The sequence below is a fragment of the Nyctibius grandis genome, chromosome 10, assembly GCF_013368605.1.
Source record: "Nyctibius grandis isolate bNycGra1 chromosome 10, bNycGra1.pri, whole genome shotgun sequence".
Classification (NCBI taxonomy): Eukaryota; Metazoa; Chordata; class Aves; order Nyctibiiformes; family Nyctibiidae; genus Nyctibius; species Nyctibius grandis.
In genome coordinates this window covers 20,665,361-20,737,449 of record NC_090667.1, presented here as the reverse complement: position 1 = coordinate 20,737,449, position 72,089 = coordinate 20,665,361, and the positions used below count along the sequence as shown (strand labels likewise).

Genomic DNA, 72,089 nt, shown 5'->3' with positions numbered 1-72,089 from the left:
TTGCCCAGGCTTGCCATGCCAACTGCAGAGACCACAAGTATACATGAAACTGGAACAGTGCTAAATGGTTTGTGGATGGTATTGGTCTATTGATGGTTATGGTCTATTGATGGTTATTAAATGCAGTTTTCCAGATTTAGCAGGGAGCCCTGGGCTCCCAGGGACACGTGCATTGCGGGGAGCCTGGAGGATGTGTTCCCTGGAGGGGAAGGGCAGGCTCTGGTTTCTCCTGCATAGGGATAGTGGAAGGTGTGAGTTGTTCCTGATCCACACTTTGAAATTTGGGAGAGAGCTAAATTAGAAATTATTACTGGAACAAGCTGCATTTTCTATGAGCCTACAAAACAATTTGTGATCATTATTGTGGCAATGTCTAATGGTGGAAGATATGTACCTTAGGGGAAAATAAGATTTCATTTAATGAAATGAAAGTAAATATCCCAAAACATTCTATTGGAAAAAAATTCTGCAAAGGACATGGGTGATCCTCCTCCTTTTTTATGTGCTATGTTTGTGATCTCATGACTTGCATGAGAAAATTACTGGGTTTTGTTGGTTTTTACATGATTGTTAATTGTTGAACTCTGATAAACAGCTGTTCCTTGCTTTCAATGGTAAAAGAACTGATAAATTACAGTTAGGGTATATGCTACAAATATTGGCTTGTTCAAAAGCACAAGTAGCTTAGATGAATTAATCAAAAGTTAGTTTGATTTGATCTGTGCAAATGTTTGTAAAAACAAGGTTCTCTCATCAAAAAAATGCAGTGAAACCACGTTCTTTGACTTAATCCTCACATGTTGTATTCTGGCCCTCACAATACAGTATGCTAAATTCAGATATGAAATCATGGTCCAGCTGTGCTTTTTTTCTGAATTTCCCACATCTTTGTATCCAACTCTAATGTTCTTTATGTCACACAGGCCACTGTGTCTTGTATCCTAAGTGTATAAATATGAATATGAAGGTGTACGTAGCAGTGGTGACCTATATTATATCTTTAAGTTCAGATAGAAAATGAGGCAAGATGTGCAAGGGTGAGGAAAAAAAATAAATCCAGAAGAATAGAATTAAATGGGCTGGATAATTTTATTTGTATTTAATACAAATACTTAATGAGAAATTGGGATGTGTTATCAAATTTGATTTTCTCTTCTTGAATTAGAGAGTCCAGTAAGAACAATGTTTCTGGAAAGTAGTCCTGAAACTGTCTTGTCTTTCTTGTAATGTAGTTGTTTCAGTGGAAAATATTTTTTTTTAGTACTAGTTTTGTTGCTACTCCCTCTAAAAATAATGAAGGAACGAACAAAGTTTGTACTGCCATCATTATTCTTATTTTCCAAGTTGTTTCTACGAGTTAAGTTCCACTCTGGGCTTTACTTTTTCCTCAGCGGGGTTGACACATTTGTGCATGCACTAAGAGTATCTTCTGGTTTTGTTTTGCTGCTTTTAATTAGCAAGTTGTTGTCCTCAAAAATGCTTTTGTGAATTACTCTTCTCTTGTTTTATCTTGTTCCAACCAGCAGAACTGCAATATGCAGGTAAAGTAGAAGGTGATGATATCACACAATTTCCAGCTGTAGTCCAATACCACCACTCAGCAATGAGCTGGTCAGAGACTGGCAACAAAGAGTGACAGAGTGGTAAGAGCACTACTGCAGAGAATGGAATAAAAAAGCAGAAAAATAGAGAAAAAATAGAGAAGGTCTGTGCACAGTTGGAATGGGAGATTGAGAGGAGAAAGAAAACAGGCATAGGGAAATAGATGTTCTCTAGAAAATAAAACTATTCAGTGTAAGTTGTGATTAATGATGGATTGTAGTGATTATTTTTGCTCATAAATTTACTAGTCTTGTATTGCTAAACACAGTTTAATTGTAATGCATCTATTTTTTATAAATGCATCAAGTAGAAAATGTTGCCCTTGTAATTGTATATGATTTCATAATGAAGTTCATATTTTTAATTGTATACGTTTACCTGTCATTTGACACTTGCATGAAAGGTCTGAGTATCTCCTTTGGAAATCTTGCAATCTAAGCCTCTGATCTCGCTAACTTATACACTTGCATGCCTTTGAGTTCATAAATGGTTAAAAAGATGGTGTTTGGAGACTGGACAGGAGCAAGATTTTGCTTGAGTTGCTTATTGCTATTTTATTGTTTCCCTTTCTGTGATAATAATTTTTATTGGTATGCCAATAACTGTTGGTCTTCGATTTGCATGGCGTATTATATGCATGCCCTTAGTAACAGGATAGCTTGTAAGGTCCCTTCCAGGATAGACTCTTAGGCATTCTCTTAATGTTAGGTGCACATTTAAGTCCCACTTAGAGTAAAAATTAAAACATATGCTTATATGCTTATCAGAACTTCTCCGTCAGTCTCCCCTATCATGCACTGAGAAATGCGTGGGCAGACCCATAATTGTGGAGAAGCTCATAATATTGGGGCCTAAAGTATAAAAATTATTGCATAATTAGACCACACAAGTTAGATTTCAAAATGCTGCATGTTGTTTGGATGGGTATTTAAAAAATAAGTAGCTGTCGAGCGTGTATGGTCATGTTCACACTGCCACACACAGTCATTGTAATGCTTTAGCAGTTCGAGGAGTTTTAAGTGGATTCAGCATTGGTCTTACTTCAAATAGACCAAACTTACTAACACTTTCCTTAGTTGTATCACTTTCTTCTTGACATTAAAAGATGCAACTGTACGTTCATATCATGAACCATGTAAAATAAAAAATATTTAGGATCATTTGGAGGGGAAGAAGATGAAAGTATATCTTGTATACTATAAAACAGGCTTTTGGTATATGACAAAACTTTTAGCTATCCTTTGGCATATTGATTTCTTTTATATTATTATTAATACAATAAGCATACCTCACAATGCCCTCCACAGCAGAATTAGTATTTAAAATAACTGATAGGATAACTTTAAAGAATACAGGGCTATTAACTAGCAGAACAAACTAATGAAATGGCATGTTAATGGTTTACCTAACTTGTGAAGTATAGATAGGGACATACAGCTGTTGGTCCAAATATTCAGATCCACAGAGCAATACTCTGAAGCTCATTAGTTTATTCCCAGCTTTAGAAGATAAGCAATCTAAGGTGATTGGAAAAGCAGACGCAAGCCATTAGATGCATCTTTATTAATTTTCTTATTATTATTTGGTTAAGACAAAGATAATCCCAACAAACTTCTGCCAGTTTAGTGGAGTCATCTGCCCTAAGGACACCATGCTATGCCCAGCACTTCCAAGAAGACTCGTCTTCTCTAGCCAAGAATCCAGCCTTTTCCTAAGGGAAGAAATAGGCCCACACATGAAGTACCTCAAACCTGCACTCAGCCCTCACCACCTCTCTTCCTCCCAATTCCATCCAGCCTTTGGATACTTCAAAAGAAGGAGAACAGCCCTTGTATGCCTGCTCGTTGGCTGGAATGCTTTTGGATTAAACTTCCTCACCACAACCACCAAATTTATTAGTGTTTACTCTGGTACAACATCTAGTAACCAATATGCTTCTAACAACAGAGTGTGGTGACAGCCACAGTAACTAGAGTTATCCAAGTACAACAGCAGCCAATTTTAGCTATTAAATATTGACTGACTCTGGTAGGATACATGAGGTGAAAACCAAGTCATACTCCCTACAACCAGACAAATATGTATGAGATTTTAAGAATTTCCTTCTAGTCCCAAGCTATCAGCAAATCTAAAAAGATGACAGAAAAAAAATAAGTCCTACAAGTTCTAGAAATTCCCCTCATCCAGAGAAAAGCCACAGCTATGACCTTGCTCGGCCCTGGCGAACTCCTAAGAACAGAAAAGAAACTCTTTTCCATCACTGGTGGCCAAAGAAAGAATGTGCTTTGCCTTTGACATCATTTTTGTCCCTCCAAAAGGAGTGGCCAGTCATTTCTGTGGATAAGCAAGTTGGAACTTACGGAGCCCTGAGCAGCGCTGCCAGCAGCAGCGAGCTGGGTGCACCCAAAGGGTGACTACGCCTGAGCAAAAACCCTCTTACTTCACCCTGGGAGGGCACCAGGGAAATGCCTGTGGACAGCAAGAATAAAAGATTGCCAACCCCTTCCCTCCTTCAGCTGTGACCTGGCTTTATCATTCCCTGCACATTTATCCTCCTACATAAGCTTTAGTTCCTTTGGGAATGAGGGCAGCGGCAACACGTAACAGGCTTGAGAGAGAGACAAATGTTTCAGATACACAAGTGTTCAGCCAACTTATCATTTGCTCCATATCTACAGACTGGTAACTCCTGGCAGTGATGAATCTGCAGGGATTTACAAAACATGGGGCCACAATGCAGCTTTGAAAGGCAAACAGAACCTTCACAGCTCAGGGACCATAAGCATCCTCATCAACGTGCAATAGGAACCTTTCACTGGTCCCTGAAAAAAGTGTAGTCCTTAGGGAGATAGGAAGGGATATTCTTCTGATTTGTATCTCATATTAGGGTTTATAATTTAAATCTACCCCTCAGTTATATCAGTAATATCTCCTTTCATTAATTCACCTTTCTTGTCCATTTCACAATCCAGTTTTAAAAATCTGAATTAAATATATGTTTTATCTTAAAGAAATGAAAAAAATAAGAACAGTGGGGAGTGTTGATTTAAATAAGTGGATGCGCATAAGTGAAACTTACCCCAGCTGAGATTTTAGTGGGTTTGTTTTTTCTGTTTTCATTTTGCAATGAATTTCTAGCAACAGAGATTTCTCTATCCAGAGAAAATTTTCTCTTTTAAGAGAAAACAGAATCTTGAGGTCCCTTTTTTTTAAAAAATTAAACAAAACATGCATCAAGTTGCAATTAAATTTCAGTTAATAAAATGCAAAAATACACCCAACCTCCATCTGCCAAAAATAAATAGTTTGAAAAGTAATTTCACATCTCTGACAATGACGACTGTGTTTATGACATATTTCTGGTGCCATATTCCGCTCTCCTATCACTGCCAGCTCGCGTCCAGTATTTAGAAATAAAACAGAAACACATTGAACTTGCTGAACTAGATGTTGCCACACTGCAACTCTAATGGGCTTAGTGACCACAACCTACAGGGGCCAGAATGTGTCAACAGCAAAAGGGCCAACCTCAATCACTGTCTGTGCTTTTACAAAGTTGTTACATGTTTAATTCTTTGCAGCTTAGTTCTCCTGCTGTTTTGGCTGCTCAAAACCAAGGCTCATATATTGCAGCAGCCTTCTCTACCTCATATAATGCCACAAAGGTCCCAGCAGGAGACCTTTCAGTGGAGCAGACAAGCCACAGGCTAGGGCAAACAGGGCATCACAACTTCCTAATAAGATGACTTATTAGATTGGGGGCTTGACACAGCCTTTATTTAACCACTTCTTTTCCCAGCCTCCAGAAATACGAACTGTCCGTCTGCTTGGAGCACAGCAAGTGGTATGTGGATTTGCAGCAAGCACTGCCACATGCATTCAATCCAGCCTATAAGTAGAGCGTGGTTTCTGGTGCCATCTTTATCACTACACCAATGCAATAATTTTGCCCTTAATGTCAGATTTTCGGACACACGATTTTTTTATTAAATTAATGCTTTTCCACTGGATTGGTCACTGCCTATTGAGGACTTTGAGTGGGCTTGTGGAGGGCTGGCAGTGAACGGGTTAAACGACTGAAAAGACAGGATCAGTTTCCTGCCTGCACTTGCAATGGCCTAAGGCAGTGCCTGCTGTTCAGGAGTTAGAGAGAGTGCCTTGCCTTGTCCCAGGTGGCAGACAGGCAAACCATGTTATTAAGAAGCAAGAGATCGCAAAACCTTGATCTTCAAAAAAGGCCCCTAATTAGTCCCTAGCATGAGAATAAATGGCATTCCACATTAGCAAGGATGAAAAAGGCTCCTTCAGATTTCATTAAGTAATCTCTGCTATTGACAGTTTTTAGGATCACATTGGGAACTCTTGTTGTTTGAACCACTTTATCCAAGAACTCTTCTTTATTTGTCACTTCTGTTTGATTTAAATAATAAAAAAAGAAGTCTTAATGGTCTCACATGCTGCATCTTAAGGAAGTCATAAATGTCTTGACAAAGAGCTCCATGCCCTGCGCTGCTGAATCACTGCTGCCTTCGTGAGCAGCTCTTGGGTCCGCTGGAGTTGATGGAAATTCTTCCATCATCTTCAGTACATTCCAGCCCATGGAAGAGTGCTAGTCTGAAGCCATCCTTAACATTTCCCATAACCCCCTTTTTAATTCAGTGTGAAAGTGACAGATTGAAGAATATGTGCTGAGTTTTCTCATATTTCTGAAGAGCTTTGATTTGGACTAGACTTGTTTTATGAAAAGAAAGAGTTTATTAAAAAAAATAGTTGCCTTTCAACTCACTTGTCTAATTTTGATTTATAAACATTCCCAGTAGAGAAGGCATCCTTGTCCAAATAGTCTCAAGGTTCATAAACTTCATCTAATTTTATCATATTATTATACAGTAGTTTTCAAGGACTCTCACTCTCTAGAGGGCTTGAATCCATTTGATTTTATTCATCCCAATGGTATCTGCTTTTATCCATAACTCAGATTAACAATTCTGGCATTATAGCAATATGGAAAGTTCATCACATTCATGCAGTGATTCTACCACCAGCTGCAGATCCTTCTGAAGTTTACTGTATAATGAATTTAAAACATAAATAGCAACAAATGGGATAAATAATTTCTTTGCCAGAATTGGAACAAAGTTAATTTTGTCTTTATAAATAACTCTTATACTGATGTTTTTTGTGAACCTTTCAATATTTAATTAAATTACAGAGATTCTGGATCCTTCTTTTAAAATATATTTTCTTCATGTATTTACCATTTTTAAGCTTTATTGTAAGTAACTATAAATCATTGAAAAAGGAAACAGAAAAATGGTTCTACTTTTACAACGTAGCTAAAAAGGATACTTTCTAGCCTCTAAAAAATGCACCTCAGAATTGCTTATTCAAAATCAAGAGTTATCATCATCAGGGATATTTCATGTTATTATAAAAGAGAGATTTGTTATTAGGATTTTGTAAACTAGGTTTGAGCTTTTTATTTTCTGAAAGGATTAGTGCATTAAGAGTAGAGCAGGACACCTTTGCCTAGGCATACCTGAATGTTGTCAGACAGTTGCAGATCTCCCAGGTAACATTTCCTTAAGTGGAGTTTTTAAGAATGACTAAAATTTGTTCTCCTCCAAGCAGGGTGTTTGCTTTCCGTGTTCAGTGTTCTCCAGATAATGTACCCTTCGAATCAAGAAACGAAACTTCCTTTAGCATTACTTTAACCTGTGGGCTTTATTGATTTGAGATGTAAGAAATTGTATGCCAAGACTTTGGTTATTTTAACTATGTCTAAACAAGAAAGACTAACATCAGTTTTGACAACAAACAAAACCAGTTTTTGTTCTATCGGTTATGTTTAAAAGATTCCAATTTCAAACCAAACACAACTTGTGGTTATTCTGTCAGATATTTATATAGCCACTGGGGCGCCATAGTTATGCACCGCATACATCATTGTATTTTTAAAATGTACTTAATGAACATTTTTTCTTTTCTGGTAACTACTTCATTGCCTTAAATGAATGCATTCCAATAGAATTTGTAACAAATGAGCACTTTGTGTTTGCATTAATGCCAAACACGTTTAACAAATTTTTAACAAGGAACACTGGCAAAAAGCCAAACTCCTAGAGGGACACTGAAGGAATGCTATAAATTTAAACTAGATTTTACCTTTTCACTCAGCTCAACAAGTGTCTTAGGTGTCTTTGGCATCTCGGCATTGAAAGTTTTCTACATACGTTGCATACAACTTTATATCTTAATTATTTCTCCTCTTGGCCCTCCTTGCTAGAGATTTTCACATTGATATAACAGGCTTTAACAGGTTACTGTATTCTTTAGAAAGCGAGAGGTGGGTTTTTATTCTTTCCAAGAGAGTTAGGCCAGGATGAAGTAGCAAAACCAGTATTTATTGTTGGGACTGTAATGACAGAGAAGTTCAAATAGTACGTATCATGCTGTTTTCAAATTCTATGTTAAGGGAACTACATAGTGGCGAGCACTCCAGCAGACCTGTGCTACCTAATATTGTTTCTTGTGCTGAGTTGCAAATATCTGGACTGTGATCATGTTTGCAACTGTACTTCAGGGGCAGGGAAAAAGCAGCCCGCAGTGCTCCCTCTGGTCTGAGCTCTGGGCTCGCACAGAAGCCACGAACAGATTTTTGGCTGAATCAAACATCTGGGGGGACTCTGCAGTTGTTAAGTTATGCCCACATGGTACATGTCATTACAGACCTTGGGAATCACCTAGTCTGTAATACATGTTCATATTAAAAGTGTTACAAGTAGCTCAACAAACCACATGCTTGCTCTTTACTTGTAACTTAATATATTAATTTAATTTTTACTATGTTATTTCAGTTTTAATCAAATGCAGGAACTGAAAAATAATAATACTTAGCACTCATCCAAGACTATTAAGGCACATTACAAACATTAAGCCTTGCAAATTCCTGTAAGGAGCCTGATGTTATCCCTGCTGTAGGAAAGAGCAAGTTAGGCACAGAAAAATGATAGGACTTTTTCCCTAGTTGCACAGTGAGCTAGTGGCAGGGACAGAATTCCGAACAGAACCGTGCCAGGGTTTTGTCATAGTTAATTGTGTCATTCTTTTCATGGTTTTGCACAGACAAAAGTAAAAATTGAGAATGCATTTTGTTTTCTTCATGTCATTTAGATTTCATTATTGCAAGAGGCACAGGTGAGTTCCAGGAGGTCACTTGAGAAAGACTTTGAGTTATAGCCTTATTTTTTTAAATACTACTTTTCAGTCTAGTTACTTGTTTCCAGAAAATGAAATAATTTGCGATCGTTTGTTGATACTCTGATCACAGTAATGATGAATGAGTCTAGAGAGGAAACTGAGGAATTCATCCTGACAGCTTTTTAAAAGATGTCACATTATAATGCAGATTTCTCGTCATAGATTAAGGACCAGAAATAGCCCTAACAGGTTTTCATTAATGATATCCTTCTCTACTAACATTTGGTCAGATACCCATTCCCTGTAATAAAGTGGCTACTCCCTCTCTTTCTGACTCACTAATTGCCATATCAGTTGTTGGCCTTTTATGTAGGTACCATGTGTAACAGGTTAGGAGAGGGCAATTTAAGCCTATGTGAATGGGTATCTGTTTTTGTATCTGGGTGCTTGTTGCAAACATTTGGAAAGCATATGGAGCATAATAGACATTAACCCAGATGTCAAAAATAGCCTGCATTTTACTACTGTTATTAAACAGTTTCCCCTTTAACCCCTTTGTGTTTACCTACTCTCTCCAGCTTGTTTCTGCAAATCACTGCTGAGAGGAAAGGATTGGAGGCAAAAAGTGGTAATCAGGCAGGTGTCTTTATCCAAAGGAAAAACAATCTGAACAAATATTTGTGGGCTACTACACTTTTATATCTTCACATCCTTCTGCAGTTTTCATTGACTTGTATCTAATGGACTGTCAGAGGTGCCAAACTCGTAAGACATTAATTTCAGCTGGAGCACTGCTAAATCTCAGGCCCAATGTATGTTACCAAATTGTATTTCTGTTTTAGAGGTTCAGTGACCTATACAAAGTACAGCATTGAAGAAACAAATATAAATTTAATTTACTCAACCTCAGTTGGTATTTGACAGCAATATCCTTCTATATATTTATTTGACTTACTTGAGAAATACTTTGCATTTCCTACCTGTGGTGAACAAGTTTTTGTTACACTTCCAATACATATATGGTTTCCTGATGAACGGGTGGGTTGATTAAGCGGGTGGGGTTTATTTGGGGGTTTCATTCTATAGTAAAACCCCAATGAAAATTTGGGGAGCAAGCCGGAGAGAGATTGTATTTTGTGATTTGTTGCTGTTCCTCAGGTTGGACACATTATTCTGGGTTCTTATTTTTAAGCACATAAATGAGTGTTAATTGCAAAGCAACTGCAGCTTGTAAAATATCAAGTATATTGAAGATTTGCTGTGATTATGTTTTAGCAAACCTGTTAAAAAAAATGTAGACATTTTTGTGCTGCGGTTTCTGGAATGTGCTCTCCTTGTTAATTTATATGGGTGCTTCCTATGCCTATGTATCTCTTTGAATGATGATTAAGAAATACTCGGCACACAAAAGAATGGGAGCTATGCACAGTTCACGAAACGTAATGCATGCTCTGACTTACAGTTTTCATAAAAAGTTTGCAAAGTTTTTATGTGCCAGAACTAGTAACATGATCTACTTTAGGAACTCCCTGGCCTTCCAGCTCTGCAAGAGTCATTTCTTCTCCAGTTAAGGGCCAGATCCAAAACCTGTTAAAATCAGTGGGAACCTTTCCACATTTCAGTGGGCTTTGGATTAGTCCCTAAGTGTTTTAACTAGAAGAATTGTACCAACCTCCCATTGGAAAAGTAGATTTATTCATCTAAGTTTGTGTTATATAAACCGTTATATGTACTTGCCACAAAGCCATGAACTTGAAAATAGGGATTTAAAATCATTTGTGAGTTTATTCTGTAAACAATGTTTCACTTTAGTCACAGAATACTTTGATAAATATTAGATTCTAGAATTTAAAGAGGCATTTTAGTCAACTAGTTCTATTTACAAAAGATAACGATTTTTCATCTGTATACAAAAGTGTAAGCGTTCTATGGCAATTTCTTTTGTCATAAAATTGGATGTTTTGGAAATTTCTAAGGTTACATAAATGTAAGGGCAATAACGGAGATTCCCACACATAATGCATTTCCACTTTTCCAGAAACAAAGTCAGTGGATAAATGAACAAGTGCCCTGTAAAGGAATCATTTAATTCCTCCCACTCATCCAATACACAGATAATGTGAATAAGACTAATTCACTGCTCTCTGTTGAAGAATACTGTGCCGTTTGCTTGTAGTAGACCTAGTATAACAATAAAAATCATTCAAGCCTCACTCTGTAGTTGTTTACAATCATACACGGAGCCTCCTCCAAACCCGTGGAAAGCAGGAAGACTCTTTCCACTGAGTGACTCAGGCTTACACCAGTTACCTCTTGTCATCCCCTCAATTTCAGCAATGCCAGCCAAGCCATGAAGAGCAACACTCATTGATTAGTGACTGCATGGCTGAAAAACTCATCACAGACTGTTGTATGTTTTAACTTTTATAAATCGGAGGTTCTTCTATCCATAAACCCTTTCTCCACTGTTTTGTAAATTAAAGTGGACTTAAAGTGCTTTAAAATATAAATAAAATGTTGCTTTCAGTACCTTCAATTTCGGAGTTGCTAGAGGTACTTCCTATTCCTACCTGCCATGGAACTGAGTGGAAATAAAGGGATGATTCCTTTAGTTTCAAAATAAAAAATATTTAGTTTTATTAATAGCATTTTCACTTCAAAGCTACTGTGATTATAGATAAGATCAGAAAACTCACTGTTTACAGAATCACAAGCACAATAGAATTTCACATCTTTGGAATTTAAAATCTTTCCCATTTAGGGAGAATCTTGTCATACAAATCAGCTGTAAAACTAACTGCCACCCTATGAATGTAGTAAGTGGGTTCAAATGGAATTTAAATCCTTACTTAGTCCTTAGAAAAGCAATATATCCACTGATGTCTATGAGAAGTTTGATTAGATGAGAACTAGGATGCTGTGTATGCTTCAATCATGTTATTAATTGGAATATTTTGTTCGCTTGTTACAGCTGTCAGAGGAACTAGCAAAAGAGCAAGAAAAAAATGTAGCACTGGAAGGTAACGATGATAATCTATTGCATTGGATCTCCAAACATGACCATGAATCCTGGAGAAGATCACAGATGCAGAAAATGAATGCTAAGGTTGATATCTAATGAAATGCTGCATTAATTGGCATTTTCTCCATTATTTCTTCTAGTCTGCTATGAAGTTAGATACTTTGGAAAGTAATGAAGGAGACTCAAGCAGAAATTATAAAAGCTTCATTTCTGTCTTTAATGGGTCTTGCAAGTTATTCTGTTTTCACAAAGAAACCATCTGTTCAGAATATTATTGTTTAATGAAGTTCAGTTAAACAGGTTATTTAACTAATTTTTGGTAAATTGATATTGATTCTAATAAGTAATTCAGATTCTCTTAGATGTGGTATCTGCATTTGCTGATTTTATCTAGTCTATTCTAAAGTATCACTTCTATTGCACTAGATTATCGAAGAGGTATTATTAAAATGCTGTATAAGGGTGTTGGCATTAATCTTACCCCCAGTTAGATGTGGGCTTTTCCAAAAAATAAAACCCAAGCCTTTACCCTCCTCTGTTTTCTTATATCTACTGATAAAATAATAATAATTAACACAAAACCCAAACCAAACCAAAAACCAAAAAACATTGATAGTATAACCGGTATTAAGCTCTGGGCCAGGTTGGAAATGAAATCAATTTTTGGTACTAATAACTGATGACAAAGATTAGCTTTATGAAAATATGGTGTGTGTCTCTGACAATGCATAGGACATCTAATTTGAGCATAAATATAAGATTATATACAAGATGTATCTATTCCTGGATGGTAAAAGCTTGAGGCATATATAACTACATACATATGTATATATATGGACATATACACAAGGATGTATCAACCTCTTACCATCCAAATACGTACAGGTTTTCAACAATAAAAGCTGGGACTCCTTAGAAAAAACAAAAATAAAGTTAAGATTGCTGTGAATACAGTATATGCACTAGGTCTCCTGTCAATGAGGAACTGTTTGCTATTGTTTTCTACATTGTAAAACAGTCTCCAACATGGATCCCAATGAATCTTAGATGTTAAAGAAAATACAAATGAACGAATAGCACTTAAAGGCTGTTTGTATCAACAAAATGTATCTAGTCAAATAAATTTAAAGCACATGCAAGGAAAAATAAAAATATGAAGTCATTACATTCAGTTAGAGAATATAAGTGATAGTCAAATCTCTACCACTTCTCAAGGAGAGGATCCTTAAGACTCCATGAACATTTTCAGTCAGTCTGGCAAACATGTGCAAATGTTTGGCTGTTTTATTGAGGCATCTTTTTGTCCATGAAAGAAATGCTTCCGTGCTGATGGGAGTGGGAATAGAATATCTGCATTTTTAAAGGACAAACAATAAATTTAAGCATGGGTGGCCTTAATCCTTAGTAGTTTTTCTTTGCTGCTGTAAAAAAGAGAAATCTGAATGGATACTCCTAAAGTCTTGCACTGAATTTAGAAAAATTATTTTTTGAACCTGTGGTTCAATTAACCCTAAACATCCTACATGAGCCATACATAGTAACCCCTTTAAAATTATTGTCTAGAGATGATATTTTATTTATTTTTACCATAATTCTTGGTGCAATCAAAGAGCAATTTATTCAAGCAGGAGTCCTGCTGGATGCTATGGTCTTCAGTAAGTAGAGTAAAATGTATACAATTAGTATAGCATAGATAATCCCAATTTCATTCATGTTTAAAAAGTTTGTCCTTTAACTATCAATGGCATTTTAGATCTTTGTTTTTGAAACAGCAAAGCTTTTGGGAGTATATTTAGCACATATGACAAATGTTGCACTTGGAAACTCAGACAACAAAACTAGTTTCTCATGACAAATTTGTTGTCGCAGTAGGGGACAATCGTCTGTGTCTCTTACAATCAGGTCTTTACCTTAACTCTGCAACTGAATACTTGAAGTAGGAAATAAACTTGGGGGGAAATAGGGTCACAAATACAAAGCTGTATAGTTAGATATTTATATGTATGTGCCAATTTTGTCACAGATATTATTTTAGGGGCATTTTTGCTCCGCTCATGTTGGTAAGAGTATCGATCTAAACTTTTATCAGGGCCTACAAGTTAGCCCCTAAAGAGGAAAATTTTGTCTAACATTGCTTTTTTATTTCTTTTTTTTTTTTCTTTTCATTTCATGTGATACTCTATGAAGTTTGGAGAAAATCTTTTCATATACTAAAAGAGAATCTCGGGGTTTAAAATAAACACTGTGATGTTGGGAAATATTTTATTTGAGCAATGTTTGGTAGGTTTTTTTCCCCCTCTAAGTGTAAAGAAGCAAACCAACTTTTGGTTAACATTTAAGATAATGATTATTATTTTAATGTGATATCAGTCTTGTACTGCACATTCTTTCTTTCATTTAAATGTACAGTATGAATTTTGCATTTAATGAATTTTGTGTATCCAGTATGCACGTACCTGCGCATTGACTTTCATTTGAAAGTGGGTTTCAATTTACTTTTTAAACAGTGTTTATGAAAAGACCTCAGATGTGTTGACACAAACTATATCTGCAATGGTTTTTTTGTGTGTGTAGGGTGATGTTTGAATGTGACGTTCTGCAGCAATGGGTCAGTATTCCCTATTTACCTTAGATCCTCATTTGATAGTGCTTCTTGTAATAATTTTTTCAAGTGAGTGGCATGTTCTGGATTGTGATATTGATATATGGTTAAGGACATTGATATGAAACTAAGGAATTCTTAGAAATTACCAGTGGGCATGTATTAGACAGTCATTGTAATTTAATGTCTAGTAGAAGTGTAAAGTACCAAGGTATTTAGAGTTCATAACATTGTTATCATGTGTATGGGAAGTATTTAGTGTTGATCAGCTTGTTTATATTCATCAAATAAACTTTGTTTCTTTCTGAATCAGTGTTGTGTCATTAAAAGTAGGTTTAATGACTGTAAGAAAATGTGTGAGAGATGTTTTCCACATGGTAAATCTATCACACTCCTTATTTCTCTAATTGCTACCATTCAAAGTAATTTATCTTCCTGTTGTTACTATCACATAAACTGTTTAAGAAAGCATAAAAAGGAAAACGTCTCCTAGGCCCCACTCCCAGAAATGCTTACAAGGAACTTTACTAAAGTGAGGAACCATTTTCTGGATTGGGCTCTTAGAGAGCAATATGCTTTTGAGTGGGTTTCTAAAACGTAATATTCTTGTGTGACCCTGTGTAATTGCATAGAAAATTACATTTTGTTTATGTACTTTACTGACCAAAAGCCATAAGGTGTGAAATTCTCTGCACAGTCAGCTCCTTTTTCAGCTGCCTGGTAAGTGGTTCCCCGTTTCCATTATGTTCACTTTTTTTAGAAAAGGAACTTTTGTTGAACAGGAATTTCTTACCTCATAGAACTCCCTGGACCAGCTCAGGGCACACACAGCAGGAGAATAAAAGGTAAGTAAGTATGCATTTTACTTAGGTTATTTAAAAACACACAGTCTCTTAGTTTTAAGCTCTGTTTCTTTACCTATAAATTAGTTTTCTTGGTAAGAGAGTACTGTGTACTAACATAGGATATTAAGTTTCACTTTTAACTACAGCTAAATATATTTTTATTGTGTCTTCTACTTACGCCGACTTAGCATTGAGTTGCAATACTATAAATTGAGTAGCAGTTGCTTCTATCTTCTTTCTAGACCTGCACAATTGTTCAGAATGGTCTTGTTCTATATTCAGGCAGTGCCCATATTAGGCGACTCTCCATCCCACTCCATTGGAAACACACATTTTTTATTCTATTTTCATCATTAATCACTTCCTGCTTTATAGGCAGCTCCTGCCTCCCTGCGTGGTGAAGGGGACATATGTGCCAATGTGTTGTACTAAGGGCATAGAGGGGGGACGGCAGTGTATTTGGGGAAACTGTAAAAGGTTCTTGAGCCCCATGTTCTGTAAGATTGTTTTCAGAGAGGAGTCCCCTTTTTCCTCTGTTGAAAGGGGCTGTGAGGGTCCCAGGGGAAGGGGCAGGACCAGTGTGTTTGTGTCTGCTGGGTGCCTCAGGGGAAGGGAGCTCCCCAGAGGACAGCTCTGGCTGCAGGAACTTCTCACCTCAAGTTGAAGTTTGAGTTCATACAGTCAAGAGCTCCTCCAGCCCTATGGGACAGAGCCTGAATAAGGGTCAGCCTCTTCTGAGCTTGAGGTTTCTTCCTAAGAGAGCCTGTTTGTTCACTCCAGACTTAAGCCAAAGTAGCTCGATGTCTGAGCAAGCAAAAGTGTAAGCAGTGGGGGACATTCAGGGGATGAAGCCATGTGTCAGCTTGCATTTCAAGCCAACATGTCAGTTCACACGCACTCTGAGAGCCCTAAACAGCTCTGTGCCAACACGAGTTGGACAAAGCCAATTGCAGAACACCTACTGCATCTCCTGGTTGTTCACACTGTGCTCCAGGTCCAGGATTTGATCCTGGAAGAGCCGCACTAATTACACACACTGTGTCCTGCCCTGTGCAGAAACCTGTCAGAAAGTACAAAACAGAGGGTCAAAGAACTGCATGACTGTATTTCACCTGTTGATATTGCTTCTCCAAAACACTAAACTTTTAATAACTAATATATTAAATCATTATAAATAAAGCCAAGTCAGCTCTAAGTAAGGAATACATTTCCCATTACGAAGTCAGTGGGAGCCCTACATGTCGCCAGGGCATGATTTGACCCATATATGAAAAGGACAGCTGATGTGGGGCTGCTGTTCAGATTTTCCTCCTGTGAGATCAGAGTGACGTTATGTCATGCTCCTAACTTTTCAGACAAGACACCTCTTTTTCAAATGCACCTTTTCAAACAAGAGGCAACCTCTGCCTTCACCAGGAGTAGCCCACGACACATCACTACAGATTTTGTATAGCCTGGAGGCACTGATACAGCAGTAGCCCTGTTGAGAAGCCCACCCTTGATGGATGCAGATGCAGAATCAAGGACTGATTTTGTTTGGTTTTACATTTCTTCCACGCCTTGCTCTTCAGAATGATTCTTTCTTTCGAATCAGACTATTTTAAAACCAGATCACCACAGATGCAGGGAAAGAGCAGGCAAAATGCCAGTGCGTCCTAAAGACAACGCATGTATCCCTTTGAAATGTGCACTTAAATTGGCGTTATAGATAGTTACACTATATATCTCCACATAGATACAAGTCTCAGAACAAATCCAAGAATTTTGAACTCATCCAGTTTCTAATGGAGGCGACTGTCCAACTTTAAAAAGGCTGTGCTTTTGGTACTCACCCCAGCGAGGCCAGGAGACAGCAGATGTTCTGGCAGCTGCAGGCTGCCTTGCGCTCAGGGAGTCGGGGCTGGAGGAGAGCAGCCAGCTCCCTCCAGATGGAGCAGACGGTGGAGAGGCGAGTGGGAGGCTGCACAAGGATGTTAGATAGCTCCAGATAGCAAAGGACTGATGATGTGTGGCTCCACATCACCTAACCAACTTTCGAGAGACTGCACAAGAGAAATAAGCATCAACCTGAGTTCAGTAAGAAGTCTTCTTGTGGGAAAATCAATAGAGAGGAAATATTTGTGCAGAATGCATGATAATGTAGCATGGTAACTATTTTTTATTTGAATGTAATTTGGACAAATGCATTACTCATAAGTGAGTTATCCAGGGCTTGCCAAATATGTGGCTAAACAGTTATTATAGCAAATTACACCATCATCTAAACACCTCTGTTTTGGCTCTTAGTTGTCTTCTTTTGCAATAAGGTTTTTTTTCTTGATTATTGTTGTCTAATATTGCTGTATTTACTGCTTTGGTTACCATAGAAATAAATAATATCATGAATAACAACATGCGTACAAGCGAATAAGAGCATTTTCTGAATTTCATAAGGAGAATACCCTTCTTAATGAAGAGCTATATTGTTGGCTAGTTCTTAATATAGTTCTCAAGTCTATTGATTTGTGTCCTCATATGCATTTTATTATGGGCTTTATATTTCATTTTAAACTTCCAAAAATAAAGAAAAACAGCTGACGTACATTTTTTTTTAAATGGCCAGATTTTGGTTAGAGGTTAACACAGGCCAAAAGAGAACACAGATCTGCCCTGGAGCTCTTACAGTTTTATTTTGTTTTGTTTTGTTTTATTTTGTTTTAATAAAAAGATCCTTATTACAATCCGCTAAGGGTCACAGAAATGTGGTCATTACAGACCAGCCGTATTCCTTGTGCATAACTCGCCTGCCCTCTGTACCTTCTCCAGTCTTAGATCAAACGTATGAAGCCAGGATTGGTGTCAGTCATCATAAGGGTGTGCATTAAGGGACTAATACAAACTTTACTGAAGTGAACTGAAAGCCTATTGATTAAAAGTAAGTTTCTGATTGTACCCCACTTGCTTCTTTCTGGAGCAAAGGCGTACATTTACAGGAGCATGGGGCCAGACCATTTCCTCTATGTATCAGAATTTGAGCTAATGTAATTCAGATGAACAAACTGCCTGACTTTTTGAATGCTTTGTGATAAGAAAATACATCTTAGGTTTCATTACTGAAGTTCATTTACAATGTATTTTGTTTATAGTTGTCCTGACTGTGTTTCTAGGTCAGCACTCCACTCCTACCAGCTCTTAACACAGTCTCTCATTATAATGTCTCTACATTAGGGTCACTTATCTCATAGTGTTTGTTACAATTGAATAAGTATCATTCAGTCCATAGGTTAGTTTGCTATTGCTATAGATAGACTAGCTATTGCCTCAGGGAATAAAATGCATTATATTTAAGGAGTCTGTTTTCTAAACCAAAATAAATTCTGACCAATCTTTGTTGGTGTTACTACAGGAAAAAGAAGAGGCAAAAAAACCCCATAATAACTAACTCGCAGGGCTGTCCAGGTAGCCACTTTGTAGAGGATTTGTTCCAATTCTGATGCCATTCACCATGTCAGAGTTATTCTCACTGAAGTTAAATAACCAGTCTCCGTATCTGAAAGCTGAAGGTTGTAAATCTCCCTTGTGAATGTTGCCTATGACAGGGAAGGAAGACTTGCATAATTACCACTTGTACTTCCTCAGAGAACTAAAGCTCAAGTCTAAAGCAAGGAGTTTGGTCAATAAAACAACAAGGTCTGAAAACTACAGGAAAAGACCTGTCCAGCTCATATGATAAGAATTTTTTTTCTTGGTTACAAGAACATGAAAATCTCAGTGGATGCCTCTTCTTCAGACCTGAGTATTGTGCAGGTATTGTTAATTTTTCTTCAAGATTACCATCAGTTATTGCAATTCATAGGTAAATTAATTGAAATATCTCACAATCTTCCTTCTGTGTGAAGCATAGTGCACTGGAAACATAGTGCATTAGTAAACAAAGAACTGTCTACTAATCTGACTATAAATGTTATTAAAGTCATTAGTGTCTTTGAAACAGGTTAAGAATTTAAAATCAGAGAGCAGCAGTAGCACCCTGTTTCCATGAGTAACGCTACTGAAGTCAGAAGGAATTACTCTCAGTCCTTCTCAAGTGAGTAAGGGATATCAGCGCTTGGCATTTTTGGCTGTAATTGGCCAGAGAGCTTATAGAAGAACACAGCTACTCACGTGAGCAAATTTTTACAGGACTTAGATCTTTAAATCAATTAGAAATGTTTTTGGGGTAATATGAATGCTGATTGTCATACGGATACCTTTTCATAGCAGTCCTCATCCACATCTGTTCTCTACATACAGCGCAGGGAATGATTTAGGTTAAAATATTTGTGCTTTGCTGCTATTCTGTCTGCTCTTCTCCATTGCAGCCATAGGGGCATACAGGGCTGATTCTTCTACTTTCTGCAGTGCTTTGCACATTTTTTACCTCTAAATTCCCTCACACAGAAGTGCCATATGCAGTCTTTGAGAACTTCTTTTTGAAGGAATCCTGTGAGTCTTAGACTGCTTTGCCATCTTCTCTGAGGTGCACAGAGGACTTTGCATGAGGCAGGAGGCACCTAAGGTAAGACTGAAATTAAACACATGCTTCCAACTTTGATTACCTATGGGTCCTATTCAGTGTCATATGAAAATGCTCTCCTTCCTTTGCTTGCTGTGGGATTTGAATATAATCAGCATCTTGCACGACAGAGACTGAAATATAGAAAACCTTATAAAATTTTCCTGATACACATTAGGTTGCCATCATTAGTGTCCCAAAGAATCAGGCAAATTATGAAATCTTAAAATGGCTTGTTTAGAAATGCTGTTTTTTCAGAGTTCACTTGCCTGATCAGTTTGGCTCAATGATTATTTTTCCCTCTCACTTTTGAAATTCCAAATACAAATTGTGATGCATGCACACATGTTAAACTCTGAGTGCTTGGTGAGAAATTGCACTGAAGGGGCATTTTCTGCAACTGATCTATTGGACCTTGACACCATAGCAAGTTCTGAGAAGAATTTAGATTACTTAGCAACACAGACATTAAACTGCAGTCTGAAAATAAAGTAAATGAGGTGTTTGAATTGAGTAATTCATATGAAAGGAATGGTGCCTTGATGTGTGATAGCCTAGTACTTTCAGGAAGGTCAAACACCAGGGGAATGGGACAAATTTAAAAAATCAGATGTTTTTATTTTGCTAAATTTCATTCTATTTGCATATTCAAAACATTTCAAAGTCGCTGCCTTAAACTATGTTACAAACAAAATGGCAACTGAAGAGATAGTTTTGATGTTACGCACATCCTACTTGCACCGCAGGAATGAGGATGAAAAGGACACTTCTTTCGAGTGCCACATCTTAATTACTAAGTTTTGTAATTATGCTACACAGAAAATATTAACAATTCTTATTAAATACAGGATATCATCTTAAAATGAATACCAGATTTTTAGGAAGGGCTTTTTAACAAATATTTTAAAAATCTGATTTCACTTTGAATTAGCTTTCAAAATCCAGTCCAGATATATGTAAAGAATATAAAATGTAAATATATTTTCTAAAGTACTACAGTATGTGAAATTTATAAATTGTTACATGCTTTGCTAATGCAGCTCAGTGAAGCTTAGTCTCAAATCAGATAGAATCTTTTAGATAAATCATTTATGACTAGATGACTTCTTATCCAAAAGTCAAATATGTGATCATTTACAGAGGTCACTGGCTGTATTCTGCTCTGTGTTCCATAATCAGCTGAAATAAACCCCAGGAGTCCCTCCTGATTGTATACTCACAGGGTCACAGTATAATAAAATACTGCTCAAATTGTATTTCTGACAGGGAATGCTTTCCCCAAAACTATTCTGGTCTCAGGGACAGGACTGTCAATATTCGTTCCAGTGCAAATGGCAAGTATAAAGTCCAGCATTTTGAAGGGGAGTACCCTGCCTACCTAGTGGCAAAAAGCCCTGCTGTGACACACATTTAACTATTTAGGTGACTTTTACAATGTATGTTCTATACCCCTTTTTTTACAGAGTCAAGCTGAGACTTTTAACTAAGGCACCTTTTTCATAAAGAGGAGAGGTACAAAGAAAATACTGAAAAACTTGGGAATATTTTCCTAAGGAACACAAGCTGGTGGTGTGGGATAGTGAAGAAATACACCAGCTTCTATGAAAATAGAGAATATTTTCATGATATCCTACTCATGACAAAGCTGCCCTCACAATAACTTCATACCATGTTGTCAAAAAAAAAAAAAAGTCACAGGATGATGGAACTGCATGGAAATGCACTTCTGCTTGAAAAGCAGGTTTCCATCATTCCATAGAAATACATGGAACCGATCATGAAAATACAACAAATGCTCTGCCTAAAACCTTACAGAAATGAATGAGATTTTGGTTTCCTGTGGAGTTCACTACAACCAGCGGTAGATCAGTACATCCACCTCTGTGCTGGGTAAGTTACCCTGTAAGCCTCAGACATTCTGAAAGGAAGTGTTTTAGGAAAATATTAGCAAAACAGCTGATTAAATAAAGAAAAGTTGCTAAATTGCCAACCCGTAATAAAGACAATTAGATAAACTAAAATGCAATGACTATTATCAAGCAATTAAGTGGCTACATCTGTAGCTGTTCCTTTGCTTGGCTGCTTTGTTAAAAATGATATCATGGAGTCACCACTATGCTTTGAATTATAGGTTATTACTGACTGTTTGGGTGGAAGAAATGCTGTGACCAGGACAGATGCCAATGAGGCAGGGCTGGGCAATTACCATCGCTGTTCAAAGCAGCACGCTAGGCAGTAATGAGTACCTGTCGTGCTCTCCCAGAAGCAAAAATACAGCTACTTGACAAAAAAGCTTACCGTGTTCTGTACTATTACACAGAACAGAGGATCATCTCCCATCTCTGTGGAATTGTCAGCTCCAACAGAACAGTAAGATGCTCGGATTCTTTTTTTTTTGCCTTCGAATGAAGAAGCAGAACAACAGGAGTCCCACATACACAGGCTATGGGCTTGGATACCAGAACTCAGGTAGGCTGGAGCACAGCAGAGGCCTCACTGCAGAAGCCCTCATCCACTTTGTTGCCAGGTCCTGCCTGGGAGCACAATACACGCCCCACCACAATGGTCCTTGTTTCTTCCAAGATTACAGTATAAGCATTTTTTGTCAGGTCACTCCTCAAAAAGTGACAGTCTACAGGTTCTAAACAGCAGAAGAAAATGAGAGGTGGTCCATGATAAATCAGTTTCCAACTTTTCAAGGCTGGGTTAGTGATTTTGACAAGGGAAGTACTTGCTGTAAGTGACAAGTCTACATATGTGGCCATTACAGCTATTCTGTATAGAATCTTAACACATAGTACTCAGCCTGGTCCCATGGTTGTGCTATCAGCCTATCCTTGCATTATTCACTGTGGGCAAACATTCACACTGTCAGTGCTGTTTTCAAAAGTTTTCACAATTTTCATTTCAATTGAGGGAAATAATGTAGAGCTAAAATGGCACCTTAATCATTCCAGGAAAAAATAGAGACAATAGTATCACTGGGGCAACAAGTCACAATGTTTGCCTAATTGAATACTTAAAATGAAGAGTTCAAAATTAATTTAAACCTTAAATATCTTTGTAAAATGAGTTGTTACACAATGCCATATTCTAAATAAACTTGAAAGAATTGAGGTCAATTCACAGACTGTTATGGAGCTTGAAAGATAGGGTTAAATTTATCAGATGTGTTGCTTATGGTACATAGACTGATAACTATGTTCAGAATTGTATTGGCTTTAAGCAGTCATGGACAAATATACATTGGCTTAGCTGTTATGACATATCTTTAGTCCTAAGGAAATGATGAATTAGGTAACTATTCTTTAAGATAAGTGTCATATAAGGGCTAACCAAGCTCCCTCCTCTCACTCTTAAACACACCTTACTGATGACGTGTGTGTACATATTTTAAAGAAATGCTTAGCGATATTTCAGGTGAGAGCTTCAGACAGCATCCACCTACATTCCTCCTTGAGCTATGCAGACTTTGAGGATCAAATATTGCTACAATTATAAACTCAAGCCTAATCTTCTAATCTTCTTGGAGGTAAGTAGTGCTATTCAGGAGCAGACATGGTTGCAGGCAACCACACATGGTTGTGACCATGTCAGAAATGGGTGTCAGACTGGTCCATGCTCATGGGAAGGCTGTGGGGCCCTTCCATCTCCTCCTCTTGCATTCATGGTCTGCTGGTTTGCTGTCAGTTAAGTCTCCTGAGATTCCTAGTGACCTGCGGGTCATGAGTATGGCACAGCAGTCACACCAACACCATGAAAATACGCCAGGCAGAAAATGGGATTAAAAAGTTTCCTAAGGTAGTACCATCTTATACGGTCCAAGGAGGATGGTGAAACAAGTGTGGTGATGTACCACCCGGCACCATACGTGCAGCCCCAAACCATGTCTCAGGCTGCCTAGGGTGTGTTAGCAGTGTAAACGGAGCGCAATGGCAGTCTGCTTATAGGGGTGTCTGTTTAAACGAGCACAGATCACCCCAGCGTGATCTCTCACCTCTAGAGCTGGTGCTAGGCTGCTTCTGCCCTCTCTTTGTAGTTGGGAACCTGAAGCACAGCCACAGGGCAGAGAGCTGTGTGTGAGAATGGGGCTGGTCAAGGGGTGTTACATGTGAGTGATACAGGTGGGCTGTGGAAAAGCACCTTGTCCTGTCCTTTCCCTGTTGTCTCCTGTGTGGACCCTCTCTGCAGCTATGCCCTTCCATGCCTCAACTATTCTGCGGCTCACTGAGGAAGAGCCAGGAGACTGTGCTGGTCTGTAGTTGATGTGTCAAAGTTCCCTGCCTGGTCATCTCTGGAAAATGAACTCTCTATGTGCCTTTGTGTGTGAGTATTGGGGAGAGTTATGTTCAGGCCACTCAGAAGAAACATGTAAGAGCCCTCCAGAATTTATAGGAGGTGCCTTTTGCCTCAGTGAAAGTAGGAACTGGTAGCATTAGGAGAGGGAAAGTACTCTGTTGTTAAGGAGTGGTGGTGGAATTGTTTATTTTTCCTCCCATAAACGTTTTTTTTAAGGTCCTAATGGAAACAAAGCAAAGTATTATTCCTCTAAAAGCACTATTCTTTAAGTAAACCAGACTCACTACTTGAAACATTCCAATGACATATGGTGGCAGCAGGGGGATGGCCGAGATGCAGACAGGAGAGGTATCACCGAGATAAAGACCCATAGCTTGTAGGCAAAGGCACAAGGTGCGAGGAGAGGGACATCTGCCCCAGAGAAAGGCAGGACAGAGGAGAAAACAGCAAACGCTTCTGGGGGCATAAAGTTATCCCTTTGACAGTTACCTTCAACAGCCTTGCTATTCCAGAGATAAAACTGAAAAATGTCAGAAGTTCCCCTTTCACGGTCTCCATTACTACAGAAAGCAGAGGTTTAGGCAGCTTTCCCATGTCCTTTTGGCTGTGGGGGAGTCATGTCCTCCTTGAACACCTCCTTCAGACACCTGCATTAGCATCAGCACCTGCACCTTCAGCTCACTGAGCTCAGTGTGCTGGAGACAGGATTGAGCACAAGCAGCTGTCCGTGGCACCAGTCTCCCAGAACAGTAAAATAATCATCACCATAGGGCACCAAAACGCAGCCTTCCCTGCTCTTGTGAGAGGGCATTTTTTGGCCATCTTCCACCTGGCTGAGCTCACGGCAGTCAAGCCTCATGCTCCAACAGACGTGGGGCACCCGGTTGGCATCCTGGTTCAACAGCTTTTAGAGTTACGTCTCATTTTTGTAAAGAATTTTCTCATATCTTTATTTTCCTCCAATACACACATGTTGTACCCAGGCTGTGATTTCTGCAGTGGCAGCAAGGTTTAGTAGACCTCAGTAGGAGGGAATGAGAAGAATCTACCTGTGTTTTGCACTTTAAAAATGAAAAATGAGTCCACAACTGTCTTTCTCCAGCTGACAATGCAGACAAATGCTGGGTGTTTTGAGGGGGCTATTTGTTATGCAATTCATTACTAGTAATAACTACAGTTATCATCAATTCAAATATAAAATGGTATATTTTTTTTCTACAGACTTTGCAGGTTTGTAGATTGGTGTATTTGCCAGAATCTGTGACACTTCATTACCCTGTAAACTTTCCTCTGTTGCCTGCTGCCTCTTATTTGCATCTCACTGTGTCTAAAATATATCTTCACCTGGTAAAGCCAAATGCTAATCTAGACTCTATTTCTTCCTCTCTAGTGGTTATTGCTGCTCCCAAATAACCTGGCTTCTTTCAACATCATGAATTTGGGATTTGAGGAAGGGGAAGGGGACAGGACGGAGGGACATGACGGACATCCATGCTCTTTTCTTTGTCTTCTAGTCTCTTAACTCTAAGTTTCTTCAGCATTTAGGCAAGCTAGAAATATATAATGATTATTTAAAAAGAGAGAGAGTTTCCCAGCTATTTCTTGCCTCTAGTGGCTAAGGATATAGGAAAATAACAATTGTTGCAAGATCTGGCATGAAATCATTATTTTTGGCATTTCTTTTGTAGTTTAGCCATCTTTTGGATGACAGGGTGGTCTGTAGAAGAAATCAACAACATGTTTTAGGGAAGAAAACAGCTTTAGGAAAGCACATATATGATTTCAAGGCAGTTACATCTAACCCTCAGAACTTAAAATAAAAAGTCATCCCTGGAGTAGAGGTGCTGTTGGGCAGAGTGCAGGTTACATGTTCAAAATAACATGACATATTTGCTCTGTCAAATGGTCATTATGGTACTATGTATGGCCTTCACCTGAAAAAGCATATATGCAGATACACTATGCATAGTAATACCAAAGCAGCTGCAGATGGGCTATGCCTTCACAAAGGTTCAGTGCAATATGTGTAATGATTCCTATATTATATATTCAAATACAATGATGAACTAAAAAGACATACAGGAAAATATCTTCTTCCCTTGAAAGTTCTGCTTCCCAAACGGGTTCTTCATGATGGAAAACCATGTCTATCAGCCTCTGACTGCATTATTTACCATTGGCCAAGATGTAAAGGTATAAATCACACAGCACTACATATTAAAATGAACACGTGTGCAATATTTCGATGTGACTACTCCTTTGTTAAACTGCATTACTCTGCAGAAAAAAAGGCAGAAACACATCTAAAAGACCAGAAATAATCTATTTCTGTCTTACAGAGAATTGCACAGCTATAGCAAACCTTCATCTCTGAAATCCTGCAGTGTTGCTCTTCGGTATTCTGCTGTTCAGACATGCAACAGTATCTTTTCACTTTCTATTATATTACTCTGAGCATTTTTTTTTCTCCAGAAAACACTTTGACATTGGCAGTAAAGTACACTGGATCAACTGTCCAGTTAATTTAAGAGCTCCGTCGCCATCAAACCTAGAAAACAAAAGCCTGGGCAACACGAATGCCTGTAACATCGTCAATACTTCTCCCTCCTGCCCCCTCTAGCTTCACCCAGCTGTTTTAAATAGCGAGGAGAAATTAAAATTCTTGAAGCCTTGCAGGATGTTTGGATTTCTGCCCTTTATTTCCATTTCTATGCGCCGTAGCTTGAAAATTTGCCCGTGATTTATAAATTCCCTGTTCAGTTTTCTTTTTGAAAGCAACGACTAGGAATCCCGGCAACGCAAATGATCTGGTGCTGGCTTCGCCTGCTGCCAAGGCGCTGCTGACAGCCCTGCCTGCTTGCCTGCCTTTTTTGATCGTCCCGGGCTCGGTGTTCGCCTGTGCCCGATGACATTATGCAATTACATGATGATAAACATCATTCGGGAATACAAACGCGAGAGGTAAACAGCTCGGGGCTCTTTATTAGTTTATTTCAAGCCATCTTTCTTGTTTTACTGCGCGGCTCCTCCCCTTTTTACAGTTTTCTGCTATTCTTTACTAATTCTAGTGATTTGAGAAATGACCTTTAACCCACGCAGTTTGCAGACTCCTAAAGGGGATAATTGAAATGCCACAGTAAACCAAAGGCAATAAAATATTATTTACTAGGCATAAAACTAAGGCTGGTCTTCCTAAAAGGAACGAACAACCCCTTTATTCCTCCCCCCGCCCCCTCGCCGGACCTGGTGCTACACCTAATTTATAAATTCCTCACCAGCTGTCCCGAGGAACGAACCGCAGCCCGGGCTGTGAGGATGCCTAAGGGAAAGGCTCCTCGGATATTAGGGAGTAACTAAATCTGCCCGGAGCGATGCTGCGGCCTCGGGCCCCGTGCGGGCAGGCAGGTGCCGGCGGGGGCGCGCAGGGTCCCGGGCTGTCCGCCCGCCCCCGGGCGCGGGGGGGTCCGCGCTGCCTTCACGCCCCCACCGCTCCTCTTTTCACGCCGTCCCGCTCCCTGCCTGCGCACCCGCGGCCCGGGCTGTCCGCGCCTTCGCTCTGAGAGCCGGGTACCCCCTTCTCGGCGGCCCCTCCGGCGCGTCTCCCTCCCGGGGAGGCGGCGGGCGCGGCCGGGCTCGGCGCGGAGCGGCGCCCCGGGCAGAGCGAAAGAGGGGCGGCCCGGGGGGCGCCGGGCAGAGCGGGGAGCGTGGCGATCGGGGCCTCGAAGAGGGGAGCTGGCCTGGTCAGTGCTCGGGGAGAGCGCGCAACAGTGGCTGATGCCGGAGGAGGGCTGCGCTTACCTGGCGGGCGAGCTCCTGGCCCGGGAGGCGTGTGCGCGGTGGCGGCGGGCTCAGGCCGGCCGAAATGTGCCTTTTCCCCCGTTGGGCTCCTGAAGGGGTTTTATTTGCACTGGAATGGCTTTGAAGGAGTGAATGCATTTATTGATAGCGGAGGTGCTTTCGCAGCCTGTTCGGATTTCCCAGGGCTGCTTTGATAATGTGCCCCCTCCCCCGCATCCCCATCCCCCGTGGACCCGCAATCGCAGGCGAATACAAGGGAAATAATGCGGAGTTACGGCATGGCTGGGGGAACGCTCCCATTTCCTGCACTTGGGTGCATGTGAGGTGTGAGAGGTGCAATAAAAACCCTTTGGCTGAGGACTGCAGAGCGGGGAAAGCACTCTGAAGTACAAAGGGTCTGCGAAGCCCTCCTCGCCTGTAGCTCTCATTGGGTCTTACGTGATTTAACCCAAACAGTTTTGTCAACAACTTGCCAAATTTACAGCGGAAAAAAAAAAAAAAAAGCTGAAGAAGGAGGAACCCAAACCGTCGAGCCCGCTCTGTCCCCCAGCGCTTGGCAAGCGGCACCCGCGGCCGCCTGTCGTGTCTCGGAGCATGCGGGAAACAAGACTTGTCAAATGAGCCACGCATCAGGAATGCTGGGGCAGCCCCCTCCGGCTCGGCCATGTGCGCTGCACATTGCACGCACATGTAGGTGAGGGGGAGCCTCTGCGGGGTCGGCCTGGCAGATCATTGTGTGTGCCCCCCCCGCCGCCCCAGGATCACCAGCCGGCACAAGGCGGCCGCGCACCCCCGCACACACACCTCTGGACAGGGTGCGCGCGGGGGGCACCGCTTTGCGGGAAGAGTTTGTGTTCACGGGGTCTTACGCCGGGCTTGGCCATCGAGAAGGGCCCGGCGATGCGGGGCTCAGCGGGGGCGGGCGGGCGCGCCCCCAGGGACGCGCTGCGGCCGCGGAGCCCCGGCGCCCCCCGCCCGCCCCGGGGCTGAAGCGGGGTCCCGCTCGCTGCCGTACAGCTTTAAAATCCAACCCAGTCTGCAATAGGTCGGCTCCGGGCGCATGCGCTGCGGAGAAAGTTTTTCAGCTGCCGTTGGCTCTCCAACTTTTTTTTGCTGCTTTTTTTTTTTTTTTTTTTTTTTTTTTTTTTTTTTTTAAAAACAGCTTTAAGCAGCGGGGTGAAGAGGAGTGAGGGAGAGACACGGGGGGGAGACGGGCCGGCTGCAGCGGGCGGGGGGCAGAGCCCTGAGGAGGAAGGCTCGGCTGCAGCGCGACGCCGTCCGCTCCGGCTCGCTCTCCCGCGCGTAACTTGCTCCCCGGCGCTGGGTGCCTTTGCCAGCGACGGATTGGGGGAGCCGCAGCTCCTGAAGCCCCCGGACTTCTCCCCTCCCCCTGCCCCTACTCGCCTTGCAGGATCAGTCGCCCCGTAAGACAGACACACGCGTGCACAAGGCCCCCCCTCCCCCTTCCCCGGCTGTGCAGAAACTTCTTTTTCAGTTGGGCTGGTTTTTTTTTTCTTTTTTGGCTTTTTCTTCTCTGTGTAAAATGGAGGGAGCCAGCCCCAGGATGGCTCTGCAGCCGCGGACTCCCGGCTCCGCACCGCCAAGCCTTTAAGCAAGTGAAGGGGGGGGGCGGGCGGGCAGGGGGGAACCCCTGCGCCCGCTCGGCTCCACTCGTCCCCCCTTGCCCGGTCCGCGCCGAGCCGCGGAGGGGGCGCGCCGGCGGCCCGAGCGCTGCCGGGGGCCGGGTGGGAGCCCCGCGGCGGCACCACCTGGGCTGGTGGGACGGATCATCGCCCGCGGCGCTTTCGCTGCCGCTTGTGAAGATTTTTATTTGCTTCCGCACAATCACGCCCACGGGCGCTGTGTGCGTGTGTTGGGTTGGCTTTTTTTTTTTTTTTTGCCTTTTTTTTTTTTGCCTCCTTCTTCTGGTGGTGGAAAGCCCTAATTACTGCGATTGCTGATGGACCTTGGAAAGAAGGCTGCACTGGTGCCCCGCTCCGCAGTCGGACACGCTCAGCCCGCGCCGGACGGAGCGACTGCTCGCCCGCCGCCCCCCGCCAGCTCCGCGGGCCCCCGCGCTCCCCCAGCAGCCGCCGCCGTCCGCTGCTTGGGAGGATACCGCCCGGCTCCTGCGATCCAGGATTTTACTTTCGCCTCGCCCTTTCCCCTCCTGCTCTGCTTGGATTACTTGGCTGCTCTCGCTCGGTGATTCCGCGGCAATGGAGGTGAGTCCGCGCGGGACGCAGGGGGTTCCGCGCGGCAGGGGGCTGCCGCCGCGGGCGCGCGGCGCAGGGTGGGCAGCACCTTGGCGGGGCGCGGCCCTGCGCGGGCGCGGTCCCGGCCGCGGGACGGCCCTCTTCTCCCCGCGCTACCGCCGTGCGCTCCCACCTCTCCGCTCTCACCCACCGCGGAGAGCGCTGCTCCCCGCTTGGAAAAAAGCTCCTTTATTTTTTTTTTTTCCTGCTCTTTTTAAATTTCCCCCCCGGAGAGAGGCTGCCCGCCGCAGGGACACTTGCTGGTCTCGCTCTGCCCGCCGCCTCCCGGTGCATCTTTCTGGCAGCGGCTCCTAACGCGAGTTTAAAGACATCTTTCCAAACTTCCCAAACTTTCCCCGGGAAGATCGCTATGGAGGAGCTCAACGTCGGCGCTAATGGTGGCCTGTACCTTTAAGGAGAGCTGGCTGGGGGCCAGCGGAGGACTTGGAGTCAGCCCCCCCCCCCGCCCCTCCTTTTTAATTTTATTCTAAGTTTCTGGAGATTATCACTCTGCATCTGCAGAGGGTCCCGCCTGGGTCAGAGCGGAGGAGCGCGGCTCCTCGGGGTCCCCTTGGCGCTGCGAGGACTCCATGTTGGAAAGGCTGTTGGCTTTTTGTTTGTTTGTTTTTAATTGTCAATTGTATGGTAAATCGGTTGCGCTCGGAGGGTCACGGAGAGTTCAGTTGGGCCGAGGAAGCGAGGCTTTTCCCCGGCCGGAGCGGGCGCGGAGGGGAGGACGGAGATGCGCCTTAAACCCCCCGGCAAACACCCCCCCTCCGGCTCTCTGGGAGGAGGGAGCTGGGCTGGGGACCCAGTGAGTGCCTTTCTCTGTAAACGTGAAACCTGGCCTCGCCCGTCCAAAATGGATGTAAAGCCGCAGCGGGGAGCAGGGGGAGGCCGGGGCGTTCCCCGCAGAGCCGCTGCGACTCCCGCGGAGGCCGCCACGGTTTACAGCCCCCCGGAGCCGAGGCTCTGGATGCCGCCTTCCCGCAGGTAGTGCTCCCAGAAAACCAGATGCCTTCGCAGGCTTTCCAGACACCCCGTGTAAAACAGGATCACAGGCGATCCCGCGGCTGCAGGATCTGTAAAAGTCTCCCTTTTCATCTCAGCAAAGAGCGCGGGCTCCGCATGGGGTGCATTAAACACCAAAAAGCAATCTCCGCGGCCCTACAAAGTTGAAAATGGTGCCTCATACTCCTGATAGCCAATGCTGCCATGCTGCCGGCGAGTCTTGCTTTTTTTGTTGTTGTTGGCTTTTTTGTGTTGTTTTTGATGACAGCTTGTCAGCCGCTGCGTGCAAAAGGGACGGGCTGGAGGGGCTGGGCCCCCGCCCGTGCCCCCGGCCGCAGGTGCCTCCTCCCGCCTCGCCGCGCAGCGCCGTGTCAGGAGGACGAGGAGGGCGATAAAAGCGATGATGAGGAACGGGAGGTGCCGTCGGAGGGGCAGCAGCCACCCGTCCCCGTCGCCTCCCGGGGCTGCGGCGGCCGAGGCCGCCCCCTGTTGGGAGCGGGGAGGCACAGCTCCCCGGGGGCCGCCGGGCCGGGGCTCGAGGGCTCCGGGGCTCCGGTCCGATGCTGCACTGGCTGCGGCGCTGGGCAGGCCCGAGGGGGCATCCGGGCCCTTTGAACGGGGCAGCGGGTCTCGCAGCGGGGGCGCCGTCCCCCTTCCCGCGGTGCCCCGGCTCACTCCGCGCCCGGCGGGCCCCTGCCGCTCGCCCCGCCGGGGCAGCTCGGCGTGCAGCGGGCTGGCTGGTGGGCCGGGCAGCTGCACCTCTGTTGGGGTACCGCTTGGGCACCGGCGTCTCCAAACTCCTCAGGCCTCGGGCAGTTCCATGGCACTTCTTTGTTATTATTATTATTGCTGTTATTATTTTAAGAACTAACAGATGAAAGAAAAAACCCCAACACGTTGGCTTTTGGGTGTTGCAGCGAGCTCCTCGCACACCTTCCCTCGCCTCGTCCTTTGCTTAATGTGCCCACGGCTTTCGCATCTTTCCCGGAATTTATCCCATCTAAAAGAGACGGGCTCTTTTCTGCTGCTGGAGACCGGCCCCCATTCACCCACCCCCGGTGATACCAGATGGTACCAGTGAGGAACTGGGGGGCTCCCCCCCGGGCAGGAGGTATTTAACCTGCAGGAGGCGGCCAGGGGCGCGGGGAGGCTTCGCCCCCGGCGCGGTGGCGGTGAGCGGCGCGGCGCTCCGCGGGCACACGCGTGCGGGCCCCCACGCAGACTGCAGTTCCCCGCGTGTGTCCGGGCAGGTTTCGCGTCAGCCCGACTTCCCGCCGCGGCGCTGCGATCGGTCCTCTCCTCCCGACCCTTCGCAAACAGAAATAAATTAGAATTAAGAGCACCTTCAATTCAGCATTAAGGGCTTTTTGAGAATGAATAGGGAGCCCCCAAGTGTCGAAATGTCTTTTTTTTTTTCTTTTTTTTTTTTTCCCCTTCCGAGGGGAGGGGAAATAAAAAACCGTGCCTGGCACTGGTTAGCGAGTTAAAGAGTCCCGTGTGAGGACGCAGACGGTGATCGTGGGACCTGTCGAGGGAAGCGTTTGACTTCCAAGACAGCAGCCTGGTTGTTGCAGGGGCCGGGTCGGGACGCGGAGCCGCTCCTTGTCGCTCCTGGTACCTCCCCGGGCCGGTAGCGATCCCGGCGGGGCCTAGGGGCTGCCGTCGGGGCTGTCACCGCGTCCCCAGCGCGGAGCTCGGGGCTGCCTCGGCGATTGCGGAGAGCGGGCGGCGGCACAGCACGGAGGCTGCGGCGAGATGGTGTAGGGGGCAGCGGGGAGCGCCTTCCCCGGCCGGCGGGGAAGCGCGAGAACCGCCCGCATCGTCCCCGTGTGGGAGCCGCCGGGGCCCCCCCCGCGGCACCGACGCCCTCGTGGCACCGGCGTCCCCCCCCTTCCCGCTCGGGTCGCTTTGCAAACCTGAAGCCGCCTTTAGCCAGCCGGCAGCGTTTCGCGTCCACGATGCTGGCTCCGGAGCGGGGAGCGATGGGGTAATGCCCGGCCCGCGGGTCGCCTGTAGCCCCGGGGCAGCGGGGATGGCCGGGCGGGGTGCGGGGATGGGGACCCCGTGTCCGGAGCAGCGGTCCCGTCCCGCGGCGGGCGGGGTGCGGGGAGCGGCGGGGCCGGGGCAGAAGGACAGGCGGGCGCGGGTCGGTGCTGCGGCCGCCCCGGGAAGGCGGTGTCCGCGGGGGGTGGGGGTGCGTGGGTGGGTTTTGCCCGGTGGAGCGGGAGCCGCGACGTGCCTCTGTCTGGCACCGAAGCCTCGGAGGGGAGAAGGGCAGGCGAGTCAGAGTCAAGTTAAAAGGGGTACTTCCGTTGTTTAAACTTGAATGCTCGAAAATGGTCTGAGCAGCAATAAACAATCTGATCCTTTTTCTCCCCCCTCTAGAAATCCACTGCAGTATTAATCCAAGGAGGTGCTTTGGGGACAGTTGGCAGTACAATGGCTTCTCAGTACCTCATAGTGGCTCTGGCCATTTTCTCCTCTTTTACCCAGGTTGTAATAGAAGCCAGCTCGTGGTGGTAAGCATCTTGTATCGACTGATTTTAAAAGGGGGTATCAAGATTTGCTTGATTAAATGTCGATTTACTTCTTATGTACTTTGTTTCTGAGGGAGTACTGCATGAACATGAGACAGCAGGGGAGTAATGTTTTAGTTGTAATACGTTGTGTAGTAAAATGAATGGATCTCTCGAATAAGTGTAAGAGTGCAACATCTTGTGTTGTAAAATTCAGTTTTTAGAATGCTGTAAAGTAGATTCTCTCTGGATTTATCACCCTTAAATTACTAGAATTGCCTCTCTTGAAACAAGAGTCACTTCAATACCCTTAGATGAGAAATATTGCGTATATAAGAGAGAATGCTGATTTACAAGTAAAAACTTTTATTAAAGTTTCTGTTTGAACTTTTCTGTAACTTAAATGTTTATAAATGTATTTTGTTACAAAGAAGTACATTTAAATTTCTGCTTTGGCAAATTATCTGTTTCTGTATAGTGTACGCTGTGGGGAGTTCTTGAAGTAGATGTTTCTCTGCTATTTCAAGTGATCCTTTTCGCATTAATGGCCACTTTTTAATTGAAATGTATTATGTGAAGAGCACTTTAAGAATTAAGAAAACAAAGTTGATTTTGTTTACAATGAATATACTTGCCTCTGTGTTTTTGTGTGTTGTTCAGAAGAAGCTGGAAGTGGTCTGTAGCAAGTTTTTAACTTCTGGCTCGTTAAAGGTTTCCCTATTTGTTTATGGTAGAACAGATTGAAAAATCCAGACTTAAATCTGAAATGTGTGTTAAAATAAATTGGGGTTTGGGTTTTTTTTTTTTCATTTTTGCTTTATTTATTTTTCTGGCCTTGCAGTTGTTTGGAGCTTCTATTGTTTTTACTGCGTCCATTTAAGTTGGTAAAGGACTGCCTAGATGCAAGTCTTCCAAGTCTGCGTCTTACTTCAGTCCCTAATGTATGGTGATAAAATGTCTTTAAAACAAAAGTTTCATATTTAAGAGGTTTTAAGTGTTTTTTTTTTTTTTCTCACCTATTAGCAAAACCAGGAGTTGTATACTCGTGTATAAGATACAGTTCTGTTTGGGATTTATAGATGACTTTTTTTTTTTTTTGAGTCTTCTCTTTATTAATGCAAATCTTTCTTTATGCAGGTCTTTAGGGATGAACCCTATGAACCCCATGAACCCTGTTCAGATGTCAGAGGTATATATAATAGGAGCCCAGCCACTATGTAGCCAGCTAGCAGGGCTTTCCCAAGGACAGAAGAAACTCTGCCAATTGTATCAGGACCATATGCAGTTCATTGGAGAGGGTGCAAAGACGGGCATTAAGGAGTGCCAGTATCAGTTCAGACATAGAAGATGGAATTGCAGCACTGTGGACAACAACTCTGTTTTTGGCAGAGTCATGCAGATAGGTAGGAAGCAACATCTTTATGATTAAACTCTTGTCTAAGGATATGTATGGCACATACTGTTCTGCACTTGAAACTCTTGCCAGGTTCTTACTGAGTACTGCATCCAATCAAGTGTTTTTAAAAGTTGGCAAAGGAGTTGAATTATTTTTAGCTGAAGGTGATTTCCCACCGCTGTCCAGCCATGTGTCTCGGAAAACAAAGTAGGAATATGTATTTGCATATGCGAATAGAGGAGAAAGGACAATGCGGCCCTGAAATCTCCTTTTAGAAAACCTGAGACAAAATGAAGGCAACCTAAGAGAATTAAAAACAGCAGCATCTTGTAAAAGTAAAGATGCCCATGTCTAGTTCCAAAGTTAGCAGCTGCATAATAAATTGCTCTTGGTCTGGAGGTTAACTGAAAATTGCTGCTCTGTCTATCAGTGTTTATAGGCAATTCCTTCTTGCTTGTTTGCAGATATGGTAACTTTTTTCTCTTTTTGAGAAAGGTAAGTTTATGTGAAAAATAATGTAGCTGGGTAATCTTTATGAAATCAGTTCTATCAGGACAAAATGTGTCATTGTCCTTGTAACTCTCATTTAATGTAATCATATAGCTGGTAAGAGAGACAGATTCCTGTTTAACATCACAATTTGGTGGGCACCCAACCCTTTCCCTATCAGATCCTCTTTGAAATGTGCTTCTCCAGTGCTCACGTGCTGCTTGCCTTTCCTGTCATTTAAGGACCTCATCATATTTTACAGTCCTTGGCAAAATTTTAACCAGTGCTGCTGAACTGGGTCCATTGTGAAACCTTCCTCTGACTTTCCCAAGTTAGGTTGCTGATTCTGTGTAAGCAACTGAAAAATGGGTATTTCCCTGGGTGACAGTTGTGATCTTTTATGTAGTGATCAGTACACTAACAAACTCAGCAGTGCTTTGTAGTTGGAGATGTAAAGTAAAGCTTTTATGTAAGTGTTTTTTTGTCCTGCTTTAAAAAAATAAAGTTTTAAAATCAGACTCAAGCTAGCTTTATCTGTACAGAGGCTAAGTCCAGTTAAGGTTGAAGGAATACATCAATTAACATTTGGTCTCAATTTTTGTTAAAAGAAATTTTTATTTGGAGATTGCCAGACAAATAGAAAAAAACTATTGCATAAAAGTACCTAATTGGAACAGCTGATTTTAGATGAACTACCTTCCCTAGGTTTTTTGCAAGCACACAATTACCCCCCCCGCCATAGACTTTGTGTTTTTTTACCCTACCCAAGCAAAAGTCTAAAAGAACATGAAAAATGAAATAAAACTTCGTCTGTAGACCTATCTGTTCTAATAATCTAACAAATGTCAGAAAAATAATCTGTTTGGAATTTGGGCCTTCATCCTTCAGCCCTTATTTATTACCCAAGAAAGTAAAAATTAGCTCAAGAAGACTACTGGTGTGAAAAAAGATACAGGATCGGGTCCGTGAACTGTGGTGTCTGTCTCTGGAATAGATGTTTCTGCCCTCCCCAAGTATGACAGATCTATTTAAAGGTGGTTTCTTTCAAGTTAAATAACTTTGCCGCACCCTTCTGCTGAATATGGCTTTATTAGCTGATGTCTACACAGCAATTCATCATGTAATTAAGCCACTTATTCTAATTGCAGATGGAAGCAAGGTTAATAGCCATATTCAAGAGTCAGAGAGCCTAAAGAGTGTGTTCACTGAGAACAGGATAGGTGTTGTGGGTAATAGTTGTATTATTTCATGCTGACCTTCGGTAATGACCAGTTGCTGTTCTGAGTGGAAAGAAAAATGGGTACATTTAAAGCCTGATTCAATTTTACTTCAGCCCGCCGTACCCTGTCTCGTCAGGGACTGTCGGATACTCCTTACTCTCACCGATGTGAGAAGCTGGTAGTCAGCATCTGAATGCACATAGTTTGGGAGGATTTTGTCATCTGAGCTAAGGACGTGCTGTCACTGGCTGTGCATAGAGGAGTGCCTAGGCAAAGCACTGACTGACAGCATGGTAATTACCCCAGTGTATAAATGGACAGTCTTTCTTCCAGGGTTTATCCTGCAAAGTTAGCTAAAGCTGTACAAATAAACCTAGCGTTGGGTTTGGAAAGTTGCTCTGTGGCTTATTGAACTGTAAAATTTTAGGGCTTTTGTTCGCTGCTGCTTTCCTTTGCTGCTGGTTCCCAAGTCAGGCCATCGTCCTTTCTGCCTTCACTGCCTTGAACCATCTCCTGGCTTTGTGGCTGGCCCAGGGCTGGCTGTCCTTGGGCTTTCCAAACAGCTAAGAAGTGCTAACTTAAAATAAAATAACTGAATCCTCCCCAAACAGTTCGATGTAGTTGGGTCCAGTTTATTCATGCCTGCTGCCTGATGTTGAATGCTTTTAAAATACAAGACAAAGAACATTTTGTATCTTATGTTCAGGTATAAAAAAAAATTGTTCTGTTCTTGCAGACTTATTCGTATCAAGTGTAAAGCTCAGCTCCTTGCTCTGTGGGTGGCTTCCTACAGTGTATGTATATTGAACAGTTCCATTTCTATGTTTTATATATATGGGCGAGAGGGGACTTGAACGTGTTTGGAATGTGTGTTTCCTTGCCATGGCTACAATAGAGAGAAACGCTGGACTGTGGGAAAAGACAGATATGTTTGACAGTGAAGGAAAGCACAGTTGTGCCTAAAGACTTAAAAAAAAAAAAAAAAAAGAAAGAAAAAACCCTCAGAGTAACTCATCCATGTGGAACCATCACTCTTAATGTGTTCCTGGGGTCGATGACTCGAGGCAGTGTTGGCTTGCAACCTGCGAGGGCTTGAAATCTCCTTCAGCAGCTGATGCTATTTTATAATTTGCCTAAATGTTCAAGGAGGGAACTTGAGGGGCGACTCTCCTTTCTGTACCTCAGCCTTTCCTTCTCCTTCCCACTAGAGTAAGTTCTTTAAAATGTGCTCCAGGATAATAATGAAAACTAGTCAAAAAAAGTCAGCTTTATGAGTTTAACTCCTGCAATAAACAGCATAGTTAACCATGTGAAAGCATGAGCAAACTAAACATGGAAAAGAATAAAATGGAACGGAAGAGGCGAGTTCTGTGGTCCGAAGCAGACCACGTTTCTTTCTTCTCAATCTAGTAGAAATTTTGCTTAAGGAATTAATCCAAAAATGTGTGTTACAGAACAAATGGGAACATTAAAATCTCTATGAGGTTCCCCCTGCTATAGTTTGCAGTAAATGCAAGGCATAACTCACCGCATAAAGCCAAATCTTTTTTTAACTGAAAAGGCTACTCCTGTAACCCTTTATACCCATAATTCATGCAAGTACTTCCAGGAGCAGGTGTCTGTGAGAATAGACCATTGTAAGTAAGGGAGCGAAATGCTTCTCATCTTCCTTAAATTTTGTCTTTCCCGACATAAGACTTTTGATTTTGCCCATTTAAAACCAGCATCCATTACTAAAATTAATCCAGTGGATGACAGCTATTATATTAACAAAGCTGCTCTGAGCATGGTGTCATCTTGATGTTAAATATGGACCAGACTGCAAATTATTTGTGTTCCAGAAGAGCTTGAAAGCTCCTATTAGATTTGACCTGTTATGGTAGGTCTTGTATAAAGAGTTTCTGCCTCAAAATGTTGCTGCCTAAATACATATGACATGTCCAAAACGTAACCTCTTAAAGCCCTAATTTTACAAAGGCCCATGCTGTTCCCTAAGAAAAATCTTGTAAAATCGAGATTGAAAACTAGCTTGATCTATTGATTTGACTAAAGATTAGGAATAAAACTTAACTCATATAAATTGAAAATAAAAGAACTATATAGTCTATTCTCAGTCATTCTGGGAATCTTTCTTGGAAAAGAGCCATTGGGATGCTGTCTCTTAAGATGAAAAGCAAACTTCAAGTAGGCTCTCTGGTGCAAGTTTTGTGGGTTTTTTTGTTGTTTGTTTGAAAGCTTTTCTAGTTGTAGTCAGAACTTGTGGAATCCTTGGAAAAGCAACAGGGAAGTCAGGCTCTAAATAAAGGTGAGATTAGATACTGTCAAGGGCATGGTATGTGGCCATGTCTTGCATTGTGGGTATTTTAACTTTTTCTTCCAAAAGTTTGAAACTCGAGGTTTTCAATTTCCATTTAAGGGTACCAGATGCAGGAGAAAACCTTCAAGGACTCCTTGTGCCAAGGGTTTTTTCTTCCCTGTAATTTGTAAAGATGATTGTCCGTGGACTCACTTGCCATGAGGTGGAATGGTGGATACTAAACAGCGCAGGTTGTCGTTAGTTTTAAATAGCCTCCTACAGAAGTGCCTGGCTTATGCGTAGGGTGAAAAGTTGTGTGTTCTTCTGCTGTGCATTTCTTTTGATACCGGGAGGCTTTGTAAAATGCTAAACTTTAAATAAATTGGAACAAGTGGGTGAAGTGCATAAATCATATTTGAGAAGTAGTAATTTAAGAACCAGACTTTTAAAAGTTGTATTTAACATTTGTTTTTTCTGAAAGACAAGGGAGTCTTTTTCCCTTTCTGTCCCTCACACGCAGGCACGGTTGCTTTGGCCCCGCTGGCATCGTGCTCCAGCCCTGATTCACCTCCTCCTCACTTCCTCGTTCTAGTTTTCACCAGCACGAATGAGAAGTGACTCCTGGTCTTCACAAACACCTTGTGTGCTCTAATTGAATTGGTTTTGCTTGAGTTTTTTTTGAGTGAAGATGTTCTGAGGAGCATGGTTGAGGGTTACTCTACCTTTTAGTAGGTGAATGAATTATGGTGGCTCCTGGAGAGCCTTTGCCCTCCTGGCTCATCAGCAAGCAGGGAGTGGTGCACTTGGGCTCTCCCCTAACACTGCTTATCTTTCCACGCAGGCAGCCGGGAGACAGCGTTCACCTACGCGGTGAGCGCGGCTGGGGTGGTCAACGCCATGAGCCGTGCCTGCCGGGAGGGCGAGCTTTCCTCCTGCGGCTGCAGCCGAGCAGCGCGGCCCAAGGACTTACCCCGGGACTGGCTTTGGGGTGGCTGTGGGGATAACATTGAATATGGATACCGTTTCGCCAAGGAATTCGTTGACGCCCGGGAGCGCGAGAGAGTTTACCAGAGAGGCTCCTACGAGAGCGCCCGCATCATGATGAACCTGCACAACAATGAGGCCGGGAGAAGAGTAAGTGGCTACGAAACAGCACGTCCCCCTGGCCCTGTCCATGTTCCTCCTTTTGGGGAAAGACATGCCTCAGTGGGACATGGGGCAGCGCTGGGCGGTGACCAGCCACCAAGGCTTGTCTCCATTTCGATGCACAAAACAAGAAAACAGCAAATACCGGGTATAGGTGGGTGGAGAGTGTACGAATTTGTGTTACTCCTGGTTGTCTGACAGGCCTATTGCCTTCCCCATGGGAGAGGTTTGGGACCGAAGTGTGTTGTGTTCTCCTCCATATTGTTTATTAAAAGTACCCAGCTTGTTGTGGATTTTCTGTGGAACAGAATTTTATTAGTTTTTATTTCCAACTAGGACAGCATGCATTGGAGGGGAGAGGGACGCGCTGGGCTTCCCAGGCTGGAATTGTGCCGTGGGGTTGTTCTGCCTCTCTTTTTATTCTGCTTTAAGAGGATGTGAAAAGCCTCTCCATATTATTAGAAAACATGGTCTTCTGTGGTTAAACATGTCTTTATGGTTTCTTTAATCTTGAAAATGCCTTAAATGAATGGGTGTAAACTTCTTCTTTTTTTAATAGTCTGAATACGAAGAGCCAAAATCATTATTTTCCTAGAGCTTGAAGTGCCAGAAATAGTCGGCTGGAGACTTTACACTTGTGTTCTAAGGTGAAGAAGGATGAAAGATAATTGAAAATTAATAGTATTTAAATGGGAGAGGAGGGTGTCTGAAAGCAATGGACAGGCCAATTTACTATTAGCAAGAAGAAAAATGACACTTTCACAGTTGCATACAGATACTCGAGCAGTTTTTTCCTTCCTCAGCCTCATCTTTGTGGTGCCATTTGGCAGCGTTAAGACTTTTCTGTAACTGCTGGGTGGATGTTGTCTACAGTATCATCTAATGTGTCAGACCCCAGGATTTTTGGGGCAGTGTCAACACTGACTCTTATTTCTGTTTGTACAGGGCAAATGACTGATATTTCCCTGCCAAAGCTTTGTAAAGAGGATATTGCTATGTAGCTGTCTCCCACCCATAGGTGTTTGGGGGTTTCTTCTTGGATGAAGTCTCCCTTGCAGAGCAGTATTTAGGATAGGAGGAGGATGCTGAGCCAAGAGTAGACAATCAGCTGCAGCTGAGCCAGGAGCAAGAGGAATCTTAACTCTTTCCCTAATTGCAGCCTCAAGCAGAGATCAATAGAGAGAGTAACTCAGATAGAAAATAAAGGGATGTTTTACATTTCTCAATGAAACAGCAAAATCCTTTGCTGGCGTGAGAGCAAATTCCTAAAATTTGAGTGCAGCCTGACTGATGCTGCTGTCTGGGCTGTGTGTGAGCTGTTGCGGCTGGCTCTGCGGTGGGGAGAGGCTGGCGAGAGCACTCCCCTCCTCCTCCCGCTTAACGGGGGTGCTGGGGGTGCATGTGTGTCTGCTCGGTGCTGGGGGTGCACGTGTGTCTGCTCGGTGCTGGGGCTCTTCCTCCCCAGCGTATTGCAGCAGGGAAGAGAATGCTAAGGCGAATATTGTGGAGGGGCGAGTGGGAATGCGACAGGGGCAGGGACTGAGGGGAATAAATGCTTTCACAGCCATGCTAATCTTTCATCATCCTTTTTGCTTTCTCTCCCCGGCTTCTCCAGACTGTGTACAACCTGGCTGACGTGGCCTGTAAGTGCCACGGTGTCTCTGGTTCCTGTAGCCTGAAGACCTGTTGGCTGCAGCTTGCCGATTTCCGCAAGGTAGGCGATGCCCTGAAGGAGAAATACGATAGTGCTGCTGCCATGAAACTCAACAGCCGGGGAAAGCTGGTGCAAGTGAACAGCCGCTTCAACGCACCCACCATCCACGACCTGGTCTACATCGATCCCAGCCCTGACTACTGCGTGCGCAACGAGAGCACCGGGTCCCTGGGCACCCAGGGCCGCCTTTGCAATAAGACCTCGGAGGGCATGGATGGCTGCGAACTCATGTGCTGCGGCCGGGGGTACGACCAGTTCAAGACGGTGCAGCGGGAGCGCTGCCACTGCAAGTTCCACTGGTGCTGCTACGTGAAATGCAAGTTGTGCACAGAGATTGTGGACCAATTTGTGTGCAAATAGGGGACGGACGAGGTGGGAGGAACTGCAGCCACCTGCCAGCAAGGGGTGCAGGCCTCTTTCCCTTTCCACAGGACTATCTCCACTTTATTTATAGAGTCTAACGAGTTGTGGTCGTCTTTCAAAAAAAAAAAAAAAAAAAAGGGCGAGGGAAAGGAAAAAGAAAAAAGAAAAATATAACTGTTGCAAAGAAAAGTGCCTGGAAACCCTCCCTGCATCCATCCCAGAACTGTGTGCGGCTTATATTTTTGGCAATAATGGGGGAGAACCTGAGAATATTTATTTTACAAAGTTAAAAAAAAAAATTTACTTTTCTTAAAAACAATAGAGTAGTTTGAGGGGAAAATCCAACATATCCTAATTTAGTCCCATGGGACGTAATACATGTGCAGTAGGCAGAGCAACCATGTAATGTGCTTGGGATGTTAGAACAATCTTTATGGATGTGAGGAACACGCAGACCTGTCCATGACACTTAGTTTCAGACACTAGAAGTTATCAGAATAGGGTATATAAAGCTGTTCAGTACATTTAGGGCTCTGCAAATAAGGGGTGGTATATTAATCACAAAGTGCAGTGTCAGTTGCATATCTGAATGTGCCCGCTTAAGTGCGCGATGTCATCGGAGGGTGAAGAGCAAAGGATCATAAAGGCTTCAACTGTGCTATTCCTGGGTCACCGTGTCTGCTTCCAGAACCTAACAAGACCAAAAAAAAAAAGAAAAAATCTGCCTTGATGAATAATAAAGATACTCCTCAAGGCAGAATGTGGCCTTACTAGCTAATTGTGACGGTTGAGTGTCTCATCTTACAGAGCGGTACTTCACTACTACCGAGCGTGGAGAGCAGCCAAGGTGCAGATTGCGTGGAGCACTGTAGCCGGGCAGAGAGGAGCTGCGTGCTTGCAAACAGTTTCGGTCTCCCAGCCTGGAAAGCCCATAGAAAACATAATTCCCCAAATTTGAAAATGCCTTAAAAATGGCGTAATAGCTGGCTGTCTTTCAAAACACAGCTTGACAAATAACTCCTCTAATTTTATGGGAGAAAATAAATCATTAGATATCCACTCTTGGAATGATTGATTTTTATTTTTTTCGCAGATTTTGGGAACGCTTTCACTTGAGACAATACTTTCATATTTTAATAACGTTAACTGGTTATTATAGTTCAATTAAATGTTGCAGCAATACCAAATTTATCATCCTATGTCTTTAATACACATGCTTTAGATAATATATTGCAGATATACATTACAACTGTTCAGACTATACTTGAGCAGTTACATATATATGGGAGAACGGTGGTCTGCTGGTGTCTGATATTTCAAAGCTTTTTGTGCATATATATTTTAATGATTTAAGAAATAATAAAACTTCTAAATTACAGGGGCAGTTCATCCCCCATTTTCTTTTTCAGATCTCTTCAGGTTTTTAGATTGATTCTAACCTTTTGGTGTTTTTTATTTTTTTTTTTTAATTATTTTTAAAAAACTTTTATAATTCAAAAGTTTTAAGGATAATCACAAAGAAGTAAGCCTCTTCCCAGCTTTAGGAGTTTCTTGGGTGGTTGTTAGAGGCAGCACCCTGCACTTGAATTGATACTGGTCTGGAGATCTCTTCTATTCCACTCTCACATTAAGGGCATTATTGATTATTGCTGAAAGGAGACACCTTCCCACTGTAAAATGTGCTGCATTTGGCTCTTGCTTTTCAGCTTTTGAAATGGAAATTGCTATTTGAACAATATGCGTTCCCCCCCCACCCCCGCTGTGTATTTGCACAGGATTTCATTGTTGGTTCAGATGCCTCTTTCCAACTCAGTCCCATCCAACAAGTTAAAGAGAATGGTTTTACAAATACCAAGTGAGGAAAATCTTTCACTTTAGCCTAGTTGTACTAAAGCCTTCATTTTTCACAAGCCTTTAAGCTGTATCATTAAGTTCATCTTGATCATTTATCGGCTTCTCAGTGGCGCTTTATTGCTCTTAATTTATTGTACAAGGACATATTTACCCCTCATCTTCAGATGTTTGCAAAGAATATCTTTAAAGTAAGATAAATAAATAAAGCACTAATTCATTGAATATGTCACTTTGGTTTTTATTGTAAAAAAAACACGATAATTTTTTTTTCATTTGCTGAATCACCTCCTGTTCCTTTTTAGTGACTTGTCTGAGCAGAGCTGAATCTCATGATCCTAGCGATTAAAACAGTATTTAATGTAAAATATTTTACTTGTCATTCAGATATGTAAATCTTCTATGTCCTTTCCTCTGTTCTGTACATTTAATGTACATATTTCTGTCTTGCGTGATTTGTATATTTCACTGGTTTAAAAAAAAAAAGAAAGGATTATGCCATAATGGAAGATAGACTATAAAAATAAAACTTTGGTTGTATATTGGGAAGTGGTTTTAATTATCTTTCAGAGGAGGGTTTGTTAAAACAATGAAGAGAGTTGATTTTTAAATTTACTATGTGGTAAAACAGGGAAGTGGTTGTTCGCCAAACATACAAAGTACATCTTGAAGGGAAAAAAAAAAAAATCTCGAATCCCTGCATCTGTGAACTAGAAAGCATTTGAGAGATGGGTAAGTACTTAATTGACAATGGATATGGATCTGGGTTAATGTTCTTTGTGTGCATATGGTTTCCAGGGCTGCTTGTAGTAATTCTGGGACAGTGGGGCCTGATCCTGTGAACACCTTCCTTCAGTAATCCCAGTGACGGCAGCAGGATCCTCATGTGAGCAAAGGTTTCCAACATGAAGAGTTTTCAGGACAGGGATTTGTGCGGTTTGGGTTGCATGTGCGGTCAGTGGTGTGGTTCCCCCACCCATCAGTCTGACTGCACTTGCACTTCAAGGTGAAAGCTCACCAGTTTTTCCTTAGACTTCTTGCCTAGAAATTGAGCGTGCGTGGAGGGAAGAATCCTCGAAAAAAAGACAAAGTACAATGAAGTATTAGTAGTAAGAAAGTAAAGTAGAAAATGAAAATTAATGTAAAAAACAAGCCTTCTGTTTTGAGACTGGCTTTTCTTTGAACTGATTTCCTGAGTAAGTCACAGGTTTTTTCTGCTATAGAGAGCTTGATGAATTAGCGGCCTTTCTCTACCTCTCTGCTGCTGCTTTTTTTTTTTTTTTTTTTTTTTTCCGCTCAAGGATAACCTTCTAACATATCGAAAGTCCTTCTGGCTGCCAAGAATGTATTATCCCACAAACCAATAGACCAACATCGTGTGTTTAAAATAGCGATTCTGGGCAAATGCAATGTTCTGTGGTCCTATTACTGACATCTGGTTCAGTTTTCCTTCACTTGTATATTGACCAGTATTCTTTATTGCAAAAACACAGCCCCTATTTAGGAAAGTCAGCATTTTTTTGGACTGGATTGTTTTCAAGCTCTTCCCAATAACAGAAAAGTTACCAAAAAATTTCTTTATTGGCAGCAGTAAATATCTGTATTGAAAATAGTCATTATGGGCTCAGATACAAGAGAATTGTTTTTAATTTGCAGCAAAGTTTATCTGTTTAATTTTGTTAAAAATGCTGTTATTCCCTGGTTCAGAATCTTGTATTTTTAGTAATCTCTTCAAATCTTTGTGTTCAGTTATGGCTTTGCCAATAATGATTTTCACCCTGGTTTATCAAAATACTGAAGCCCTCAGTGTTAGCAGGGAGCGTACCAGGAACAGGGAAGAAACTTGAAGAAATGCATGGCAGCTTCAAGTCTGGCACTGCATGCAAAATACAAGTTAAAAACCTTCCTTTCTTAAGGATGTGTTTGATAGAATGATCTTCTGAAAATGATACAGAACAACTACAAATTGGTACTGAAGCTGGCAGAAAGCCTGCCTTCCTTTGGGTAAGGGTTCTTGAGAAATGGTATCTAAATCATTGGGATATTCATTGTAAAAGGGTAGTTTTGCCGAATCAGGAAAGACATCTAGTTTTTTCTTCCGGACTATGTGTTAGAGGAAACTAGGAAAACAAAGGGGCAAAATAAAGCGCTCTTAAAAATATAGATAAATATTCATGTATGGGTTATGTATGCATTTGTTGACTGTGGTAGTCTTCAAATTGCTTATCTATTATTGAAGTAGGTTTGGAAGACAAGCCAGATCTGTTCTGTCGCTCTTCAAACTGTATTTAAAATCCTCAACGGGGGTAGGGGGGGAAGAAAAAAAAAAAAAGATAATTTTCTCCCCTACTACAGGCTCTGGTATGTCTGTTTATGTTGCAGCGCGATAAATGAACCATGTAGGAGCACAGTGAGGGGTTTGTACATGAAATTTTGTTTTTTTAAAAGGTGTGATTAAAAATAAATCTGATCTGTCTCATGCTCTGCTCTTATATGAGGTTGCGTATGTGCATTTGTATATACTCTGCTGGTATTTTCCAATTGTGTTGGCCAAATTCTGCTTTTAGTTATGGTTAGGCATCTCTCCTGACTTTGGCGGTGTCATCTGAGCCTGACATTTTTCAACCAGACGTGAAGGCCCCCCTGCTCAAAGAGAATGCATATGAAATATATCAGCCTTTCTTCTACTGGCTGGTTATTTAAACATGGGTAACTGAATTATTGTGAAACAAATTCTGGGCCTGCAGCTGCAAAAGCAGTAATACAGTATATTCGTAGTGATGTTTCTATGCCATACCTCCTAATTTCCCAGTTGATTTCCAGTGCAGACAGAAAGTCTAGAATGCATATAGTATGTTCCTCATCATATATTTTATAAATGTAAAATAATGATTTGTCAATTACTGTTTCTATTATAGAGATAAAAATAGATATTTTTGACTCTCATGATTTCTTGAAGACCTCTTACCTTTGTCTGTATTGAACACTGCTGGCTAGGAATGTCATTGAGCAGTGTGATTTGAAGTTGGTTCTGGTAACATCTCCGAAACCCGGGCCGTGCAGTGTGAATGTTGGTACACTGTATGCTTTTATAGCCAATGTTGGTTTACGTTGTGTTGTCTTTCCCAGCAGTCCTGCTTTCTCAAATGGTAATTGAACGGCAGCAGTCAAAATACTCCGCTGACGGAGAACCCCTGGCCACTCCATGGGCAGTTATTCAAACACTTTCTGAACCAGTTTGACCCATTGCTGATTTATTCCAGATCTGTTGTGAGGAATTTAAAAAATGCAAACTGTAGTATGGAGTTCATAGCATGGGTTACTTTTGTTTTGTTTTGTTTTGTTTTTATAAAGCAGCCCATTACAAAATTCCATTTTTTAAAAGAACATTTTTTTTTAAAGTCCTTCTCTGGAAGGCACACCCTGAGCAAAGGAAATGGTCCCCACAATACAAGATTATAATCTCTGTGCCATTCCTCCGGTGACTCCCAGGTCCGCAGTGACAGGTTACATTGCAAGGACCACTTTCAGGAACCACCCACTGCTCAGGGTGTTCTCCTGCTTCTCCCCTGGCAGTTAATTAGCAGAGTGCAGCAGCTGCAGCTTGACAGTCATTATGTGGTTGGCTGCTGCTTTCTGCCTCTTCTTTCTATGAGGGAAGCAAGCCCATCTCCTGGTAGCTTTTTCTGTCGTTTTTCATAAAGAGAATGGCATCTTTACACAGCCTTTCTCAAGTATGGGCTGGGATTTACTTTCCGTGACTGTTGATTTCAGAAGAGCTAATGCTTGGTCTGCAAATAGTTTTAGGACTTCTCAAGTATCTCTTTGCTTTGTAAATCGGCAACCTTGGAGGGTAAAGGGTAATCCCTGAGCAAACTTGAACTGGCCATTACTTGGGGCAGGGAGACTGAGGTCATTAATGCTGTAAAATACTGTTCAGCTGTATTTTTGTGCTTTCCTTTGGGTGATACGATTCACAGCATGAAAAAGAAAGTTGTTACTCAGCAAGACATGAACTAGTAAATATCTGAAGAAAATGGGGAAAAGACCAAGTTATGGTGGGCAAATACATTGACTTTGTTAGCAGTCTTAATTGGTGTTGACTGACATTCATATAAAATTGAAGATCTGTGTATTTCTGCATTTATGCTTTCTGGACAAAACTATTCCCTTGATGACACTTTCATCTTACATAGTATATTTGTGGGTAAAGAGCTTGTAAGTAAATCAAGTTTGAGGACTTAATGAACTAGAAGTAAAACCATAACCAAAGAAACAGCTCCAAAAAACCACTATAAAGAAAATGACCAGTGAAAGATGTGTCAAACAAATACTTTTTTTAAGAGTTAGTGTTGCTATAGTTCTCAAGTAGGCAAATGGTTACTTCTGTCAAAGATAGTGTGTCCATTTTAAGCCACAGTGCTGTTTGATTTATATACATACAACTAGGCAAATGCTAATGATAGCAGCCTGGGAGCAAGTCCTTGGTAGTTACATGCATTTTATGGAATGCTTGTTAGTTATGACCTCTGGCAATCCTCAGCATGCATGATGACATGCTTGTACCTGAAAATAGGTGATAAGTTTGTGGTTTTTTTTTTTAACCTCGTAAAAGTATCATGATTTGCATTGTGTCATATATAATATTTTTTTTTTTTTGCTACAGCCTTCTAATATATGTGGGAATCTGAATAGCTGATAAATTATGGGAGGGGATGCAACACCTTGGCATAAGCAGCAGCTGCACACAGCCTAGGGAATGTGAGGTGGAAGTTTCTTCATCCTGATGATGTCTCCTGTAACAAGGCAGCATGTATAGATCCTGCGTAACAGATGCTTTGGAAAAGAATGACAGGAGGACTTAATGAAGGGAGGACATAATTCATTCATAGTAAGTACAAGGTCTGATGTACTAGTGTTGCCTTTGCCATGTCATTTGCATGCAATATATATGTCTAATGAACACGTCAAATTCTAAGATCTTTACTCAAATGTAAGGTCTTTATTATAGCAGATTAAAAGCAGAATAAGCTCTAATGAAGCCAGATGTAATAGGAACGGAGTATGTCCCTTGTTCTTACATTCTAGTGGATTTTGTTGTTACCTTGTTAAGATTCAAACTGTGTCTTCAGGATCTGGCTGACTGAAATGATAGATTAGTCATTGAGGAGGATTTTATGGATAATACATCACATTAATTTTTTTTTGGAAGGGATGATATATGCCTTTTCTGGAGGGCATTTTTATCATAGATCTGCTTTAATTTGTAATATAGTTTCTGATCCTCTCTGTGGTTAGAGAATATGTGGAAAAGTCTATGCCTTGTGCAGACTCTGTCATCTCTCATGTCTTACTGTCCTTCTTGGTGGTGTATATTTTGAATACTTTAAGTTACTATGGCTTGACTATTTTAAAGCCTGACTCTTGAAAGTAGAGATCTTGTAAGACCAAGACCCCTGGCTTGTGGACCTTGCTGTAGGCTATCAATTGCCATGTTTAGTGGAACTACTTAGCATAAATAAGAGTGGGAAAATTTAAACATTTATGTGAGGAGCCAGCTTGACTCTACATTTAAAAAATCTAGGCGAGCAAGATTAGGAAAAGATGTGTTTTCTTCGCCTTATTCTCATGGAGAACTGAAGACATCTATGCTCCATGTCTCGGTGAACTTCTGGAAGGAATAAAAGATCAGTGTCAAATGATAGCCAACTCTTTCCCTCTGTGTCGTGATCCTAATGTACTTTTATTATACTTTGAGATCCTAAGGCTATGTTGATCTGCTACATGATTATATAATGCTCCAGGACACCTGTGTAAATAGCAAACAGAGAGGCTTTTTATAGATACTAGATCTTAGATAAGTGGCTCTAAGAAGTAATATAGGATCCCAGCTGTAAACCCCTGCTATACATACCATGTATTTTTGGTCGTTTGTTTATTATGAGAAGTACAGAAGCTGTTCCTCGTAACATAATTTTTAAGGCTTGCATGTGTAAATATTAAATTTGCAAATATTAAATGGAGAAGCATTAGAGAAACCACTAAATGAATAGCTTCACATTCCTCATTCCTGATTCTGAAGCCGATTTCCTTAAATGTTGCTCTGCTAACATTCAAATCTGTGTGCTGTTTAAGCCTCAGAGAGGAACTATGCAATCCCGCAGCCCTGGCCCTCTCTGGGTGTAGATCTCAACCAGCGATCTTTAATGGTAACAGATGTTTGCTGGAATCCTCCTCAGGGCGCTGATGTTCTGGGTCAGAAGCTTGTGGTGTTAATCAAAGCACCCTGTCCATCAGTGCCAGTGGAGGATCTGGCCCTCTGCAGGGACTGCTTAAGGTAGGTGAATCTGGTGTAGGATTCCCTGGGGTTAAATTCAGTAGGAACACTCCCATCTCAGCTCCATCACGCAGTAGGAATATCCTGGTATAATTAACTTGGCTTGTGTTAATGAGAATAGGCTAGAATCTCGAGGTGGTCTTTTTTTTTTTTCCTTCTTTTCTTTCTTTTTTTTTTCCTCTGTTTACAAATCAGCTAACTTGTGAGAAGCAAACTTGTTCCAGTGGTCCTTGGTAGGTCTACTTCTGGGCTGCTGAAGCATTACAGTCCTCAGATTCCTGAAAAAATGTCCCTGAAATCTACAGGAAAGCATATTGAATAGTTCTCCCTCTATACTTCACTGGGATAGTAAGGAACTACAGCGGTGAGTAAACTGTTGTTCACCAGTAATTATAGAGGAAGGTTTTGTTTTACTTTATTGCTTTTTAAGTACTTAATAGGGCACCTATTAAGAATGAATCATGTTTTTTCTTCTGAAAATGGGGTGAGGAAAATTGAGGCGAGAATACAAAAATGTGGATGTGGCAATACTGGCATGATACTGTTCCTGTTTGTACAGTGTTAGCAGATGATTCTGCAACCACGTAGCTGTAGTTAATAGTCTGTGTGTGGCTTGCAGCCGACTGACCCATGACTTCTCATGGAATCAAGGTTTCCTTATCCAGCCGTTTCTTGCAATACAATGAAGAATAAATGAGTCATACGGGACACTTTAGTCAAGCACCTCAATTAACAAGAAAATGCAGGGTAAATTCAGTGGCATTGATGAAACTTCTGTTATAAAGAAGCCATGTACAAAAAAAGTAATTTAGATTCCAGATGCTTTGAATTTCTGTGCTCATTTCTTAAACTTAAATGATCCATAAGTAAACTAGTTATTCATGATCTCATTATTACCCAATCTGAAATTTATTCAATGGTGATGATATGCCTTTTATTTTGTAGGGGCAAATGGGCAATAGCATCAAATATGCTTAGTTAGGACAAAAACACATTATGCAGAGTGGCTTATAGGACTTGAAGTGCCAGACCCATCAATGTATTAGAATAAGTAACAATATGCCACAATTAATTAATCCAAGAAGATTTTTTAGTGATTGTTAATTTTTTTTCCCAGTACTCAGACCGATTTGTCATGTTGGTGTTTATTAGTTTAACATTTGATCTGAAAAAAATTCCCCAAACTTCAAAGTTCAGCCTGTTCTTTAAGAGCAATCCAAAAATATGTTTCTTCAGGCCCCAGGCATTTCTGAAGTAGCTGAAGTTAAACAAAAACCATTTCTCTCAAACTCTGCAAATGTTCTAAAAGCTTTATAGTGGCTCCTCACAGGGAGCCGGAGCAGAGAGGGAACCCCTGGGTTATTTTTGTTGCTGTGCAGTGGCACATGGTTTCCTGGAGGAAAGCTCCAGAATTATCGCTTTTCTTGTGTTTGTGTATGTTGTTCCTTCCTCTTTTCACCTCTGTCACTGAGCTCCTCTCTAGCCCTGTGCCTGGATCCCCTGTTGAGAAAGTCTGGAGAAGGTAGAGGTTAGATCATCCTTCCAGCAAGGATAAACTGAATTCATGTCTGAATGAGGAGATGACTCATGTCAGATGTGATTTTTTCCTAAGCTCCATGTTGGAAGGGATGAAGAAGGACTTTCTTTTCTTGAGGAAATGCACCATCACGCTGGGGGCTGAGCAATGTATTTCCTTGGTGTATTTCACTTTCATAAACCATGTTTTTGCTCTGCAGTAAAACAGCATTGGCAAACCAGTCTGTATTTTGCTGGTTCCTTTTGCTGTTATAACGGCAACCCTGAGGTTACGAGCGCTGTTGAGAACTCCACTGGAGTAATTTTGGTGTGGTCTTAATTAATTTTCCCAGGCAAAGACTGGTATTCACATAAGATGACAACATGGCTAATCTGCCTTAAGTGTAGGCTCTGAACATATAGAGGCATTTCTAAGGGAATTGCTTCATTACTCTGAGGAGACCCAACCCAAACTAGTAATTCTGCATCCAGTTTGGTTAATATTTGTGTTTGTTTAAAGGTTTTCCATTTACAGTTCACTTCTGGAAATTTCTGCCCAGTGCATCCTGCCTTGTAAGAAGCCCTTTCAGCTCACAGCACTGTTTTGAGTTGACTAGACCACTTTTCAGGACTCAGTCATCACGTAATGCATGTTGCAGTGGGGAGCCGTATTAACTTCTCCCAGACAATTGTATTGTATGTTAAAATATGTGCTGTTGCACTTACATCATATGATAGCTAGTTGTGCCACATCACAGACAAGAGTTCAACATATGTTGCAAAATAAAACTTGCCAGTCATGGACACTTTTTTGGGTGTTTTCATCTCCAGCAGTGCTGTCATGATCTCTACCAGCAAATCGTCTCCCGCTGAGAGCATAACACGCATACCGCCAACACCCTGCTTCCAGATGTGTTATGCGGCATCGAACCAGTGACAAATTATGCTATTTCAATCTTGCATGGTAACTGACAGCAAAGAGAGCACCTTGATATCCTAAAATATCTACATGCTATTAAGCTTTTTGTATGAGAGGTCAGTCACGTTAAGGGATGGGGGTTGTTTTCTGGTGCTAGTCACGTGTTTTTTGCCAGACATGGCCTTGCTGAAACCAGTCCTGGCTGGGACACCTGGCATGACCCAAGCTCTCACTCACCCACCTCCCAAAACCCTGACCAGCCCCTGAATTTGTGTGCTCAGCAGCTTTGGTTTGCATAGACACTTTTCCTGGAGAGCCCGAGGAGATCCACAGCCCCCCTCCAGCCATGCTGCCTTCCTGCGCTGCCACAGAGACATTGTCCTTCCCTGGGAGCTGAGCTGGGAGGGTGAAGGTAAAAGCTACAGAAGACCAGGGTGAGTTGAGCAGAGGGGTGCAGAGTGGGGCATCATGCTGGTGTCATGCTAATAACATTGGTATGTTTTATACCACAAGCATTTAGCCTCCTGCTGCTGCCATGGTGCTGATATAACACCCACTGCTATGTGGACCCACGGAGCTCCAACAGCCTTTACTGCTGCATGCATAGTTCTGTCCGAATATGCTCTCTGGCATGTGAACCCTCTCATTTACACCTGTCAATGAAACAGGGAAATACTAAAACTTACATTTTTTGCACTTGAACGGTGAAACTCAGGTCATATAGAATGTGAGGGGCCATGCATTAGCTGTAAATTGTCTTAAAAAGAGCCATTCTGCCCAGGAAAATTAACTTTGGTTCTAGGAATGTAGTGAACAAAGTGGCATGCCCTGAGTGCTATTTACTAGCACACTCTGGAGCTATACACTCTCTTTTGGAGATCAGTCTTGTAATGTTGAACAAGCTGAGTTAGTGTGGCCACAGCCCTCTCTCTGAGTCAAACGAGTTGTACTCCCACTGAAATGGAATTAAAAGAATTGGAGGCTGTAGTAGGGACTGCAGGTTTTGGCATTCAGTCTCCTTGTTCATGTATTACTGTAGCACAACTCTGCTGTGGTGGTAATACCTTTGTCTTACACTCTCAAGAGAAGTAAATGAGCTTTATTTGAATTTTCTATGGAAGAAACAGCAGTGCTGTTTTACTTGTGGCATTGGAATTAGCTTTTCAGAGCTTATTTGACTGCCTGCTGCTTTTGAGACAGGCAATAGAGCCACCTGCTTTTGTATGTTGAATATTTTACTGTAGTAAGAAATATGTAATTAGAAGGGAAAATATTTAAAATAGTTGTATGTCTTAGTGTCAGTTCAGGTTGGCATTTGTGCATGCAGTCTCCCTTTTCTTTTTCTTAGCCATTAATCATTATTAGTGGAGATAGTCAGAATTTATAGTTAGATTCAACTCTCTGTGTTTCTCATTTCTTGATAAATTTTGTGTTCTGGAGCTCTATGAAAAAAAGAATCAATCTGCTTTGGGTCTTTTTTTTATGGTGTAACAAAGTGACTTTTGGCAATAGATAATTGAATTTCCAGTGTGTTTCCCTCTGGGAGGCTGAAATAATATGTTGGATAATGCATTAGTGATGATACTTTATCTGCTGTAGCCACCAGTGTGAAAAAAGTGGATAAAGGTTTCACATCTGAAAATCTCTGATGCTGCCTGAGATAATGTTGCTATGAACCAGCCATCCATTTCTAACATGGATCTCCTTTGGGCTCAGCAGTTCAAACTGTGGAAAAAAAAAACCAAAAACAAACCAAAACAGATGAAAATACCAAGAAGGTTACAGGTTATAAGAAGCTTAATCAGGAAATCACACTGTGCAGGCCTTTTTCCCTTTTCCTACTGTTGGCGCCAAAGGAGCAGAGCACCCTATGCTGGGGAGACAAGTTTGCTATAGTTGGGCAAATACTTTTGAGAAAGCTCATGGAAAGCCACCCCTCAAACTTCCCTTTCTTGGTTATTTTAACTGGAAAAGACTGTAATCCCAGTGTAAACCTGACGAAAGCTGGACTACAGCTGGGGAGATTCGAATAGTTATCCAGGCACTCTCTCCCATGTTGGTGTCCCCCCCAGTTGCACATCGTATGCATCGTGTCCTAAAGCCAGCATGCTGTTCATCACAAACGATAGTTCTGGCACCAAGGACGGAGAGACAAGTGAATCCACAAGATTGTTAAGGCATGGCTTTGTAGCTAATACAAAATCTTGCCAGTTGTCTGGAAAAAATGTCACAGGGGGTAAGCTGTACGTGCAACTGTATTTTTACCTACTTCTCTGTTTTTTTAGAAATGTGATTTCAAAACAAAGTATTTAGTAGAACTCAGGCTGACTTCATGGCTACATCTTCTTTTCTTCCTCTCTGCGTGATATTCCATCCATGGTTTACTAAGTGGTGCAATTTTGATTTTTCTCTTCATCACAAGTGGGTGAATGGTGATAAGTTTGTAGCTTTGGAGAGATTTTCTTGGCAGTTTCAGTCTATATTTCTGACAGGAAATCATTTTCTCCCTTGAATTATGATTGCTGGGTTACATGAGTGCAGCCTAACCACCGCTCAACTGCTGTTTGTCTGCTGTCTTTCTGGTCTTATGAGAAGGCCAAACTGCCCCAACGCGAAACATAAAATTAGATGAATGCTGCAGGAAGGGAATAACAACATCATCTTCTGTGATCTCTTGCGATTTTATTTTACCACTTCTTATCTGAAAAGCATCTTCAATCCCACTTGGAGTCAAGAATTAAATTTGTTTAGAGACAGTTCTTCCCATATATGGAAAACAAATGGAACAGACTCCATTTGTGTGTTTTTTTTTTTTAGTGGAAGATCAGCGTGTTCTGCTACAGATGTTTGCAAATGAGCAAACTAGCAGAATATGTGGACTTTGTCTTAGATCTACAGAAATTTGCCCCGTAATGTGGCCTGTATCATTTGGCCAAATCTTGTATAGTCCACATCAAATGTGTAGTACTGACCTTTCAAGGGTATAAGCCTTATATTTGGTGTGGTGTTCGTCTACAAATTGCTGTGGGTCCTGCTGTCCTCCTTTCTCCTGAAAATGGATAAACGTAACTCTTAGTAATGGAGGCACATCAAGCGTTTGGAGGTAAATGATTTAATGCAAAATATTATTACAGCAGAAATTTATAAAAGCAAGCAAGATCATTTCTTTTAATAATGAATAGCTGTGTAGACAGATAGACAGCCAAAAACGTCTATTACTGCAGAGTTACATCCGCAGTTCTACTGTCAGCACCCCGGACCCATTCGCTAAGACTCCAGGTGTTGCTGTTAGCAGTGTGCAGACAGCAATGTAGATGCACCTTTTCTCTAGATGTAGGAGTTTGCAAAGCTGGTGAGACAGGCAACTGAAGAGGAGCAAATGGAGGAAATCATGAACTGAAAATAGCAGAAGTCTCACCTAACCAGCGCCAAACACAAAACAGGTCTACCATTTCTATCCTATTTTTTTTTTCCCGGTACTGTTTAATGAAAATCTTCATGGCACTCATGTGAGTAATGGCTGAGGGATGAGAGGGAAGAGGGGCTCGGCCCTGTCGCTGCCGAAGCCCGGAGAAGCTCTGTCACCACCTTCTGCGGGCTCCTCACCACAGAAAGCTACAGCTGTCATCTTTGATGCTCTATTGAAATTTCTAACGTAATTGTAAAGATCATCTTGAAGTAATTTGATTTTTGTCTTCATAAAGTCATGCAAGTGTTGCTGATTTGTGTACTTGCTGTGTTTATTTTTGTTGCAAGTTCAGTTCTAGTCCATTTAATCAGTAGGCCAGAGGGTCATCTTCTCCCCTCTCTCTGCGCCAAGCCATCAGTAAATCCCCCACGCAAAGTACAGTCAGACTCATCAGCAGGGAGTGAGCAGTGCCTTTCTCAGCAGGCGCTGGAGGTGATGGGTGGGGATCAGAGCCCCCTGTGCGCCAGTGCTAGGGTCCCTGCCCAGCCCCTCTGGGCACTGGTGACGGTGGCCAGAGCAGAGCATAAATCCCCATTGCATGGTCCCTGCTGTCACCCGGGAGATGGAAGACTGGGTTAATGCAAACAGATCTTGTTAATTCTCATGAAATGCCTGCAGTTATAACCCTGTTAACGGCACAGTATTAATTAACTGAGTGGGGCTTGGATTAGGTACTTATTTAATTTCCCTAGCACGCGTTCATAACCCATAGCAACTCAGAACACGTCGTGCTCCAGAAAAAATGCGAGTGAAGACTGAATCAGGAGTGTTGTAGATCTTCTTAAGGAAAGAAAATCTTTACCCTGGCTAATCCAGTAGTGTCTAATCCCTGTCTCTAATTGTTTTGAAGTCTTGCCTGGTGATGCAGCCTGTGTTTTCCCCGAGAAGAGGAGAGGTCAGCAGACTGAGGGAATGTAATACATGAAATCTGAAATATACACCCAGCTCTTCCAGTTAACATGCTTCTTAAAGGCTGCCAGTCTTAGGTTTCTGTGTGAACAGAGAGAATGGACGGTATAAAGTGGGGTATAAGGAAGAGAAACACACGGAAGGCTGAGTCAACATAGTAGTAAAGGTATACATTAAGAAGCATCTTATAACTAATTGTTTCTGGCTCAAACACAAGCAATACAAGCTCTAGTCCTGTTTGCTGTTCTTGAATTAGACTTGCCTTTACTTGGGAACATTTTACTTAACCAAGTAGGCTGATTTTTAATCAAATGAAAATGGCTTTTGTAAAACACCATTCTGACATAGAAATGATTATTGTAAATGCTCTCATGACACTGGAATTTTTCTGTAGCGATAAACATTTTCATTACAATGGGATGAAGTATGTTAACGTGGGTTTTACAAGCATTCTGAGTTTCCTAAAATCCATAGGAGAGCATCAGGTCGTGCAGTCTGCGTTTCCCAGACTGCTAAGATTAGTCTGCACAGCACAACCCAGAGAATAAGTTAAGTACTCAGAACAATATAGTTGTAGTGGTGAGGTGCTCCACACAAGCTGATCTGGGGAAACTGGGAAATTAAACTGCAGGTAGAGAATAGGAAACTCCCAGTGCTGCCCTCCACAAGACTTTGTTGGCAGCTGTGACCTGCTGCAGTACGGTTTGCTCAGATGGACACAGCGGCAGAGAGCCCCTGGTGCAGAAGAAGATGAAACTCCCTCAACCCTACTAACCTGGTTGGGGAAAAGGATTCCTGGTTGCCTAAGAAAAGGTTGTTTGTACTGTCTCAAAATGCATCCATGACATCTCTGGTTTTTGCGCTTTGGCTATTAAGCAGGGGTAGGGAGGCAGGAGAGGAGAGGAGTTATTTCTGACCTGTGTGGATGACAGGCTAAATCCCTAACGCCTGATATTAATCTAAGTGCGGGTCTGCAGGAGCTTGGAGTAGTCTGTGAACAGTGTGGGCAATCCTGTTCTTATTATGTTATGTTCTTATTAGAAAAAAGAGGGTAAACGGGAGCAGTAAAGGCATGCTGGGGCTGCAAGGGGGAGGATGTGGTGGCTGCGGAGTGAGGACAGTGTCATACAGTGGGGCCCTGCACTGAAAGGCTCTCCTGGGGCTTGAAAGCAAACCTGCAATGCTGCCCTGGGCTGAGGGCGCTGAGTGGAAAACCGTGTGTGTGTGTCTGTCTATCTGTCTACATTTCATTTTAGACTATGTATCTGCAAGGCTGGAAAGACACCACCAAGAGATTTTTTTTTTTTTTTTTTTCCATGTGTTAGTACCTAAAATCATCAATCAAGACACCTCTCAGCTGCTTCCTAACTCCCATGCCAACTAGTGAGCAACGGGCTTAGCTTGGTAAGTAGACAGTGAGATCAAACACGCAGAGTCTATCACATCGTCTTAAATGATGTCTGTGAGCAAGGGCCAAAGTTTGCAGTATAAATGCAAAGACTTTAAGAAGAGCTGCTGAAATGTTTGCCTGTGGACAATGAATAACTTGGTAGAAAGCAAAGTATAGTAAAATATGAGCCTCTCAGTTTAATCAAAATTCTTTCTTAAGCTGTTGTCCTCAAGAAGTCTCGGCTTCTGAGTTGAGTCAATACCACCTCATTTTATGATAGTGACTACTCATTCTGTGTGGAAGTTTTGCTTCAGTGCTTGTATGTTTAGTGGCATTCTAAGCACATTGAATAAACTATAAAATCAGTACCTTTAAATAAGTAATACAAATCAGAGATAACAAACACTTTTTCTGAACTGGGGTGTGTTCACCAAACACCTTGTTAGTGCATTTCTGATTTCTTGCCACTGGTGGACTTGCAGCCTTCAATACAAAGAACTACTACTACAATTTTATTTTTTTATTTTTCATTTTTTTTTAATTTTAAAAATTTACTTTAGAAAACAGCTATGTGATTTGGGATTGGCTTTAGGATCTAGTAGGATGCTGTTGCAAACTGTGGCATTACTGTGAGCTTGATCCTGTGGTTGGCACACGTGCTCGAGTCAGCAGTGTTACACGTGAAGAGAGAGAAATCTGGTCTTTCTCAAAAGATAGTTACCTATGAATGATGTGGATGTTGTTAAATATTTCTGTGCTGCTACATATCAGGTTTAAAAGAAAACCTTTACAAGTCTCTTTTTTTTTAATCACTGAATTTGAACAAGATGCAACCTACGCACCAAGTAGCGTGACTAGTACCCCGCCTACTCGTATTTGCTTGTAAAAAGCACAAAGGCTCGTACCAATCCGGATAAGAATTATTTTATGCACAATGCCTTTTCAGTCTGACTTCTGTTATACAGAGGTATTTGAACTCGCAGGGCACTAAGAGAAAACACATGGTCAGCTGAAACATGAGAGAGCCTTTTAAGCAGCGTGTCTTTCAAGTCTGCAGTCATTCCCCATTGGTCTGGGGGCTGTCAGCTCGCAGGCGAGGGCGAGGCCTCTGCAGTTATCTGGAAAGCCACCAAAGCCCAGGCACATCAGGGAGCCAGTGGGTTACCGGGGGGTAGAGCCCTTCCGAGTCAGGGGTAAATTAGTGCTTAAGGTAGTGGTGGACTTCCAAAGGTGCCATCTTTGTGAAGAGGTAGGCTCGATCGCTACAGGTTTCGATGGCGTTTTCGTAAAAGTAGTGTCCTGGCTGAACTCCAGCTTAACTAAGGTGGAATGGGAAGAGCTGATGGCTCTGTGTGTCTCCCACCTACTTTCTGCTTTCATTGGTAGAAATAGCCAGTGAAGGGAACTTGTTTTCTTTCCCCATGTAGAAGCCTCAGTTCAGGGTGGAGGTGCTTTTCTTTGACTTCACAGGAGACTTCGATGATATGCCAAGCTTAAAAAAACAGAGACACTATTTTCCTACTATACTGTATGTCTTAGATCTGATGAGAAAAAATGATTTTCTTAAATTGCATGGGATGTTTGTGGGATTTGATCCCTGGGTAATAGCATGTGGTTTTAGGGCTCTGCATGTCTCATTAGTTTTACATAACCCCTTGCTCTTTCCTGATACCACATCCCCCAGACTTTTCATCCTTCTCCCACTTACGTTCCTGTGCCTTGTGCTGTCCTCACCCACCCCCTCTGTTTGCAAGAACATCTTCCCATTTTTGTTGTAAACAGACACGTACTATTTCTTTCTTCAGGAACTGTCTTTATAACAAATCCTTCCTTTAAGACTTTTGTTGGTAAATCACTTGGATCTGTACAAATTCGATGCTAGACTTTCAAGAATCTGGTGGTTATCTGTTATGTACTATGCTGTCAGCACATTTAAAGGCCTAAAAATATTTTATTAATGTAGGGCTATAACACAATTCAGTAACAGTGTCTACACAACAAAGAGCAGAGCATGTTATAACAGATTTGGGACACAATGTCCCAGTCATAGTACATTTCGTGGTGTGGTCAATCTATACTTTCCTTGGGGAAGGAAATAAATGTGAACTATGTACTGTACAGAGCTGAGAATTTTGCTGGTACTGGATAAATTGCAAAACAATATAACTGCTTCTGCAGCACTGATGATCAGAGCCATCCCTAATTATGCTAGTGCCTTGGGCAAAGAATTTTTATAGTGTTGCTACTCCAGCTTGAAAGACCACACTATCCACATCCTAATGCAGCCATGGCTATTGCCCAGCTAACATGAAGAACCCGCTTCATATGCAGCGTCATGGTATCAGCACACCTCATTCGAGGCTCCTGAAGTTGCTTACAGGTAAAGAGGTTTCTGTCCAGGGCAGAAAAATGTATTAGCCCATGTTTTGAAGTGATTACAACTGAGCATGAGAAATCTTTTTGTTTCCACTTCACTTAGCAAAATGCAATCAATTCCATATTTTCTGTGAAACAATACTCTAGATGACATCACAAAACCAGCCTAATGCCTGCAGTCCCAGGTAGATTTGGTTGGAGACAGATTTTCCGTGTAGCCATTTTGTACAGCCTCAGGACACAACCAAAAATCGCAGCCCTTTTGAAGGCAGAGAATAAATAACTTTAAATTTCTCCCATTGAATTTCGACATGTTTCTTTTATTGCAAAACTTGGATTTTCATGCCCTTATTTGAATTGTACATTAAATTCTGTTACTTGCCAGCATCCCACCCACATATAGTACTATGTCTCATGGAAGTCATCACTTAGTTGGAAATGTGTGCACCATATGCATACGCTCTACTCCAAAAGTAGCACCCAAGGGTTTTTTAAACTCAGCCCATAATCTACAGACACTGTAAGAAAAATATAAAAGATAAAAGAGACTATTTTAAGATGCTATAAAATGTTTTAGAAACTATTTTAAACCTCTGTTATAAGGAATCTGAGGAACATTTCTTTTTCTTCTCAAACAGGAGAAAAGATAGGAGACTGTCCAAAAACTTTTGCAAGCATTTTTATTGCATTGCAGGAATAGGAAATGGGAGGATTGGAGGGAGCAGGGAGCGTTGTTTGTTTTCCCAGCTAGAGATATCTAAAAGTTTGGGTTGCATAATACATACATTGACGTATTTCTGGTTGGATGATATTAAGACAACAAACTGTGTGGAAGCTCCTAATTGCATATCAACATTATAACGTCAACTGTATCCTGGGCTACATCAAAAGTAGCATGGCCAGCAGGTTGAGGGAGGTGACTCTTCCCCTCCACTCCACTCTCATGAGACCCCACCTGCAGTACTGCATCCAGCTCTGGGGCCCCCAACAGAAGGACATGGACCTGTTGGAGCGAGTCCAGAGGAGGCCACAAAGATGATCATAGGGCTGGAGCACCTCTCCTATGAAGACAGGCTGAGACAGTTGGCGTTGTTCAGCCTGGAGAAGAGAAGGCCCTGGGGACACTTTATTGCAGCCTTTCAGTACTTAAAGGGGGCCTATAAGGAAGATGGAGACAAACTTTTTGGCAGGGTCTGTTGTGATAGGAAAAGGGGCAATGGTTTTAAACTAAAAGAGGGTAGATTCAGACTAGATATAAGGAAGACATTTTTTAAAATGAGAGTGGTGAAACACTGGCACAGGTTGCCCAGAGAGGTGGTAGATGCCCCATCCCTGGAAACATTCAAGGTCAGGTTGGACGGGGCTCTGAGCAACCTTATCTAGTTGAAGATGTCCCTGCTTACTGCAGCGGGGGTTGGATTAGACGACCTTTAAAGATCCCTTCCAACCCAAACTATTCTATGGTTCTATGATAACTATGCCATTTAAAAGAATGCTGCATATTGTGCTCCTGCTGCTACCTTTGTAGCAGCTGCAGTTATTTTTGCTTAACAGAGAGGGGGTTCCTAGTTGTACATAACATTTCTGCAAATCAATCACCTGCTTTGGGACCTGTTGCAGCCTGTTGTTCTTCGACAGAGAGGAAGGAAAGCTGTCCTGGAAAAATGGCTTTCCCTTTCTGACACTGTGCATTAGATGAGAGTTTGTTATTCTTTTGAAAATGGCTTAAATATTACACAGAGGGCTAAGGTAAAAAAGGACATTTATAAAAGGACTTCAGAAACAAGCAGAGGCAACATGGGTATCAAATACCTGCTTTGTGGATAGTTCTGGTTGGGTAACATTTTATATCCTGTTGGCTCAGATCTGTATGACTATGCAAAGTAACAGGAGAGGGAAAGTCAGGCAAGTAGCATTGAACAATGTTCACTTTATTTGGATAGCTGGGTGTGCATCTTTTGTTTGAAGCAAGAGATCAAAAACTAATGCCATCACCATATCAACCTGTTCCACCCCTTTACTTTGCATTGCTACTTAAAAAACCACAAAACAGACCCACAACAAAAAAAAAAAAAAAAAAAGAGAAATGCACTACAGGAGATGGAAGGAGCTGAGGTCAGTGCTAAAAAAAATTCAACACATTTTGGTAAGTAACGGCCTCAGTAGTGACTGGTGCCAACCATACTGGTGACGTGGGCTCGGCTTACTGCTCACAGCTTGTCCTCTGGAGAGGCTCCTGGTCTTTACTGAAACCATTTTTCTCTCCTCATTTTAGCTCTCACAGTCACTGTATTTGTTTATATGTTTTTGCTGTTCCAGGCAATAGCTCATTATTTAATCAGGAAACCTTTATTTCTTTTTGGTTTTGTTTTGTTTATTTGTTTAAGGGCCCACTCGCATGTGTCATTCATCAACTTGAAACTGAGGGGGGCAGTTTCTTCTCCTTTTTTTCAAGTTTCATAAATGATTTTGGTGACTTTCTAGCAACCCCGCTGGTGACAGTCACCTGTGCACTCATTAACTTTGTCAGTTTTCAAGTAAGAATTTCCAGGTAGTTGTTAATTAAAACCCCCAGATGACCGGGCATGTCTGAAACTTAATTATACAAAAGGAACATTTCATAGATAGCTATTACAATTAAATTATTACATATATTAAAATATAGCCAAATGCACTTAAAAACTCAGAACAGATGTAAGTGCAGACTTTCAGAGCCTAGTCTAAGGGTTTGGAAGAATTTGTTCTTACGATTGCTCCATAGCTGCTTGCTCCAGCTCTTACGTGTCCCCTCCTGCTGCTCTGGTACCCATTGCTGGCAGACACAGTGCACGGAAGAGATCATCTCTGGATGGATAGGGACTCCTGTGTTCCCAAAGCTGCTATAATACACATCTTGGTTTAAATTCCTGTGGCTCATGAAAGGTGGAGAGCTCATGGAAGGACGTGTGCCTGGAGCAGGATTGGGAGGTGACTGGCTCGGCTGCTCCTGCTGCCTCTGCGGTGCCCCTCTGCAGGGTCACTGCTCCTCCTGCCTCTGCGGTGCACCTCTGCAGGGTCACTGCTCCTCAGCCCCTCTGCCCACCCTGGCAGCCAGCCCTGGCTGGGCTCAGGGGATGCTTGGGGCGTCAGGGAGGGGACACGTCCCCTTCCCTTTGCTATTTATCCTGCTGCAAAGATCAGTGTGGCTTGAGTGATGCTTTGGTGTCTTCCAGAGATCCCAAGGACCCCAAAGCATTAGATAAAGCTTCTCTACTGACTGCTTAAACTACCTCCTGGGCAACTTTATGCTAGAGGAGCATCACAAAATACAATTCTAATACCTCTCAGAAGCTGATAATTACTTTGAAGTTAAAAAAAAATCCACAATGGATTTTCCTTATTAAATAGATGGATGCTTTTTATGAACTCTTTGTTGGAATGCTGATTTTTGGAATTCCTGTTATAGGAATTACTGCTTGCTCTTATGTTTAGTAATATCATGAGAATTTTGTGGATAGTGTCTATTTTATTCCTGAAATTGTAGCTGGCTTGTATCTGGAAAGGTAGACAGAAACCAACAGTTCCCTGGCCTAGTGCTGGCTTTAGTGTCTTATAAAAATAATGGCTGTGATTTTCCAACTTAAATTCAAATTAGGTCAAATTCTGAGGCCTTCACTTGAGGAAGAGAGAGAGCGATGTGCAGCAGTGGCAGCTATGCAAGAGCAGGAGCCACCACCTCGCAGCAGGGTGAGGGGCAGCCCTGCCCCATGGGAACCTCCTGGAGAGCCCTAAGTTTTGTGCAGCTCTTGCAGAAGGTAAAGGGAGCTGCGTTCTCTCTGAATTAATGACATCTAGGCCCCTGTTTCTGCTGATTAAAGAAACGCTTGAAGTAGTAGGATGACAGATATTAGAGGCTCATTTAAATATATACTATTAACACTATACATTACAAAAATTGTGTCTTTCTTACGCAAACAAATTATAAAACTGTATATTTTAGTCCCCTTTAAGTTGTTTTTCTTATTGAGAAGGTGAATTACTGAAATATGATTTGCACTCAGTTTATGTAGTTTGTTTAAGCATTTTCAAATTGAAATGTGTTTAGGCTTCTAAGCAATATGTGGAGGCTTCCTTGCCATGATGTTATCACCAGCTGTCTATATTTTATGGGCATTTTGCTCTGTCTCACTGTAGATATCCTGAGGGTGCTCTCTGTGGAGTTTTGTGTATTGACCCACAGGTTTTGATTTTTTTTTTTTATGGTGAACATTACATTCATTTGTATAATTGATGTGGTCTTGGACTACATAAACATTTGATATTGGCCAGAGAAATCTGTGAAGTGGGGAGCATACTCATCTTTCTGCCAGTTGCCACGATGGGACCCATAAGATTCACTGCAGCTCTTGGAGGGCTACAGGCTCAGTTACAGGTGAGCCATGCTTGACTTGGAAGAATCAAGTCCATATGGGCGCACAAATGGTGTAGACATGGGTGTCTTTGGGGGTCTGGATTGTTTTTTTAGCCACTCTAAACTATGTCAGGTGGCCCTGGGGACTGTTTCAGTGGGTGGGAACCCCTTTAGACAAGGAGATGCCCTTTTTCTTCGAAGAAAACAAGGGCAGGGGCCCAACAGTGTTGTATCAGGACACCTGGTACCAACACAGCACACCACCCGGCATCTGGATATACAGTCCTCTTAAGTCCTGATGCAGATGTGAAAGGTAAATGGTGGCTTCTGCTCAGCACTGAGCATATCCCACTTTCTGAGCACCAGAGAATGCAGATATATTGCAACAACCCCAGGGGCACAGAGATCATGCTTTGTCCAGGTCTGTACTGTGGCTATTGCACTGTGGGCTCCACTTAGGCAAGTGCCTTGTTCGTTCGTAGACATGGGACATCAGGGGATTAATTGGAAGCAAGTTTGGTTCTTGGTTATTTCTGTGAGAAAAATAGCATAGTCACAGATGAGTGAAAGATCTAATGTCTGTTAAAGCTCCTGTTGAGAAATAGCGTATTACAGCTGACTTAATTTGAGTATAGGAATTTGGAGGAAATGTAAAAGGAAATACATATAATATATCAAATTGTGTATGCTGTCCATGGGGAAAATTTCTTAAGCATTGAAGTCTATATACTTACTGCATTGCTTTCTTTTAAGAAAGAAAATTTAAATTCTCCTTGTAACACACAGTGCTGTATTTGGATTGCTGGTGTTCTTTTTGGCATACCTTGATCTGCACACTCTTCTTTTCAGCAGAGAATTAGACTGATTAGAAGCAGGGTTCATACCCTCGTATGCTCCTCTTCCACTGGAACTGAATTATATTTTTAACACTTTATTTATTCCTACCTTATTTACATAATTGGAATTTTTCAGTAATATTTTTATTGCAGAAAGAAAGTGAGAAATCGAGTGTTCTGGCCAAATTAGCCTACTTCATGTTAGTTTGGCTAGCATGTTAATTTTCTCAGTTTGATCTGAAATAGCAATTACATTATGATGAAAGTCAAGCATAGGTTTTGTCTATAAATTGCTTGTGTTTATTAGTGAGTTTGGTGTGTGTGGGTTAAATATTATTTTCACTTGATTTATTATTATTATTTATGGCACAGCTCTTTTTGACCGTTTATGCATATATGTATGTGCATATAAACACACACATATGTTATATAAAAGATGGCAGTGTGTGGTAGTAAATACAGTTCTTGGCATGAACTTGGAATGTCATCAGTACTCATGAGTAGCAAATTTAATTCTTGCCAAGCTAACATAAGAAGATATGCAAATATTTAATGTTATATATAGTTGTTTTATGGGCTGCAATCTGCACACATGTTCTCTTTATACTGCTTTTGTTGGGAGAGAGATAACTTTTTCTTCAAATTAAAAATCTGAATTAAAATGCTGTATACCCAGGGGAAGTTGCCATCCAGTGACTGGTCTTTTTCCTGAAGAAATCCTTTCTGTTAGTGATGGGAATTAACTCAGCTGAGGACAAAGGAAAATATGGACAGAGTTTCTCTGCTGCTTCCTCGGGTCATATCAAAGTCCAAGCCTGTAAGTACTTATGCATGTATTTAACTTTGGTACTTGAGTACTCTTAATGATTCAAATGAGATTCCTCATGGCAGAGTAGTTAATCATGGGAAAAAATGTTTGCAGGTTTGGGTCCCAAGGCTGTTTTTCCTCTTCAGCTGCACCGTTTCAACTTTTTTGTATTCTCTTACAGCCCTCATGTATGGGAGTAGTATGTAATGATCAGGTTATACCATGTCTTACAAAGCAATAGCGAAATATTTTTGTATGTAGAATAAGTGATTATTTTTCTTCTGTGTGTCTATTATTGATCTAAATATTTCTTTTAATTCAAATGCTTTAAAACATTGATTAAATATGTGGGAGAATGGTAGAAATCCTAAATGAAAATTGCAGGATTGGGACACTCATTGGAGGAGAATGAAATACAACATGTTATCATGATGATGTGGTTGGTTTAATTCCTTATTTTTAGACTCATTTAACTCTACTGCGCTGTCATATATTCTTTAGGAAAAATGTTAATGCTGATTTAATATGCATGTAGTAATCAGAATCTTGCAAGCCATTTGTGATGTTTGGGTTGATAGGACCCAGCTGTTCAATGGCATTTATAGGTATGCCTAATGCAAATATTTAATCCTGTTTCATCTAAAGATGGTCTATTAAAAAACAAAATGAAACATGGTGGATAAAATAGTAACATTTCCTCCCTTAAATGTATCAGATAATGTACTCTTAATTTAGATACTTGTGTTTCAAAATGGTTGTTTTTTTTTTAAATTTAAGTAGTGCTCTAAGGGAAATGCAGTGCTTCTATTCTGCGTGTTGCACTGTAAGTGGTTTTGTGTGTCATTGTGGTAGGTAGCACAGTGCTAGAGCAAATGGACTGCCATTTCAAATTAGCTTCTAAATGCTTTTTAATATCTCTTGGAGATGAAGGGAAAAAATGGGGATTTTTGTGATTTTTTTCATCTTGATTAATGGGACTGTATTTGCATAGAATTTATGAAATCCTTCAGTTTGATATTGAGTTTGTTTCATCAGCTATTTATTTGGAGAATTGCTGAGAAATGTTGCACATGCCTTTTGGGTTATTTTAAATGGACAGATATACTTTAAAAGAGGTTTTAATCTTTATCACATCTGTGGTGGATTTACTACACTTCCTGTAAAATGTTTTCTAAGGTAATGAATATAACATTAACAAAGCCTACTTTTATGTGTCAGTCAACATTACTTGATTTTTTCCCCTATTATTCCATTAGCATTTTTTTTGCTTTTTCCTAAAATACTTAAACTTGAATGCATTTTTAAAAGTAAACTAGATGAGAAATATTTTAAAGTGAACCATCAAAAGTACTTGGATAGTAATATAAACTATAGTATTTGTTAAATTTTTATTCAAGCATACATTTGAGTTTCTAGAGAAGTTTTTAAAATCAAAGACAAGAAAAATGGGTATATGCATCATTACCTGTAGTTTAGAATAGTCTTGTGCTTTGTATTCTGCCTATGTTTGTATCTTTTCCAAGAACGTATTAGTCATTTCTCTATCTCTATTTTATAAATGCAAATAAGAATACTGTATATGCAAATAATATTACATGGCACATGCTTTGTTAAATATTCTTATCATCCATCTGGATATTTTTTAAGGGACAATGCAGAATATATGTTCTTTCTATGCAGCTCTTAATACTAGAGTGAGATATTGCTCTTTTGCACTTGTCCAGAGTTGTAGTGGCCTGAGTTTTCTGCCATAACTTTCCCATCTGGAAATTCAATACACCTTCCCATGGGCTTCTGCTTCCCCTGCTGAGCAGCTCTGAAAGGTGCTAGTGGGGGGAACTGGCCATTTTCCTGTTGCTGCAGAATGGCATGCTGTGATTTAAATAATCCATCCTTGACACTTGGACCTGTCCTTTTTGGTAATAGATTATTCCTAAATGAATCTTAATGAGAGTGCCGGCAGGTAGTTAACAGCAGCAAAGGCAATCTTTCTGAGTATATGTCAGAGCCCTAAAACTTAGGAAAGCAAAATATAATGAGGTTTTTCATCTTATCTGCAAGGTGAAAATGATAGGAATAGAAATGAATGAATTTGAGGACCTCATGGTCTACTGTTTATTTATTTGATAAATGTTATGGCTTGTGCCACATGCCAGTGGAGCAGTCATTTTTCCTGGAAATTTAAGCAGCTATTTCATCTGACCCATAAGCCTGAGCTCAGATTTAGCGGTCCCTGCTAAACCTCCCCCAGTTGCAGTGTTTAACAAGTGCTGTGAATCTGGTTCAAGGAACTGCTCACATTTGAATGTCTGCTGACAAACTTTTCTTCTGCCATTTTTTTCCTTTATGTCAAGTTACCCTCATGAACACTGAAAAATATCATCATGAGAGAGAGAATGACCCCCTGCCTTTGGCAGGAATTGCCATATCTGCCTGGAGTTGGGGTTAGACACTGAAATGGTTTCTCCGCGTGCAGCAGGCCGAGGCAAGGCAGGCGCTTTCCCAGGGCTGCCGGGACTACGGGCAGGTGGCTTCTGCTGAGGGGCTGGAGCGGAGCCTCGCCAGGGCCTCGCTGCTGCTGCGCAGGGTGAGCACAGAGCCCTGGCCTGTGACTGCTGGCATCTCATGTGCCAAGGGCTAATCTTCCTTTTTTTCTTACCAAAGCAGCAGCTTTGGGTCTCCCATACCCAGGCCTGAATAGCGCAGGTTATACCCTAACCCAGGCACCTGACAAGCGCCCCGAAACCTGCACTATCACACCCGGATTTTTGGCAAGTTGAACTGCAGTGGCAGTGAAGTGAGCTCTCGCTAAGTAGCGCAAAGCTCTGCGTGGAGCTTGGCTCAGTTTTGTACTTGTTAAAGCTTTCTCAAAGGGTGTTTTGGGTTGAATTCTTAGGACTTGGACTAATACGGGAGTGAAGACAAGATGCCTCAAACAGGGCAGTGACAAATGAAAAAAGAAGCAGTGAAAAATGAGGAGACAAGGATCTTAAGGAAAAATCATAATAAACATCACATACAGGCTACCCACTTATGCCAGCTCAGCTTTCGGGGTGTTTTTCTAGCCTCTTTTAATATATAGCACAGGCTTCCCTTCAACTAGGAAAAACATTAAAAATATATTAATCATCCTTAAACAAAAAAACATGTGTTTGAATGACAGAGGAAAAGCGTGCAACATCAAATAGATGTTTCTGAATTTTGAATACCCCCTCCATACTCTTCTCCTGAAGTAATTCCTAAAATTTACAAAATATCTCTGCGATCCACAAGCCTGGCACTGGTGCGTGTGAGCCACTGTGCATGGCAACAGGGCAATCGGGCTCCAACCAGCCTGCGGGGACAAGTTACCTATGTGTCTGGGTGTTTGGAAGATGATGCCCCCACTTCTTACCCTCTGTATCTAGGCCTAAATCATATACATTTAGTGCAGAGTTCTTATGAAGAGGACTGTGTTTTCTCTTGTAGCAAATGCAATGGAGTAGCTGTGCTTTAGGAAAGAAGAGGCAGTATGACCTTTAGCTTTCCTTTTATGTGGGGAGTTGTTTGTCATCCACTTCAACAGCATTCAGTGATGGAAGGGACAAGAATGTGGCAGGGTAATGGGAACAAACCTATTCGCATGCAACTTGTGGGTACCTAAACAAGCTGCATTTGAGCTGTAAATGTAAGGCAGTTGCTGTAGGCACCAAAAATGTTCTTGTTCACCAGGCACTGCAAGGTCTTTTTTTTATGCAAGATTAGAACAAATCACGATTAGAAACTCAGTGTTTTTAGCACTGGAGAAAAGGTGAGTGGTCCCTATTTCAACAAGCTGACTAGCTAAGACTTTCCATAGTGCCCTGTGTTAGGTGCAACAACACCCTGATTTGTAAAGGCTCAATCATGCATTTTATCTGGCTTCTATTCAGAAACCATGTGGGCATTTTAAACAGCTGCTTCACTGGTGTTCTTGAGCAGGAGATGCTGAAGATGCTTTCTGAACTAGGTCCTGATCATACCGTCGGGGGAAGAGAGGGGAAGAAGCAGTAAACTGGAAGAAAAAAAAGGATTTCAGGATAGAAATTTGTGCATACTTACTTTCACACGTGAATCAAGAGTTCCTCCCATGTCAGAATAATTACCTCAAATTTGAAATTACTGTACTCAACAGATATTGCAGTTGGGAAAAACGGGCAGACTGATGTCAGAGGAACATGGTATTGAGTTGAGCGTAAAAGAAAACAGATTTTGAGAATTTCTGCTTACTGTGGTTATTATCATCTGCTTGATATAATGTTTGTCTGAGAGAGAAAGATTTTGAGAAAAGGACCTCTGAGCTAGTGTAAGGTAAATATTGATGTGACTGGAACAAGACATTTGTGCATGAAATGAACAACTAGGTGCTCTGTGTAGCAGGAAGGAGAGTCAGTTTAATAAGACACCAGAGGAAGTAAATGAGTCTACGGGGATCTCTTGTCACTTTGTGGGTGCTTTCCACTCATGCATAGATCACAACAGCCCCTGGAGAGTCTTTCTCGTCTCATCCCAAAGGTAAGAGGCCGCACCGTGGCAGCTTTGTGGCAATTTATGTGCAATTATCAGAAAACAAGCTTGAAAAGCTGTATTTTACTCCAGGAGCAGAACTGCTGAGCAAATGGAGGAGTTAATCCCCCAGACCTGAGCCACCTTTGAGATATCTCAAACTCTGGAAGCTTCCCATTCGTGTAGAAGGGCCCCCTGTGCTTGGTAACAGACTCCTGCAGAATATATTGCTTTTTCCGTGGTGCTTCTCTGGCAGAGATCAAAGCAATCAACACAGTCCTCCCCCCGGTACTACAGATCCTTGGGCCACTGTGCAGAGAAAACATCCCTTTTCCCTGTTTCTGTTTTCTCAGACGTGCAGAACTATTCTTAGAATTCCTGCTTCTGGCCTCATTATCTACTTTGTCTATCTTGTATTGTAGCACTTTATTTTCCTTGAGCAACATATTAAACATGC

The 72,089-nt window shown here is 41.8% G+C and overlaps 1 protein-coding gene across 1 annotated transcript; it reads left to right on the top strand.

The window, feature by feature from the left end:
* The first annotated feature begins 30,075 nt into the window (after positions 1–30,075).
* WNT5A (Wnt family member 5A) lies at positions 30,076–44,653 on the top strand. The gene is made up of 5 exons (XM_068408625.1): positions 30,076–30,127; positions 33,554–33,687; positions 34,822–35,087; positions 39,927–40,219; positions 41,847–44,653. Exons 1-5 carry the CDS (start codon positions 30,122–30,124, stop codon positions 42,303–42,305), a joined length of 1,158 nt encoding a protein of 385 aa, XP_068264726.1. The 5' UTR covers positions 30,076–30,121; the 3' UTR covers positions 42,306–44,653.
* The last annotated feature ends 27,436 nt before the right edge of the window (positions 44,654–72,089 follow it).

Coding starts and splice junctions, on each gene's coding strand:
- WNT5A (XM_068408625.1), top strand. Junction 33,688..34,821: donor ATAGAAGCCAGCTCGTGGTG/GTAAGCATCTTG, acceptor TTCTTTATGCAG/GTCTTTAGGGATGAACCCTA. Junction 35,088..39,926: donor TGGCAGAGTCATGCAGATAG/GTAGGAAGCAAC, acceptor CTTTCCACGCAG/GCAGCCGGGAGACAGCGTTC.